This window comes from Protopterus annectens, chromosome 8.part0, assembly GCF_019279795.1.
Source record: "Protopterus annectens isolate FY-2018-M chromosome 8.part0, PAN1.0, whole genome shotgun sequence".
NCBI classification, from domain to species: domain Eukaryota; kingdom Metazoa; phylum Chordata; order Ceratodontiformes; family Protopteridae; genus Protopterus; species Protopterus annectens.
The window spans coordinates 396,686,294-396,758,382 of NC_056741.1; positions in this window are offsets into that span (position 1 = coordinate 396,686,294).

Here is a 72,089-nt window from a genome sequence, read left to right on the forward strand (position 1 = left end):
TACAATGAAATATGGACACAGGGTTTTAAATGTCATTGTTCGAGGGACGGAGGCTCAAAATTCAGCTACGTGCTTTTGTGTTTACTCCTGTGGTTTTATTTTGGTGTTCACGGAACTCTCTTGTATGCTTTGTATACATTTCAGTATCCACGGACACTGACAGGAGTGATCACTATTAGAGGAAGGCTGTACTAGTCAGCATTTTAGGTTGCACGACTGTAGCTGACATGTTCACGCCTCCGTGCAGCACTTAAACATGCCTCCTGCACTCGCGCACATTTCCTGTGCACGTGGATGGTGCGGCAGCGTGCCTTCATTAATATGCATATGGTGCTGCTGCACCATCTCTATGCTGCACGGTCAGTGCAAGGCTAATGCCGTCCTTGCGCCAAGCTTCATGAATCCCAGGGTTTGTGTTCAAAGTAGGCCATTTTTACCCTTATTCTTATGAATCACAGTAATACCTGAACATATAAGACAACTTATCTGCTTAACTATGTCTCTGTTGTGAACTTATCCTAGGGTTCATGTGAAAGCAATGTGGATCGCCACAGAGTCTAAAACAGTCACCAACAGTCCTCAGAATACCAAGAGAATGCAAGGATAACCTTAAATATTTTCTAAGCTGACGATGTGTAAAAAAGAAACAATGGAGCCAAATGCATCTGAGTTTGCACCAACATGAAGCATAATCCCCACCCATATAACATTGTCTGGCACACCTTGTCATATCAAAGCACTCAGCATTTACTAATTTATTTCTGCAACCCTCTCCCTCCAAAAAGCATTACTACTAATGCTATACCACATAAGGATTGTATAAAGAAATGATTCCTTCATGACAGTCAACTATAAAACTTCAAAAATGTAGCTGGTAGCAACAGCAAGGCACAGCAGTAGTAGCAGGTATAAGATAAAAAAGTGAGGATTTCATTAATGACTTTTATCCACCATATACATGAAATGTAAATGTGTTACTTAAAAAAAAAAAAACATGTAGGTGACAAAGCATTTTGGTCAAAACCAAAAATGCCAGTAATAACAGTACCAAGTCTAATGTCCCTGCTGGTTAATTGGGTTTGGTTAGGATACTTTTACCCACTAGAGAGACTGGTTCTCAACCTGTGAACCACAGCCCTGCTGGGTCTATATCAGAAGAGTGAAAGCTTAAAATAGTGAATGCTCTTCTATCAAACTGAAAAACCCTAAACTTCAAAATGTCGAAGACTTGGATCAGCGATTTTTTTCACATGGAAAAAAATCACTGATCCAAAAAAAAAAAAAAAAAAGAATGTACAAACAAAATAAAGTGGGGGGCTTCACCCCCCCCAATGTGGGGGGGCTGTGCCACCCAACCCCCCAGACTTAAATATACCAACTCTGAGATCGCACCACAGTGGAGAAAACAGCAAAGTCCTGAGAACGGCCCAGCAATTTTTTTCCCTGTGAAAACAAATTGCTGTTCTGTGCCTTCGACATTTTGCAGTTTCAGGTTTTCAAGTTCGATAGAAGAGTGTTCACTATTTTAAGCGGTTGCTTTTCTAATAGGAACTGCTGTGTTTATACTTTCTTCATTCTGGTACTAGAGCTTTGAATGATGGCAGCTCCTGTGAAGGAACAAGGCTGGACTGCAAGCTGGCCTTACAAGGAGACCAAAATTATGCTGTACCTTCTGAGTGATTCATACTGGAATAAGATCCATGTATGCTTTAGAGGGTCTTACTGGAAGAAAATTGACATCTGGCAGGAGTTGGGGAGCACCTGTTATCCCTGAAAGGAATCACTCTCTTGGGTCCCAAGCACAAACACAAGTTCATTGACCTATAGAAACACAGGCCTGACCAGGTCATTGTGAGAAGGCCAGAGTACTATAGTAATATATTTTTTTGTTCATATTAAACCTCATAGCAAGAGGTTCTCCTGTTCAATTCATGGCTGGAGTGCCTTCTGTGTGGAATCTGCATGTCCTCCCTGTGGTCGAGTGGCCTCCGAAAGACATGCATGAATGGGCGTGCCTTCGCTGAAGGTTGTACGTCGGGCTGGCAACTTGGCACCATAAAAAATCTACTGCCAGTCATTAGCGGACCGGAGTTCCGCTGTGGCGACCCCTAAATGGGAAAAGCCGAAAAGACAAACAACAACATTAAACATAGGTTTAAAAATAAACTGTAAGAAGATTGCATAACTGAAGGTATTTGCTAGCAGCATGTGTAACTGTAAATATGTATCTATGATGTTATTACAACAATGCAAATTAAATCATAAACATATGTGCTCATAGAATTGCATCTATATGCAAATATGGAATGTTTATGTGATAACATAATTTTATATATACATACAAATGTATACTTGTAAGTAAAGAAATATATCTAAGTATGCACACATATGTAAAATGCAGATGTATTCTGCATAAACACTTCAAATAATTTTTCATGTAGGTAAATGTGTGTACTTATGTATAAATATATATATATATATATATGTGTGTGTGTGTGTGTGTGTGTGTGTGTGTGTGTGTGTGTGTGTGTGTGTGTGTGTATGTGTGTCTGTGAGTGTATTTAGATGTATATATGTGTATATATATATATATATATATATATATATATATATATATATATAAATGTGCGTGTGTGTGTGTGTGTGTGTGTGTGTGTGTAGATATATATATATATATATATATATATATATATATATATATATATATATATACACACACATATACATAAAGTTTATATACCTATATATATATATATATATATATATATATATATATATATATATATATATATATATATATATATATATATATATGTTCATAAGTTCATAGGTGTGTACTAGGCTAATGGCCCTGGAGCCTTTACAAGCCTAGCCCATACAAGTGCCCTGGCATCATGCCGCCCAACGTTAGTTCCCAATGCCTCTATCAAGTAGAGCCACTGGACTGATCCCTGGGATGAACTTTCTGTTACCCATCCACTCATCAAGATTTCTCTTGAAGAGGGAGAGCAAGGTGCTCTGCTTGACATGTATGGGAAGTCTATTCCAGAGCATGGGCAGTCTCTGCATGAGGAACTTGCCCCTCCAGCATGTTCTGTTGGTTGTGGTAATGAGATTGAGGTCTCTAATGCATGTGGTGCACAGGAATTGGGATTTCTTTAGATGTAGCATTTCTAACAGAGCTGGGTCAGACATGGCTTTGTAAGTCAAGCAGAGATCGCCCCTAAGTAGGTGATATGAGACAGTGAATAACTGGAGTCTTGTGAGCCTGTCCATATTGGACATGTTCAATGCTTAGGATCCACTTCATGAGGTACTTCTGTGACCTCTCCAGCTGTTGCAGGTGTCTAGTGAGGTGCATTCCAAATGGGGCATTATACTCGATGATTGGTCCAATGAGAGAAGAGTAGAGAGACACGATGACCTCTTTCATCCCGGATGCAAAACCTTTGGTGATGAGATGTGCCACATAGAAGGACTTTCTGACCACAGTTCATGTGGTGGTTGAAGGAGAGGTTGCTGTCAACTTGCATCCCCAGATCTCTTATAACACCTTCAGTGTTCAGTGGGCTCCCATCGATGTGGTAATTAGTGGGAACTGAGTTTTTTACCAAAGGGGATGACAACACATTTTTTGTCATTAAGCTTAAGGCCATGGTTTTGACACCCATCATTGGTCTCAGTGACTCCTTTCTCTAGGATGTCTGCATCACTTGGGGAGTTAATAATGGCTCTCAGCTTGCAGTCGTCTGTGAACTTGGTCAGCCAGAGTCCCTTTGTGTTGGCCTGGATTTCTGAGAAGTAGATGCTGATCAGGAGAGGACCCAGGACCGATACCTGGGGGAGTCCACTCATGACTGCTCGGCAGTCTGACTTGGAGTTCGTTACTTTCACACTGTGTGTTCTATCTGTGAGCCAGTTTGCAACACACCTAGTGATATAGGGGTTGATGCCTAATTTGGTGACTTTATCAATAATTCCTGAGTGAGGAATGGTATCAAAGGCCTTGGCCAGATCAAGGTAGGCTGTATGCACTGCCTTACCTTCATCCACAGCCCTGGTGACTGACTCAAAGAAGTCAACCAGGTTGAGCAGGCAAGATCTGCCCTTTCACAAAGCCAAGTTGGGTGGGGTCTATCATTTGGAGATTCCCTATACCCTTGTTAATTAGGTAAATGATGATGCACTCCATAGCTTTATATCAGACTCGTCAGGCTAATGGGGAGATAATTCCCAGGGTCTGTAGTCTCTCCCCCTTTATGGAGAGGGATGACTGTAACAGTGTGCCATTCGGTAGGGACAAAGCCAGAGGTAAGGCTGTGACTAAACAGTGCATATAGATGTGGAGCAAGTCCGCGTTGTTGTTCATGTAGAACACAGCCAGGGATATTACCAGGTCTTATGGAAGATGTATTCTTGGCCTTGGATAATGCAGCTTTCACCTGTGCTGCAGTAATGCTGGGTGCCTGGCATTCTTCCAGTATTGTGATTGGTCCTTTATGGGGGGGAGATAGGTAAAGTTGGCACTGAATCTTTTCGGCCAGTATGTTGGCAATATCTCTTGGCTCATTATAGATGGTACCATTGTGCAGTATGTCAGAGCAAATCTAGGTACTGCCGTGGAGGTTCTTGATATAACTATAGAAGGCTTTGTGATTGTTTTTAGTGTCTGTCGCGATTCTGCCCTCATAGCAGGCTTTAGAGGATTTGATGAGGGATCTCAACTTTTTGTTGAGGTTAATAAGGGAGATTTTCCAGTCTTTGGGCTTCACCTTTTTCTGCAACAGTTTTTTTCTTCTGTTGCAGAGTTTATTAATGGCTGGAGACCATCAGATTGACTTCCTTTTTTAGAGGAGAGCATCTTGGTTCTTTTGGTTATGGCTATTTCCATGCATTTATGTACATATTCATACAGTGCATTGGTGTATGATTTGGCAGTCATGCTGCTATTTTCCATTGGCATGGGTGCCTTGAAGTTAGCCCCCCTCTGTTTTTAAAGTCCAAAGTCAGTTTTGGAGAAGTTTGTCAAGGTGGTTACCTATGTGGGGGGTGTGGGTGAGATGTGCATTTCAATGATGATTAGTTTATGGTTGGATCTGACCAGAGAGGGATTGATTATTGGTGTAGAGCAATGGTCACCCATGTTAGTAATAACCATGTCAAGGACATTGCTTCCTCTAGTGGGGGTCAGAATGAGCTGGTCCAGGGCATTAGAATTTCTAAATTCCAGGAAGTGTTGGGCCAGTGTATTCATGCTTGAGTAGTTTTCCCAGTTGATGAAGGGGTAGTTGAATGTGTGTACCCATATATATATATATATATATATATATATATATATATATATATATATATATATATATATATATATCTTCTTTTTTCAGCTGCTCCCATTAGAGTCACCACAGCAGATCACTGGCCCACAGAATGAGTGGCAGCCTTGTTCCCAGCCTTCCTCAGAAGGCAATCAAACACACACACACACACACACACACACACACACACACACACACACACACACACACACACACACACACACACACACACACACTGACACTTAGGGCCAATTTAGAATTTCCAATTCACCTGCACCAGACACTTAGGGCCAATTTAGAATGTCCAATCCACCTGCACCATGTCTTGGGAATGTGGTAGGAAACTGGAGCACCCATAGGAAGTCCACACAAACACAGGGAGGAAATGCAGACTCTACACAGCAATCACCATAGCTAACTTGTAGAACTTGTAGATAGCCTTAGAAAGAACAGTGCTGTGCAATAAGCTGCAGAAAACCTCTAATAGTAAGTTCTTCCCTCCTTGCTCACAACCTATGAAATGTATCCTCCTTATCCATTAATCGTTGTCTCTTCAGCGGTAAAGGAACACATGCCAAAACACAGGACACTGCAGTGGTGCAGTGGTAGTGTTGTTGACTCACAGCAAGAGGTTCTCCAATTCAATTCCCGGCTGGCGTGCCTTCTGTGCGGAGTCTGCATGTCGTCCCTGTATTCGTGTGGGTTTCCTTTGGGTGCTCTGGTTTCCTCCCATGTTACAAAGACATGCGTCTGGAGCATTTCTCCCCAGACCTCCTCTGAAAATTGGATGGTTCCAAGCCAGACTTTCCCAGTTAACAAATGTTAACTAAAATAAATAAATAAAATAAAAGGCCAAAAGTCTACTTGTAATATCCTCAGCCCTGTTCTGCTCCAGTTGTATAGCATGGAGGACATCCAACATATAAAATTGTGGTTTCCCCAGCAGACTCCACAGATGATGATGTTACCCTCCTTTGCATTCTGGCTCCTAGGCTAACCAAGTCTGCAGGTGTCTCATTGGCTTCAGAAAGTAACATCAAACAGTGGGAGGAATCGTTCTGATGTAGTACATTGCATGCCATATCTGCAGGGTTTGCCCAAAACATAATTTGCTCGAAAAAATCTACATAATGGCTTAGCATTATCAGGCATATCAAACTCAATCTTAGTTAATGTATCAGCTACATACTTAGGGCCAATAAACATCAATGCAGCTATTTGTGTACAAAGGAGGGAAAAAGAAATATTACTGCCAAAATCAGACGCCAGATGTAACTTCTGGATTTGTCTCCAGATTGTCCAGCAGAGATGGAACCACATCCTTTTGGTACCCTGGTGGGGAAATGAGCTTGTATAGCATTCACTGCTCCCTTCGCAAAGTCACTTAGCACCATCCTTGGACATCGAACCATATCAAACCGGATGCATAAGGTGAAAAGGCAGTTCCAGAAGGTATTATAACAGTCTTTAGACTTGGATGGTAAAATACTTTATACTAATGGAATAATTTTTATTACACCTGCTTCCTTCAAATTACAGTGTATAGTGTAAATTTGTTTACACTTAGTAGTACTAATTGGGAATGTCTCATCCACTAAGATGTACTCAAGTTACTTTGCGTGGTGATTATAACAGTTACCAGCTGGGCATGCCTCTCCAGTATGTTCAACAATGCACCGGCCATTTTTAATGTGTAGATGGTCAGCAGTCAAGTAACCTATTGCTTGCATGTCAGTAAACATACTCTTTTGCTTATGCTGCCTTACTCTATTCAAGAACTATTTAAGAGCAGATGCATTGGGTAAAGCATTCACAACATCAGTGGGAGTGTCAGATAGTATTTCGGAGACGAATTTACAAAGGTCTTCAATAGACATGTCAGTCCTCCTGTTAATACTATCGGTCACCCTATATAACTCGCTTTTAATGCTATCAAGGGGATGGCAATGTGTTGTACTTTTAGCTAGCCTGTATCTATCCCCTACAAGGTCAGTGACACATATCCCTTTGCACTTATCTTTCAGTTTCCTACAACAGCAGCAATACTTTCTATTATGAACTGTTTTTTTCATGGATATATTGATAGCTGTCCACACACATAGGTTCATAGGTTCATAGATAGGTACTAGACTATTGGCCCTAGGGCCTATATAAGCCTAGCCAAATGGTACCCTGGCTTTTGCCACCCAAAAAAAAAGGTATGAACTCAAAACAGCACTTACGGGTTGTCAACAGCAACCAAGCAGTATTTTGGATGTCTAATTCACATTTTCCTCCACAAACTTCAAAACAATCTGACGTGAATGAGCCTGTCTGTTAAAACATGTTCTGGAAAATACATCTCACTAAACATCCCCAGTAAAACATCAAGTACATTTTCTTCTTCAACAGAAGTTAATAGCCAGCTTCAGGACACCTGTTAACATAACACCCTATTGCTAGAATGATCCTTTTAGCTGTAGTAATTTACGGGCCCAAAAATTCCACAGTACCTATAGCTATGCAATAAAAATGTCGGCCAATGATAGATAAAGTTGCCTGTGACACCCTGGTTTTGTTTCTACCCTTAGTAATTATTTGAAACTGCTCATGATTCTGGAGTATTCACACATTTTTACTACACATCCAGTAAAATACTTCTTACATTAGCCTTTCATTTTGATTATTTTTATCCCACATAATCTGAAATGGTGTATCATGGGCTGTGGATGGAAATGAATTTATTAATTTATACTATGCTGTAGGAACTACCAGGTGCTAAACTGACTTTTTATCAAAGCTACCACTATGGAATCCATATCACTCTCCCAGTAAGTTGGGCATTTCTTACCTTGAGCACTAACAAATCACCACACTCATGTCCGTATGGAGGGTCCTAGAGGATGCTGTGTTTTATGTAAAGCTGCATTTTTTGACATTACTTAACAATTCCTCTGGAAAGAAAAAAACTTTTCTCTATTTGGCATTCTACTTCAGAGCTAGAGTCAATCATTTCCTCCACTGACTCAACTACATCTGCTCCTTCACTGCCCAAATATCTGAGACTGCAACTCCCACCCATCTATCAAACATTGACTTTCATCATAAGAAGAATTTCTCTATTTTTGTAAGCACTGTAGCTAAAGCCATTTATCCACTATTTCCTTTAATAAAGTTGCATTGTTTCCTTTAACCAGGGCATGATAATAGAAATTTATGAGGATCAGACACCTATTTCTAAGTTACCTCGAGCTGGCACCCCTTGAAGACAACTGTTGTACCTCTGTTGTAAGATAACCCTTCTTAGAATATTTGCCCTGCTGCTGCAAAGTGATTAACATCTTCTTTTATAGATGTGATAGCAAGTCCAATCCCAAAATCCACTCTTATGACTGCCAAAGCTGTTTATCAGAAATTATTCCATCCACATATGCAAAGTATAAATTTTTACTTACAAGACAACATACAGTATGTCTCATCCATTTCCTTTTAGACATGTCTAAATTTAGTTTTCAGTCTTCAAGGTTTTTATTAACTTGTTGTTTGGCTAAGCACCCTGTCCATTATTGTCACTTTTTAGGGGGAGCTTGCACACAGCTTGCTTAAATGACTTGCTCAGACTGAGATGAAATATGCAGTTAGTTCATGCATTCTTTGCAGTCTTGATTACTTATTTTACTGAAAGTGTCGAAACCCTTGCCTATCTTTCCAGTAGCCATTCAAAATTGGTCTAGAAGCTAACAAAATCATCAGTTTCAAGTAATGGAAGAACCTGCTCCTAACTCTAGAAATGTAGCCCAAGTGTTTGAGCCCATTTTCATGAGATACAGTTATCCATTCTATAAGGGGGGGGGGTGATTTTATAGGCAAGTACAAAGGTGCCTTTTAGGGCCACTTTAAACCTAGTCAGTAATCTAAGGTCAGAATCAAACCTTGTGCCTTAATCCTATTAAGCATTAAGCCTCTTGAATTCAAGTATGAACAGCCTAGTATTTACACACATAGAGTTGTAGGTCTTTTTGTTTGTTTAAAGGAGGTGTTAAGAAACATTTAAGTTAGAATATTATAATTAGAAATCTAGTACCCAGTTAATATTTGACTTGTACTACATATGAAATGCAAAATACCAGGACTTTTAGATGGCTGTAGAATCCAGTATAAAAATCTTTATTCAACACAAGTGCTTTTGTGGGTAACCTCACTTCTTCAGATATCCAATACATTTCAAAAACAGCTCTCAGTTCAAATATCCTCCTGAGACACTGTGTCTGAAGATAATATTTAAACCAAGAATCGCTTCCAAAATGTACTAGACATCTGAAGAAGTGGGATATCTGTTTTGTGCAGGACAAGTGAGTTCTGAAGCTTTGGTGGCAGTTTTGTGTTTTTGCTCATACTAGATATGGTTTGATCTACTTTAACTATTGATTTAGGACTACACTGTAGGGGCATATTTGAGAAGTAGAAAACCCATTAGAAAGGGCGTATTAGTTATCTATAATTTTAGGGGTTTGCAAGTGATCACTGCAACTTGGGCCCATTTTGGTGTATGGGATTAAATTCATTATGCAGGCTTATAAAATTGCATTCATTTCTGCATATATTGGGAAAGATTGTTTTATCACCTTCAGCATTCACAAGTGCATGGATACATAGATGCATACACACTTACAGTGATAGGGCCTTTAATTAATTCCTTCTTAAATTCTTTAACTCCCCCAAGAGCTATGTGTTTTAACTCTGTATCATATGTATATTGTCAGACAATTAATAAAATGTTATTTTTCTATGACTGGAAGCAACATTGACCTGAAAAACTGCCATCTCTTTGCATCACACAACAAAACCACAGCTGGTTTATCAGAATACAATGCATGAACTGGACCATGGCCAATATGAAGCATTACCGGTCTACAACTTTGGAGTTTAATCTACGATTACCAGATCCTCTCTCTCCTTACAAGTATGTAGGCTAAAACTGGGCAAACATTACTCTCCAAAATTTGATGCTTCACTGATCACTGTAAATAACGGGTTTGCCATTGCACTGGTAGTTATCAATATGTACTATTTTTTGTGACACATTGATTAAATTATTCAGCATTACGTCAATTTTCCCCTCCTGCAGTACTTCTACAAAGAAATAAAATGAATTCAAGTACAGGTTTAAAAAATACACTTTATTTATATAAAAATTAACCCATAGGGTTTTAAAACTTGTAACAGTGCAACCTTAAAGGCATACAAATACAAAAAAATACAAAAATTCAGTACATTTGAGGCATTGTTCAAAAAGGTCACAGATTTGCGAAGTTTGAGACTATCAAAAATATATTAACTGCAACAAATTGCCTTGCTAGGAGTGGAACATCCTACACAAGAATACAAAAAATGAAGATGGTGAATGAAGTGCGAGCCTCTTCTTCCAACTCCACTTTTGTGCGACTATATACACTCAATCCGGCACCTCGATTTGCAAGAGCTTTGGTTATGTAGTGCTTTTTTCCCATCTTTACTGGCACAGGACACACCAGACTGAATGTGCTTCATTGATCAGGTTGCCCATTTCAATGTATTTGTCACAAAATCGCATGTCTGAAGTCTCAAAATTGTCCATTCATTGTTTTTCTTTCGTCTTATAAAGGTTTCATGGAAAACATGTTTAATCAGAATGAACTAATCAACTGCAACACTATGTACATTTAATTTTAAGCATTCAAAATTTAACAAACCAAGCAATCTGATGCACTGACACTGCTTAACATTTATATACTAATGGGTTTTTTTTCAGTTTGCTCAAACCATACATACATTTTCAACAGAATGGAAGACTCAAAGGTAACACAAAGGAAGCACAAGCAGATAGGCAGCAGGGAACAGATTCTCTCCAATTTTCTATTCTTGTACAAGTGCTTCAAAATCTCACAACAAAATCATTAAATAAAATGGCAGTCACAGTTAACAAAAGTGCTATAAAAAAAAATACTGACATTCAAGGAGCATTTTAACACAGCTTAGAAAAATAACACAGGATACCTCAAATGCTTGTTTAATGCTAAATAAAATGTGGAAAAACAAATATGAAAAACTGAATTTCCACTCTTGAGGTCTTTAACCACCTTAACCACCGTATACTGCTATGGCGTGACATATGAAAAAGGGGTCCTCCAAATTATCCCATCTCCCAGGTTAGTGCCATTCTACTTTCGGTCCTCCAAATTATCCCATCTCCCAGGTTAGTGCCATTCTACTTTCGTTACAACGGCTGCCCATATTATAGGACTTCCTCCCGAATAGTTCTGCTCAGCAGAAAAAAATGCCCTTTTCTTGGGTCTATATCAGTCCGTTGAAATGGCTGACGATTGAACACCAGATGTTCAAACTGTGAAGTTCGAACACTGATTACTGCGAAGCAGCGGAGAGAATTTGGTGGGTCGTTTCTGTGGCTTCGCGATAATCAGGACTGTGGTGGGAAGTTACAAGTCAGGTTCAGGTAAGTGTGCGATTGTGTGGACGTTAGGGTTAGGGTGCGAGTTAGGTGAGTTAGGGCACGGATGAGGTGGGTATGCAATAGTGACAGACGTTAGGGTTAGGGCAGGATAGGTGAGTTGGGGTTAGGGTGCAGGTCAGGTGAGTGTGCGATAGTGACAGACCTTAGGGTTAGGGTTTGGGTTAAGATGAGTGGATAGATAGTAGTGTATGTACAGTTTAGTGCAGGGTTAGATGTAGGATTTTAAGTGTTTGTGTGTGGATTGCTGTTTTTTTGGTGTGCTTGTGTTGTGTGTGTGTTTCTTGCAACAGCGATTTTTTTTCCCTGAGGAAAAAAATCTCTGTTCTAAGACTTCGATGTTTTTGTACTTCGTGGTTAGAAGTTCGAACATATGGTGTTCGAACTTATTTCAGTGAACTGATATAGACCCCATTTTCTTCCCCTTCTGACTGAGAACTGTATCATGCACATTGCCGATAACTCCAGGCACAAATCCAGGGTCTTCATTCATAACAATGTTCCTACTGGGATGAAATGTATATTATCCTATTATTATTCACAGTATTAATACTTTGAATACATTAGTTCCCTGCGGTATAAATTACATGCCTTGACATGTTGGCATTTTCAGCAGTTTAAAGAATAAGCCTTATTCATCTTGGTAGTTATATAGTGTGAATAGTACTCATCTAACTACTGCTGACATATTTATTTCAGTCTGATATGTACGTCGTGATGACGTACCCAATGTGACAACATCTGTCAGTACGTTGTGAATCAAATGATCGCGTGCACTCTACCAATCACTTAAACATGGTCAATGTGTTTTGGGTCAATGTTTTCAGTCTTTGAAATGGTGATTTTGACCATACAATGTTTGCATTCATGTAGTTCGGATTAGTCATAGTAAATCTTTTTAAACAATTGCCTTATATGCTTACAGGTATTGAGCAGAAAATTATCAAAACACACATTATTGCCCTGAAGTATATGTACTGGATCTTTCTTAACAGTAAATATGTCTTGCTTAATTAAGGTTGAATTGAAATTGCTACATTTTTGCATGTGTATATGTTTTGTATTTGCCTGAAGAAAATCCACGGAGTGTTACATAAAACTGCAAATTAGTTATGCAAACCATAACAAGTGAAATTAGAACCTAGGCTGAAAGTTTATAATAAGATTCCATATAATGCCCCTTCCCCAAACTGATACACTTTGTACACATATTAGAGTGTATCATTTCAAGTTGCATTAAGGAAATATTGACACATGAGAATTCAGATATGAATAAATGTTTAAAGAAATGCTCAGATATACTAAGCAAGTGCAGTAGTAACAGAAATGCCTTGAAGAGCACTATTAGCAATGTTAAGGAAAAACTATGAGATACAAGTAAACAAAGATTGTCTTATGTCTTATCTGTGCAGCCAAAGATGAGATGATTACTACCAAAACCGAGACTGTAGAAGAATAAATAGATTGGTTGAAGGTGCTAGTTCATAGATTAGTACTAGGCTAACTGCCCTAGTGGGTCATTTTTAAGCCTAGTCAATTACCCCATGTGAGAATCAAATGTTGCATCTTGTGTTTGCAAGGTAAACACCTTAACCATTCTGCCATCCTCCCACCCTAGCAAGTATGACTAAAGAAATAAATGCAATATCCTGTCTTTAACTGACTTCCTTACTATAAATAACTGCAAGAGTATTTATAAAGAAGAGTAATAGAAGGGCAAAAGTGCTTACAACAGAGTATTGCAACCAAATAAAAAATATCTAGTACTAAATGTTGTTTTTGTCTTCAATTGATTTAATGTAAATATCAGTGCAAGAGTAATTACAAAGAATAGTATTGGAAGGTCAAAAGTGTTTTCAGTACATTAATTCAACCAAATCAAAAAGAAATGGCAAGCAATAGATGCTGTTTTCTGTCTTTAACAGATTCCATTTATAGATAACTGCAAGAGTTGTTATAAAGAATGGTAATAGTAGGCCTAAAGTGGTTTCAGTACTGTACTGCAACCAAGTTCATATCAGCCAGAAATATCATCAAATGTATTATCATTCCTTATGTTACTGTCTGTAGATGCAAATACAAACACCACCAAGACTTTATAACAATAGACTCATCGTTCTTATGTATGCATAAACTATTCCCATTCATAATCGTACAACAAAAAATTCTTAAAAGTAAAATTGATTGATAATAATAACTTGAATGATGTGTAACATTATGTATGAATTTGTTATATGCATTTCTTCGTTGTCTCTTCCCCCTTTCTCTTTTTTCTTATTTTAATTATGCATCCATTTGTACTTCTTTATTTTCTTTCATCTCTATTTCTGTTCTTTTTTTTTTACAGATCCAACTTCCTTAAGAATTTGATAATTATCTCATTACACAGCATTTGACCATTGATGGGTAAGCATATATAAGGAGTTGAGTTGCTGGCAGCATTTTTCAGTTCTGATGAAGACTCTTATCAGTTGTATGGGACAAAAGCAATCAGTTTGGTTTAGTTTTTGCATTAAAATACTATAATTTTAGTTTGTCCTAGTAGGCCATATCTGTTTTACATTAAATATATGCAATTTAGTGTTCACTACCATATGAATATGAAGAAATTTGAAGTCTACAGAAGACTGTTACAAGTTAGATAATTCAATGTGCATTATTAACTAGTTTAAAGAAGTTTTACTCAAAAAACATGTCATGAATGTTTCATAACATGCACAATGGTTATCATTTTTGTTTTTGTTAAAATAACTTAGAAAATAAAGGTTTTGTTAGTTATTCATGGGATGGGTTCCTGTCTATGTTGTTGAAATAACTGAATATAAATGGTTTGTGTGGGTATCTGCTGTTAATAATCACTTATAGAAAAGGCTGAATTATTTTTTTGCCCAAAGACTTTCAAGGAAGACTGTGTAGTGAGGATTATGCCAGGTCCAATCAAAAATGTGGAGGTGGGGCGAAGCCTAGATGACAACTGAGAGCAGTGAATTTTGAGTGCTCCATAAACTAATATAATAATATAGGAACATTTTATTTATTTTCAAGTTTAAAATGTCAGAAATCTGTAGATAAACTACTAAACTACATAAATATCAATTTTGGTGGAGATATACAAAAATGTTCCTGTCAAGTAATTTGGAGTTATATTGAGTCACTGAATATGAACAACTCAAGGAATTCTCATCCAGAAGCTGCTTTGAAAAAAGAACTGCAATTGAGGACATCTACCTTACAGGAACTATTTTTGAAGATGGATGGCTTTAAAAATAACTTTGAAAACCTCAAATTAAATTCTCAAAAGCAGACTGATACTCTTAAGGAACTATTACAGAAACACCACACAAAAATAACAAATATAGAGACTTCTCTAAATGACATTGAAGGGAGACTCAAAGAGGAATAATTCCAAAAAGAATTTCTGCTTAAACAGAATACATGGCTGCTTAACAAAATAGATGACTTAGAAAACAGGGAAAGGTGAAACAACATAAGGATCTTTGGTCTGCCTGAAAACACTGAAGGTGAAGACAGTATTTCATTCTTAACTTGGATTCCTGAATTTTTAGACTTGAAAGAGAGACTTTCATTTGGAATTGAAAGGCCGCATAGAGAACTTAGGAAACCTGCATCTAACTCAACAAATACTCCACCAAGATCCATAGTTATAAATTTTCTTTCATTTCTGGACAAGGAATTAATATTAAGATCTGCTTGGAGAAAATCACTCTTAAAATAAAATCAAAGCCTGATAAGGTTTGACAATGATTATTCTTCCAGAATACTAGCACAAAAGAAAAAAGTCTGGCCAATAATAAAACTGTTGAAACAAAACAACAATAAAGCACAGCTGGCCTTTCCAGCCAAGATAAAATACATTTTGCCAATGAGATGAAAACCTTTAATGACTTAGAAGAAGCTACTATAGTCATCAAAAACAGCAACATAGTGTCTATCCCAGAAGAAATGGAATGGATGGCCCCTCCTCTTAAAAGAATAAAAGAAACAAATCCTTGGACTGATGCTAGAAAGGAGAAACAAAAAACTGATTCCAAGATAACTGCCCCAAAAAATAACTTTTACAGCTACATCTTTCAAAGTGTCAACTAACTGATATGGTACATTACTTGTCATCTGTTTTTAGTTTAAATAAAGGAGGGTTTCTTAAACAACTGAGAAACAGTAATGATTTATTCAGAATGTTCAAAGAGTCCAATAATTCTTCCCAAACAAAGGTAGGTCAAATGGGTTGTTATTTACATTATATATAAGCCAAACAAAGCAACATATAATACAAACATAAAAGTTTCTATTCCCCTACTTGAACTCAATGAATACTTATCTTGTTTATTTTTCATTGATTTTGCTTATAATAATTTAAGCAATTAATTAACTAATTCAGCAAGGTACCATTCATCAGAGTTCAGACTCAAATGTAACAAATTAACATCATATATAATACCATTAACAAGAGTGTTTTGAAAAAACAAATGCTGTCATGGAGATTAATGCCTTCTTCAGTTAAAGTATGATTTAGAAATGTCATGTATATCCTGGTTAAATAATTGTAGCAAGCTCTTAGTACAAATGTCAGCATTATTCTGTCTAAATATAAATAATATCAGTTATGGCAGGTATCCCAGCTATGAGTGCTGTTTGATTAAACCTGACATGGTGTGTATAGATGCAGCTGTGTCTGGCAGCTGTCGTATGTTGCTGTTTTTGTCTCTGGGAAGCTGTGGGTTGCGGCTTGTGATTGAGGTTTACTGATGCTTGTGTATTAGGAAGAGAGATTTGGTATTTTAGCCTGGATCCAGGGGAAGGGGGTGGATAAAACTGTGATTAGGGATAGTTTGGAAGAGAATAGTTTGTTTATACATCTGCTGGGTGAGAGGTGGGAAGGCTGGAAGAATGTGTTATCTCTTGTTGTGGCAGTTTGTTGGGAGGTTTTTTTTTTTTTTTTTGATCTGTTTGCTCTCCGTTCTTTTCCTGGCTGCTGCCTCACTGAAAAGGAAGGAATTTAACTTTGAAGTTGCGGTTAAGTGAAGCTTTGCTTCAGGTGCATTGCAAGCCACTATTATTCAGTACACAGACACATTAACAGAAACAGATGCTCCCAGGTTGCTATGGTAATGGAGACAGAGTGACGATAATGCTTAGGAGCCTCCGAGATGATTCTCGGCAATGACGTTTTTGGTTTAAAAAATATATATATATATATAATAAAAGGGCTGTTTTAAACCACATGTACACATATTGATGGTCTCACAACACTTCATTTAGCTCATTAAGTTGATTCTTGATAAAAACATAAATAATAATAAGCGCAATTTTATATTTAAAATGTATTTTGGTCCAAACACATTAAGGACTTACATAAGAGTGGGAGTCTGAGTTATTGTGAAAGACTAAGAACACGTGGTCTTGTGCAGTACCCTTTTCAGTGGTCGGCAAGGTGAGCTTGCTCAGACGTGTTGGGCATATGGGGATAGCTGATTCTATGGGTGTTTGGGGTTGCCGGGAAGTGCTAGAGAGTCATCAGATTTCCTTCATGGAAATATCTGTGGGAATGGAAGGAGTGTTCAGTGGTTCACTGGCAGAGTGGCCACTGCATGGAACAGGCTGGTAAAATGGAACAGGACAAATATTGGTTTGGATATTTTAAGAACAGCCTGGAAACATACTACATGAACTAGTCATCAGATTTCCTTCATGGAAATATCTGTGGGAATGGAAGGAGTGTTCAGTGGTTCACTGGCAGAGTGGCCACTGCATGGAACAGGCTGGTAAAATGGAACAGGACAAATATTGGTTTGGTTATTTTAAGAACAGCCTGGAAACATACTACATGAACTAGCGAATAGTATTCTGGCCAAACTGGATGGGCATTGTTGCCCGTGCTTGAAGTACTGATATATGCAAGAATGGAAATATACTTATAAGAAAAGAGAACCTAGAAGGCTCTCATAATTTAAAGTCTATGGACTATAAACTTGCTTGGAAGGGGCTAATAATAAGAATAAGCATTATAGCTTGTGGTCTCTAAAATAACTAAGCAACAGCCAAAAAAAAAAAAAAAAAAAAAAAAAAAAACACACACACAATAGTCATGTAATGTATGATTTTAGCAAATCTAGACATAAAATATATAATCATCATACAAGATGAAGCAGTCTGCTGAATTTAGATATTAAAGACAGGTTTTAATAACATGGGCTTGCGTATAATAACACTACAGTTTTAACTTATCATAAATGACATACACTACATTGAACATCAAGGGGAAGCATGATGATTTTCTTATATAAGTAAATATGCATAACGAGTCATGTAATTGCTTTAACTTGAATTGTAGTTTTTGTAACCCATCTTGACCATATATAATACTTAAGTGGTTACCAAGGTAACTAATGCTTTATACAGGACATCAAACTGACAAAGTTGTTCAAGAGAAATAAAAGAAGCCTGATCTTGAAATGCCACAGAACGTAACAATCATATTCTGAACAAATAGTATTAAATTGACAATAGACAGTTTAATAACATGGACCTGTGTATAATAACACTACTACTTTAACTTGTCATAAATGACATACACTATATTGAACATCAAGGGGAAGCATGATGATTTTCTCATATAAGCAAATGTGCATTACAAGTTATATAATTGCTTTAATTTGAATTGTGGTTTTGTAACCCAGCTTGGCCATACATAATACTTAAGTTGTTACCAAGGTAACTAATGTTTTCTACATGACATCAAACTGACAAAGTTGTTCAAGGGAAACAATTGAAGCCTGAACTAGGAATGTCACAGAATGTAACAATCACATTCTGAACAAATAGTATTAAATTGACAATAATCACTCAGTTTAACCTTTGCTGATTATACAAAATAGAATGTTGCCATTTAAATCTAAAAACGTTCAGTATATGCCATAAAATGGCAATTTATAAATATGGAAAGGGAATTTGTAAACATTAATCACAATAAGTGAATTTTTTTGTTTTTAACCTATAATTTCACTCATTTTATAATAAGAAATAAAAGATATGAAAATCCTTATGTGTAGGAAATGGGGAGAAAAGGGATGCACTGATAATTAAAATGCACTAACTTTCATCAATGTTCACATAAAACAAAACTGATGCTTTAAGTAAGGTAGCAACAAACAAATTGATTACTTAAATGCTGGCAAACAATGAAATATAACTTCTGATATATCCAGCAAAATACATTGTATTTTAAACATTAAGTATAAATATTATTACCATCTATTTATATTAAGTAATATGTTTTGAAAGACTTCATCAATAAGGGTGAATATGTTAAATAACTGTGTGCTATAATCTTTTACTCAGGTTTTATATATGATACATCCTACTTTACTATGACTGAACAGCGTATCATCTATCTTTCATGTAAATATTAATTGCTTATGCAATAAGTAGACATTTATATTGTATTAGAATTCTGTCTAATCTACAATAGTACTATATCTGTTCAAAATAATATAAATATTGCTTATTCCTATTACAAATATTCTCCATATGATAATTCGATTTATGGAGCTCAAATGTTCTGGATTGTCAAGGTGTGAGTGATAAACTGATTGACTTAGGTTTATTTATCAGATTAGGAATGATTTTCATTCCATGACTCGTGCAAATCTTAGTTTTGTTAACATTTATTAATTTAAATTTATTTCACAAAAACAATTTTAGTATGCCTGACCAAAACATTACTTTATTGGTAAACACTCAAATTATAAAACTGATAATGCTAGACCACCTGTTCCATAATAAGTTGCTACCCATCTGTCAATATAGTTTCAGACATTCCCACATCACTACTACTGCCCTCCTCTCCTTTACAGACCATATCAATAAAAAGCAAAACCAAAATATTCTGTCCTCTGCTTTGTTCATCGATATGTCAAAAGCTTTCGATATGGTAAATCACCAGATACTTTTACACATCCTTACATCCCTGTCACTGGATAAACCTGCTATAAAATGGTTTAAATCCTACTTAGAAAACAGGCAACAGGCTGTTCTTTGGCATAATTCTCTATCTACCCACCTGCTAGTTAACCTTGGTGTCCCTCAGGGGTCCATATTAGGACCCTTACTGTTCACTATATTTATCAATGACCTTCACCTAGGAATTCCTCAAGCAATATGCATCCAATATGCAGACAACTCCACTCTTGTATGCTCATCCTCAACCACATCTGAACTTCACTTCCTTACCCAAACAGTGTTTAACACAGTTGAAAAATGGTTTTCACAATACTGTCTCCTCCTGAACCCCCAAAAAACTAAGCTCCTCCTTTTTACTCCTATGCGTAGGTCTTCTCCATAGATTTCACTGTAACATGCAACAATGGCACTCTCGTATCCCCCGAACCTACAACAAAACTACTAGGCATCACCTTAGATGACAAACTCAACTTTGACATCCATATCAATAATACTCTAAAAACTGTTAACAAAAAACTTGGCTCTTTCTATAGGGTCAAACCCTATAGAGAGAGCCAATATATAGGGTCAAACCCTTCCTTTCTCCTTCAGCTAGAATAACCATAGCTCACACTCATCTAATCTCTACTCTCCTCTATGCCTCACCCATATTTACAAATCTATCCAAAACAACCTCAGTAAAATGGAACATTCCTACAATAACATAGCCAGATTTGCAACCGGAAATCCATTCAGAACCCACCCCTGTTATAATCTAAAGCAGCTTGGTAGGCTTGAACAGCAAAATCAGCTCAATTTCCATCAACTGACCATTGCCCATAAGACCCTTTACAAACCAACAAATACTCCCATACTTTCTACCCTCATCACCCCTATACCAATCTAAAGACCCTACGATCATCACACAAACTGCTTGTAAATATTACAAAATCCAGCAATTGAGCTGGGGACTCTCTCTTCTCTGCTACTGTTGGAAATCCTGGAACCTACTTCCCCATGAACTTACCTCACTGCCCTCTATATCACTTTCCAAAAGTAAACTCAAACTCTTCCTCAAATCACACCGGTTGTGCCCCTGTACAAAGTCTGACTAAGCAATTAGCTCTTCTATCGTGCGTCTGCCTACCCTCTTCTTCTCTCTAATCAAGTCCTACTCTCCTTGAATACAACATTCCCTATTCCTGCTATACACCCTTATTTGCATCTTCTTGAAGCTTAAAGTCATTGAGACTACCTTTTACTATAGTAACTATTGTTTATCATGCCACTTTTCTTGTATTCTGTAACAACCTGTTGTCTATGTTTTAAACTGCAATACTCTCTACTATGAATTGATTGTCTAGCTTATATGATAATCTCTGAATCTATTGCTTTAAAATTCTTTTTACCTGTTAATAGTGTTTATGAATGTTGTGTATATATTAGCTGTTTGTTTGTTTTTGATATCTCTTCTCTTGGAGCTTATCTCCCCTGGCCTCTACTGAAAATGGACATATATCCAGTTAGACTAGCCCGGTCAACAAATGTAAAATAAAATAAAAAAAATAAATTATTTCCTTTAAAAGCTCAAACATATACTTTATAGTTATCAGAAGAAAATGTTTAATAGTCACAATAAAACAAAAAAATACATAGTCTAAATAAACTAAGGTGGATTTAACTTTATTATCTTTAAATACCAATGGCCTAAACAATCCTAGCAAGAGATCAAATCTACTGAAATATTTAAAACTGAACAAAGCACAAATTGTCTTCCTTCAAGAAACTCATTTCAAAACAAATGACAATTGCAAATGGAATCCTAAGGAATATATGATATTGGCACAATCCACTTATAAGACAAAGACAAAAGGGGTAGCAATTCTATGGAAAACAAATGTGATTAACCCACAAATCATTTATAAGTATGAAGATAAAGAAAGCCTTATGGCATTAGTAATAGTTAAATATAATAACATAATATGGACCCTAGCCAATCTATACTGGTTCAAGGCATTGGAACAGGAATTGTTAAAATACACATGGATTTAATTTCCAATAATTGTAAAGGCAACTTAATATTAGGAGGAGATTTTAACTGTATATTTGATATTTCTGAAACTACAAATAAAAGACAGCTGCGTACATCTGCTGGATCAAAAGCTTTAAATAAGTGGGTAGAATCATTTCATCTTGTAGATACATTCAAATTTAAAGAAGATAAATCTTTGTTTTCCCATCAAGATCACAGACTTGGTACCCAAACTAGACTAGATAAAATATTTGCTGCCCATGACTTACACTCTAAAATCATTAATTTCTCAATCACTCCCTGCCCCTTTTCAGACCACAATTTTTTGATACTAAAACTTCAAAATGGGTACAAACTATTAATCTTTAACTCCAGAATTACATTATATATAACTAAAATTAAAGAGTTCAAACCATGGTTATTGTCTGAATTACAGTTCTTCTTAGATAGTATTTACACCACAGAGATAAATACAATAATGATATGGGACTCATTAAAAGCTTACATGTATGGTAAACCCCTAACTTGGTATAAAAATAAAACCAGAGAATGGGATTATGAATTATTAGATCTGCAATCCAAACGTTTGTCAGTAAAAGCTGAAAAAAATCAAAATCATTTGGAGATGAAAAAGAAAGTAGAAACATTAAACAATAAATACAATGAAATTCTAACACATAAAAATAGTTTAGCTTTAGAAAAAACTAAAAATTAATATCTTGGTCACTTCTCCCAAATATCTACAATAATGTATTCACAAGAATCAAAATACAATCAAAAGCTAATGACATTAAAAGTATCTTCCATGAATAGAAAGGGAAAAATGTCTCGGATATAGGTGACATTCTTGATGCCTATAGAAATCACAAAGAAAATATAAATATCGATCAATTAAATCTAGAAGAAAAATGTTCTAATATAAAAAAAAATACCAGAAAAATTAAAACTAGATCTGCAAGCACCGATATCCTACAAAGAAATTATAGATACAATAAAAACAGATAAAAATAATATAGCTCCCGGTATAGATGGCATAATTATGGAAATATATAAACTTTTTCCTTCAAAGATACTATCCCTCTTTGATAAAACTCTATTAGAAATTCAGTCACAAGCTTTAATACCACCCTCTTGGAGATATTCCTTAATCACACCAATTCTAAAGGAAAACAAATCCTCAAACCTCTGCACCTCATATAGACATATATCATTATTAAATAATGACTATAAGATATTTACGATAATATTCACTAACATAATGAAAATACCACTATCCAAAACAAGAAATGATCAAACTGGGTTTAGACACACACATGACAATATTAAAAGGATAATTTCTCTTATAGATTATGTTAATAAAGAAAATAAACACTCATAATTGGCTTAGATTTAGAGAAAGCATTTGAGTCCCTAAATTGGGACTAGTTATTCAAAATCCTAATGCTATTTGAATTTTCTGTATCCTTTGTTCATCTCCTAAAGAATATATATACAAATAATTTAGTGTATGACAATTTAGGTCCTTTTACCTCTGAATCTATACATATAACAAAAGGCACTAAACAAGGATGTCCCTTGTCACTGATTCTATTTGCTCTGGCTATTGAAATATCGGCAGATTCAATTTGTAACAATATAAAGCTCAAAGTCATAGATGTTTATGAATAATGCAAGTCTAAAGTAATGGTATTTGCTGATGACATATTAGTAACATTATCTAATACAAAAGAGACATTAGAAGAATTAGATATATTAATTGACAAATTTCACATGACTTCAGGACTCCACTTCAATAAATCCCAATCAAAATTTTTATTTTTAAATAAAAAAAGAACTGCAGACTAAGGGGGATCACATCATAGGGAAACAAGAATCTACCTTAAAATATCTAATAATTGAGTTATTCAAGGATAATAATGAATTAGTCTCAAAAAACTAAAATAATATCTTCAACACACTGAAAATCTCTGTGAAAATGGAACAAAATAATATTTACATTTGAAGATAGACTACAATTAATAAAAATGGTTTTACTGCCCAAGATCCTATATATAGCCTTGGCAATACATCTGTTTCCAGAAAAGAATATACTTAAATAAATAGATTCATGCCTAATAGAATTTTTATGGTTTCCCAAAAGAAACAGAATAGCTTTAATACATCATATCAGACCATTGAAACAGGGAGAATTACATTTCCTGATATAGAAATATATATAAAAGCATCAATATCTAAAACAATCTCAGATTGGATAAGTCCAAATTACTCTGCAATGTGGAAAGAATTACTAACTGTAATATCAATAAATGAATTTAATTTACAAAAAAAAAAAAAATCAAATAATAGATAAAAACAATTTGCCATGGCACATATTATGTATTAGTATGCAATATAACATAACTAAACCCACTAAAACTCTTATGATTAATGATTACACTGACTCATTTAGGAAAATTATTAATGCAAATATAGATTTAAAAATCTGGTTTGATCTTTTAACACCATTTATAGGCACAAAGAACTTTCCACATAAAATATATAGAGAAATGATTGGGTCTATATTAGAACACCGAACATTTAAAATGTTGAGTATTCTAATATCGACCCATTTTTAGCGAACGCTGAAAATAGCGAAGAAACAGAAAACCAAATTCTTTTCTAGGGAAAGAATTCGGTTGTCTGTTTCTGTTGCTTCGGTATTTTCAGCGCTCCGGTGGAAAGTTACGGGTCGGGTTCAGGTAAGTGTGTGATTGTGTGGACGTGTGAGTTAGGGCGGGTTAGGTGAGTTAGGGTTAAGGCGTGGGTCAGGTAAGTGTGCGATTGTGTGGACGTGATGGTTAGGGTGGGGTAGTTGAGTTAGGGTTAGGGCATGGGTGAGGTGACTGTGCGATAGTGACAGACCTTAGGGTTAGGGTTTGGGTTAAGGTAAGTAGATAAACTATGAAACACTCAAGCAAAAGGATTGGAATAGTCACCAACACTCAAAAAAACAACCAATCCTGGTACAAAACTCAGCGCTCCACAGCAAAAAGTCCATAAATTGTAAAATTTATTCCAAAGTACATAAAAGATCAGCTCGATCACAGTAGTAGAAACACTGTAATTCTAAACAGGAATGAAATCAGTATAGTTCGACCACAATAGTAAAAAAGCAGTAATCCCAACAGTAATGTAAGCACTTTTGTCTGTATTCTTAGACTTTATCAAACTGCTAATCTACTGCAACATGGTTGTTTTATACAATGCTAATTAGTATCCTATTAACATTTAAAAACACAGATCCTAAAAAACAATATAACATCTCGCTACTACTTTTTTACAATATAAATATAATATAAAAAAGCAAATGCTGTATGTGAATATAAACTGAGACTAATAAATACAATAATAAATACAAAAATGCATAAATATCAATGTCTTTATAATTTTCTGGCTCTCTGTTTGAAAACTGGTCAGAGAGACAAATAATCATTTATACCTGGGGCTTCTATTGCATTCAAAGTTAACTGTCAATGCAGATCCCTGGTTTCTATTTCATTCCACCAGTCTCCCCTCTTATATTCCTTTTAATTATTTCTAAAATGCCAAACTTGAAACAAGTAAAATCAGAGCATAGTTGTGAATGTTTAAAAAGGGCATTATTCTTATTCTGCGTATCCATAGCGTATGTGTGTTTGTATATTCTTTGTCTAAGGGGTCTTTCTGTTTTCCCCACATAATAACTATGGCAACTTTGGCATAAAACTATGTATATCACCCCTCTTGTTTGGCAATTGCCCCCAGCCAATTTGATTGTAAGTGTCCGTTCTCTTAATTTATATTCACTATTTTCCAAAATTAATGATTGCATCTACCACATTTAATAGTGGGACTGGCGATTCTCAATTGTGTGGGATGTTCTAATAAATATTTCATGTTGTTGCCCACCCTATTAGTGAAAAGTGGGCTTTTGCCTAACAAGTTGGCAAAAATCTTCATTGCCTTCCAAAATCACTCAGTTCTTTGTTAGAATTTTCTGTACTTGCCATCCAAAGGAACTGAATTCTATCACCATAGAGTGAGTAAACCTATCTATCTGATTACCTTCAGGAATCTTAACCACCAGTTCTTGTCCTAATAGTGGAATAAATCTATTACCCCACCCAGTTATAACTTCTTCTTTGTATTTCAAACATCTGTGTCAACAGTGTCCACTCACTTGTTAACCCTTCCAAAGTTGAACACATTCTAACCCCTCTGATCATCTGGCCATGTACCAGATTTCTTTTAATATATAGTAGGCATTGATTTTCAAATCTCAAAAAACTATTAGAGTACGTAGGTTTCCTATAAACTTTAGATTCAAAACAATTACTTTCTGTATTTCTAGTCAACCTTACTTTAATTTCACATACAGCATTTGCTTTTTTATATTATATTTATATTGTAAAAAAGTAGTAGAGAGATGTTATATTGGTTTTTAGGATCTGTGTTTTTAAATGTTAATAGGAATCTAATTAGCATTCTATAAAACAACCATGTTGCACCAGATCAGCAGTTTGATAAAGCCTGATAAGAATGCAGATGAAAGCGCTTACATTACTGTTGGGATTACTGCTTTTTTACTATTGTGGTCGAGCTATATTGATTTTATTACTGTTTGGAATTACATTGTTTCTACTATTGTGGTTGAGCTGATCTTTTATGTAATTTGGAATAAATTTTACAATTTATGGACTTTTTGCTGTGGAGCGGTGAGTTTTGTACCAGGATTGTTTGTTTTTTTGAGTTTTGGTGACTATTCTAATCCTTTTGCTCGAGTGTTTCATAGTTGGTTTATTTTGCGAGCAAGGTACAAACATTCCACTCCTTGTTCCATTTTGGAATTACAATTTATTGAGTTAACCTTTACAGTTGATTCACTATGGACACTCCGAACTAATCTAATACCGTAAATAATCACCAGGTCACCCCTGTGGTAGCCATGGACTCCAATAAGGATGATAATGTTGGGCAGTTGGTGAAACATATGACTTTACAGTACCAGCAGTTGCAGAGTACTTTGGATAAACTACTGGTTCCATCAACCTTAGAGATGATGCAGGCAACACTGCACATGACAAACACACTTTCCTTAGATCTGAATGGAGAAGGTCATGAAGCAAGTGATGAGTTTACACTATGAACAGTATTCCTTGCGGACAGCCAGTCTGCAACAGTGCTACACATCAAGATGGTAACAGGAGAAATAGATTTAAACGCTGGGTACAGGAGGAACGTTTATTAACCAACCAGGGGTGGCAAGTGAAAACAGTGGATATACAGCAACGTTTTAAGGAATTTGAACAAAAGATGTGCAAGGTACATAATTTTCAGACAGACTATGCGTACCTTGCTGAGTGCATAAAGGTACAACAAATACCGAAAGGTTTAAGAATGGCCAAATTTCCAAACGGACTGTTAGTAGGACAAACAGAATTGGATGAGTTGTTAACAGTGTTTGACAGACATGGTATAGAATTGCTGCATTTTATAATTAAAGTTAATAATAGTAAAATTAACTCCATCTTGGGAGAAGTTAATAAATTAAATTATGTTATTTTAAATGATGAAAATTTTGTGAATATTGAGACCAAGTACGATAATATTTTTAAGAAAATCAAACAACAATTCAAGTATAATTTATTAAGGAAACAACGAAAATTAAAAAGAGCTGAATTAGAGTATAGACAAAAAGAAGCTTATGTACTTCCACAAAGCTACTATGGGGAGAGTTCGGAAACGGATAGAATTGGGAATTATATTAACTACAGTAACAATGTTAATTCAGTTAGTCATGAAATGTGAAATGGGTGGGCAGAACAACAATTACAATCATGATGCTTCAGATGAAGTTTCGATCAAGAATTTCCCCAGCTAAGGAGATGTGAAAGGATTCAGATTAGGGTTCAGAACTTTAAACCAATACTAATTTTTTAGGAGGGCAACATACCCCCAGAGGGAGGCCCCAGAAGGGACAGAGAACATACTCGAACAAAAACAAGAATACCAGATATTAGAAGGAAGTTTAGATAGAAATGTAATTTCAGAAGATGAGTTTGGTATTATAAACACCAGGAAGGGTTTTAGAATTTTCAACTATACTGGCTATCCTGTGACAGAAACACATTTTGTCCTTTTTGAAAAGGGATTCAAATTTGTTCCAGTTAGGAAACCCAGTTTAGCACAAATACTAACAGAACTGAAATTATATATGAGGAGATTAAACCTGCAACTATATTTTAAGCAAACGAGGAAAGAATATAATAGTAAACATAGAAATTTAAGGAAAAAAAGTTTGTTTAACCCCCCACCTGTTAAACCCAGTGGTGGCTCATTTTGAAAACATATGTCAAAGGGAAATTTGTAAAAAATATCAGGACTATAGACAGGATTATTATAACCTCACAAGAGAAGAAAAAATCCTGTTAAACACACTGAGAGAGTCCAATTCAGTGCGAGTCATGAAGCCAGATAAGGGGGGGGGGGGCGGATAGTGTTGGTAGATACAACTGATTATATAAATGAGATTACACATATGTTACAAGATACAGAGAAATACTTTGTAGCTTCTAGGAATGAGGTTAATGTAGCCCATAGGAGATTGCAGATGTACTTAGAATTCTGAGAGTCTTATGCAAGAAGTTATTAATGAGGAAGTGTTTAACTTCTTGCAGAGTCAGTACCCTTTTATTCTGACTGTCTTCGGTACACCTAAGGTACACAAAGACATTATACACCCCCCATATAGGTTGATATTAGCTCAAAGGAGTTCTACGTATCCATTAGGTGTATTTAAAGATAGATTATTAAAAGACGTCTTACAAGAGATGGATTATGTGTTAAAAGATTTGTGGGATTTTTTTAACCCAAAAAAAAACAAGAATTCTGCAAAGAATGTACAGGTTTTTCCACTAAAGATGTGGTCGATCTTTTTGGATCCATCCCCCATGAATTGGGACTCGAGTTATTTCCAGAAGCATTACAAACATATAGTAATTTAAGTAATACTATGATTAATTTTATTGTGCAAACCATGGAATGGGTATTGAAAAACAATGTTTTTGTATTCGAAGAAGATTACAAACAACTAAAAGGGGTAGCGATGGGTTCCAGTTGCACCTCTATCTTTGCTAATTTGGTAATGAGTATGTGGGAAAAGAAGTATATCTTTCAAACAGAATTTCCAAAATATTGGATATTATATGTCCGTTTTTTGGATGATGTGTTTATAATTTGGAGAGAAGATATGAGTAAAGCATTGGAATTTGAGAGATTTATTAATAATATTTGTGATTACTTTAAGTTCACACACACTTACAATGCAATAGTATAGATTATCTAGATGCAAGATTGACTAGGAATACAGAAAATAATTGTTTTGAATCTAAAGTTTATAGGAAACCTACGTACTCTAATAGATTTTTGAGATTTGAAAGTCAACACCCACTATATATTAAAAGAAAATCTAATACGTGGCCAGATTATCAGAGGTGACAGAATGTGTTCAACTTTGGAAGGGTTAACAAGTGAGTGGACACTGTTGACACAGATGTTTGAAAATAGAGGATACCCTAAGGAGTGGATGTTGAAATACAAAGAAGAAGTTATAACTGGGTGGGGTAATAGATTTATTCCACTTTTAGGATGAGAACTGGTGGTTAAGATTCCTGAAGGTAATCAGATAGATAGGTTTACTCACTCTATGGTGATAGAATTCAGTTCCTTTGGACGGCAAGTACAGAAAATTCTAACAAAAAACTGGGTGATTTTGGAAGGCAATGAAGATTAAACCGACTTGTTAGGCAAAAGCCAACTTTTCACTAATAGGGTGGGCAACAACATGAAATATTTATTAGAACTTCCCACACAATTTAGAATAGCCAGACCCACTATTAAATGTGGTAGGTGCAATCAATGTTCATTAATTTTGGAAAATAGTGAATATAAATTAAGAGAACAGACACTTACAATCAAATTGGCTGGGGGCAATTGCCAAACAAGAGGGGTGATATACATAGCTTTATGCCAAAGTTGCCATAGTTATTATGTGGGGAAAACAGAAAGACATATGCCATGGATACGCAGAATAAGAATAATACCCTTTTAAAACATTCACAACTATGCTCTGATTTTACCTGTTTCAAGTTTGGCATTTTAGAAATAATTAAAAGGAATATAAGAGGGGGAGACTGGTGGAATGAAACAGAAACCAGGGAACTGCATTGGCAGTTAACTTTGAATGCAGTAGAAGCCCCAGGTATAAATGATTATTTGTCCTTCCGACCAGTTTTAAAACAGAGCGGCAAAAAATTATAAAGAAATTTATATTTATGCATTTTTGCATTTATTATTGTATTTATTAGTCCCAGTTTATATTCCCATACAGCATTTCCTTTTTTATATTATATTTATATTGTAAAAAAGTAGTAGAGAGATGTTATATTGTATTTTATGATCTGTGTTTTTAAATGTTAATAGGATACTAATTAGCATTGTATAGAACAACCGTGTTGCAGCAGATCAGCAGTTTGATAAAGTCTGATAAGAATACAGATGAAAGCACCTACATTACTGTTGGGATTACTGCTTTTTTACTATTGTGGTCGAGCTATACTGATTTCATCACTGTTTGGAATTACAGCGTTTCTACTATTGTGGTCGAGCTGATCTTTTATGTACTTTGGAATAAATTTTACAATTTATGGACTTTTTGCTGTGGAGCGGTAAGTTTTGTACCAGGATAGGTTGTTTTTTTGAGTTAAGGTAAGTGGATAGTTAGTGGTGCATGTATAGTTTAGTATAGGGTTAGGTGTATGAGTTTAGGTGTATGTGTGTGGATTGCTGTTTGTTTGGTGTGCTTGTGTTGTGTGTATGTGTTTTGGAACAGAAAACATTTGCTGTTCCGAATGTTTAATGTTTTGTATTTTCGATTGCTAGGGTTCGATATTAGAACACTCGACATTTTGAATGTTCAGTGTTGTAATATAGACCCGAAATTATTAATTCCTCAGAACAGAAAGAATTTGTTTGTTGGCTCCAATGTATCAAAGAACTAAAAGTTTTAGTTATGCAAGTAATAAAAAAAAACATTCAAAATTCTACAACAGGACTGGCTAACTTTACAGAGTATTCCATCATATTCACAAGATTTAAGTAGAATAATTAACAATTCTTCATTTAAAGAAATACCTAAATTTACAAAATACATATATGAAATCATATATAACGACTTTGACATGGTTAACAGTATTTCAAAATTTTACAAAATATTGATATACTATAAAACAACACCCAAAACCTCATATTGGTAATATATAAGAAAAGGACACTCAATACAATTAACTGAAGATATTAAAACAAATATCTTATTATCGATAAAATATACATCCTTTACACAATACTGGAAAGTTTTTAATTGGAAATGCTTGCACAGAGCATTTTTAACCCCAGACAGAATCAGTAAAATTAGTTCTTCCACAAAATGAATATGTTGGAGATGTGAGCAACTACACAATGCAGATTTGAACCAGATTTTCTTGATTGTGTTAAAATTAAGAGAATAATGAGCCAGCAACTCTATGCTGTGACAAATATAAAAATATATTTATTATATTACATAAAAAAGAATAAAAAAAAAAGAGACCAGTTTCGGCTAGAATAACTTCGTAGCCTTCATCAGTGTTAAAGACAGATACATTTATTTGTTCCTTTTATACAATAATGTAAATTAATTACATACAGTGATTGGTTACCTCATAAATATTCATTTAATCCAGGTGGAAAAAGTCCACCCAGTTTTATGATCCATTTTTTCTCTTTAATATCCAGGATAGAATGCCATCCCACTTTGTTGGAAAGATTCTATCAATAATCATGAAGTTGAATGAAGCTGTGGGGTGCTTGATGGTATGCTTATATAAATCATTGCTAATTCTCTTTTGTTTAATATCACTTAGATGCTCTGAAATCCATAATCTAAGTGGCCTTGATGTCTGCCCTACATAAAATTCAGAGCAACTACATGAGGCCAAATAAACTAACCAGTCACTGCTACAATTTGCAAAGAAACCAATGTCAAAAACTACACCGCATTTCCTACTCATAAATTGTTTTGACCTGATGACCTTGATGCAGTGACTACAGTGACCACAAGGCATGCATCCACTCACTCTGTCTCCTGTGAGTGTTGTTTGAAAATTTTCTGTAGAGGTGGACCTGCTTGTCCATTTGTAATAGCTCAAATGTGAACCCAGGTTCTTGCCTTTACAAAACATAAAATGACATGTCTCCCCGAGAAATTGTGATAAGGTATTGTCAGCCAATAGTATATTCCAGTGTTTCCGTACACTATCCATCAATGTATTGGTGTTCCTGCCATATGTAGTTGTAAATCGTGTGACAGTACTGGGTCCCTGATGCTTCTCCTTGTATTGAAGTATATCCTCCCTATTAAGGGTGGCAGCATAGTTACTAGCTCCTAAGACATAACCCATCTTATAGCCCTTTTCATGAAACCTGTTGACTAGGTCCTTCCGGAAGGTCTCAAAGGAGGAGTCTTGTGAGCAAATTTGTCTCATCCTGATAAATTGGGATTTGGGAATATTTCTAATAATATAGCGAGGATGAAAGCTGGATGCGTGAAGTAGGGAATTATATTGTGGGTATTTACAGAAAACCTCAGCGCGCACTGTATGATCTTCATTCCTACTAACCAGTACATCCAAGTAAGTGATGTGTTCTGTGTGATAATTAACCGTAAACTGAAGGCCCCATTTGTTGTCGTTCAGGTACCCCACGAATTCCATCAGATAGTCCACATCTGACCTATTCACCATCCAGCAATCATCCAGGTACCACCTCCATATATCCAATTTGTACAAATAGATGTTATGTGTCACATCATAAATGATGTGTTCCTCAACATATGCCATAAACAGGTATGCATAAATAGGTTCATAAGTTCATAGGTAGGTACTAGGCTATCAGCTCAAGGGCCTACGCAAGCCTAGCCAGCAAGGTTCCCTGGCTTACGCCACCCAAGAAAGTTATTTTCCTGTGCCACTGTCGAGCAGAGACACAGAAGTGATCCCCGAGGTGTATTTCCTATTTCCCATCCACTCATCAAGATTTTTCTTGAAGAGTGCTAATGAAGAACTTTGCTTGACATAGATGGGTAGCCTGTTCCAGAGTATGGGAAGTCTCTGGGATATGAATCTATCCCTCCAGCATGTTGGGGGCAAAAAATGCCCCCATAGCTGTTCCCTGCACCTGCCAGTAACATTGACTCTGACATAAAAAAACATTTTTGGTTAGCACATGTTCAGTTAAGCAAATCAGGAGGGTGTTGAAACCAGGTTCGTACAGGTTGGATTTATATAACCAATACTCAATCGCATCAAGGCCTGCCCAATGTGGAATATTTGTGTAAAGTGCACATATATCTAATGTGCAAAGGAGCCAACCCTTCTCAAGTTGCATCCCAGAGACAATGTCCAAAAACTCCATAGTATCCTGTATCCTGGATCTGACCCATTTCAACAAAGGCTGAAGGTATAACGTAAGGAATTGGGATAACGGCTCAGTGAGTGATTATACACTACGCACTGAGGTTTTCCGTAAATACCCACAATATAATTCCCTACTCCATGCATCCAGCTTTCATCAATACATCTGTCTCTCATCACTGTTTGTCTGTTCATATCTATATAAAATTCACAATAAGCTGGTTCGCAGCCTGTTTATATTTATGTACAGTTTTTCTCCCTATTCTTTATAATACATTTTGTGTTTGATAACTGATGCTTTACAACTGTGTTCCCTGAAGCCTTCACAAGACTGCCATGGTCTACACTAGACAATAGTTTGTACCCACAATACATCTTAACAATACATCTTGATTATACTGTCGGTATTTAAAAGTATCTTAACAGCTACATGATGATAAAGTGTTTGGCTAATAGCAGCTGACCAAAATGCACATGAATTTAATGAAACCATTGCTTTCAGTGTTTGCCTCCTCTCTGAAATGATCTTTGAGATTATTATATCAAGTACAATAGTACAAGGAGCAAAGCCCCACACATGGGGTGAGTGGTGTGGTGGAGGAACTTTCCTACTACAGAACAAGGTTGCCTTAAAAAGCAAGCCAATCATTTTGGTTTCATTTTTTCAAATTTTTGAGCAAACAGCTTCAATTGAGTTAGTATAGATCCGTCTTTGTTGAAAGTGTTATGACTCACTAGGCAGTTGGCTTCTTTTTAAGTGAAATCCAAGATGGCATACCTCTCAACTATCTAGATTTTTGCAGAATGTCCAGATTTCTGCCTCATATTTCTGGTCTGTTCCTCATAAAATTTGTGATTTTGTGTCAAATCATTGAGGATTGAAGACATTAAATCATGACAGGCATTTGAGTTTTAGATGTCATAGCCTTCAGAAAATGTATACTAATGCAAAACTTTTTAAGCTTAAAAAAGCAATATTTAAAATCTCTCCATGTTTTTGGGCTATTGCCCCTCCTCCATTATTATTAGCTTTGTCCAGATTTCTTGAACTAAGCGGTTGAGTGAATGCAAGATGGCATTTATTTTAAGGGGAAATTGGCCAGGTGTTTTTATAGTGTATGCAGACACTATATGAATGCAGCCAAAGTGATTTTGCTTACTAGCAGCTATAAATGCAAGTAACACAATCCCCATCTGGCATCACAAACTGATAAGGTGTTTCGAAAGGATCACTGCCGCTGAACAATTAAAATTAATTTTCTTTGCCTACTCCTTATTTACATATCACTGCCTACTTTTTATTACTTCATTACAAAGTTGTTTGACATTATCAAAGGCCAGACCTAGATGGCATTATTTTTGCATGTATTTATTTTATTTTGTAGAGGTTATAGTTAAACATCAATGGCATAAGAAACAATGCTGTAGATTTGGCAAAGACTAGGAATGGTGATATCTAGAATGCCTGGGTAAATAAATTAATTGGAGGAAGTTTATTTAAGTATAAGTTATGTCCTCCTCTTTCACTGAATTACCTACTTCCAGTAACCTGACAGTGATCATTATATGCATGAAGGACAAGACTTTGTTCTGTATGCAGTTAAAATGGGAACAGAACAAGGCAGTACAGTGAGTAAAATCCAGTTATCAAGGAATAGGCCAGGATCTGGTAATCCTCATCACATGATCTTAGGTAAATGGTAGGCAATTAGTTTGCAGACTGTACACATTAACTCTCTCTTACCAGATGCCACCACACATTTCTTGTTTAAAGCATAATGACTCCATGTGACCAGATCTTCCAAAAAGCAGAAAGTTTGGTTGTTGCTGTAAACCCTGAGGTTGTTGCTAGCTGCTAAGGGGCTATACTGGTCTGACAGTTCTGCTCTGTTTCCCCTCTCCCTGTAGTCCAGATTTGAAGCCAGAAGTGAGAGAAGAGATTATGTAAAACTTGACCACTGCCAAGACCAAACACATTCCATCTCTCTGTCTCTCTCTCTCATTTCTGCAAACATTTGCTGTTTCTGCAGACAGAGCTAATTTGCAGAGAGTTAATGTGTACAAATGTCAGATGATTTCTTACTGTTATAGAGCACACATTTACTGCAGTTATGTAAAACACTTATACACTCCTGGCTTCTTGTAACCTAGCCTTCTCCTTTTACCATGAAAAGAACTTGATAGATTGTTGGTGTTATTTCATAATACATTACTTATTCACCCATTGCCTGCCTGATCATTTTTTTTTGCCATCCCTTTTGGCAGACTTTTGAAGGCCAATAAGGGAAACCAAAAGCAGAGACTTAAACTCGTATGTCTCATGGAAGAAGACTGAAAAGATCGCTGTATAAGTTGATTTGTAAAAACCTGACGTACTTCCCGTCTCTGAGAAATGACAAAAAGTTATACGCCACTGACTTTGATGTCATTATATGTAGATATAGTCTCTTTGCAAAAGGCAGGGAAGCAGTTTAGAATATTAATAAACTGCAAAAGGCAAACAATGCTGGCGTCTGTCTCTAATCTGATTGCCAAGCCTTTTAGCTTTGCAATGATAGGGCACTCTTGTCATCAGTCTAAGGTTTTCTGGAAGAAAGCAACTGAAGCTTTGTTGTTGGCACTCTCAACCTTGCTCAGCCTCTCTGCTGCTGGAGCTCATGAAGGAATCACTTTATACAGTTTCTGAAACCATATTCATAGGAGACATTAAAGATGGAGTCAAGACATGAAATGCTAAAACCTTATGGATATTTTTAGGTTGTGTTGCACATGATAAAGCAACTGTGCTTGACTGAGTTTTTATAAAACTCTCTTAGAATGTGGCTGCTTGAATGATGTACAACTCATTTTGTGATCCCTCATCTTGTTTGTAGTTTGTACACTTAGCCGATCCTTCTCTTCTGAAGAAACTATTAAATACAGTGATTTGAGTTGCTTCTTTCTCTCAGAGTTTGGGCTGGATTTGCAATAGGCTAAATGAACTCCTCTGATTCTTGCTCATATCCTAGGTAAAGCTGCTGACTATGTCACATTACTTTGCTTCCCATACTCAGTAATACATCACATATGAGTGAAAAGAGAGTCAAGAATACTTCACTTAACAGGATAAGCAAGGATTTCTGGGAATGTATGGGGGCAAGACCCTGAGAAATGATCTTCATAACCCCTGTTTGGGATATATGCAACATGGTGAAAAAGTATTTCATTAGTATGGCAATATAATAAAGAAAATACCTAATAGGCTTGCAAGACTTTAGAATTAAGGCCTTGGTAGTAGCTAGCATTAGAGCAATAACAGGGTGGCCAGCTGGAAAATTTCATTCACATTTTGCTGGATTTTCTGATAAATATGTTACCTAGGACTTTGGTCAGCAGTTATTTGGACCATTACAGTCAATGTAGAATCAGCCTGCAACAAATGCTCTGTGTGGTCATATGTTTCTTCTTTTCAGTTCCAAACAATAATTAGAAAGTTCTGACCAAAGGCAAGAAGAAAGATTCTCCTAAAAAAATGCTCTTCTAATTAAATTCACAGAGGTAATTTTTTATATCACAAAGTCCATTATCTGGCTAATTTGCCATTGCATTATGGACTGTATTGCTACAGTAAGGAATTTTGCAGTTGTAGTTCCCAAATGCATGCCTGATATTTCTAACCAAGTCAGGTACTATTAACCTACCGTATTTCTCCATAAATAAAACCTAACTAGAGAATAAGGCCTAGCATGGTTTTCCAGGGTGGTCATGATATAAGCCCTACCCCAAAAATAGGCCCCAGTTAAGATCGTCAACAACACATGATGGACATGTTGCATTATAAAATAGTAATATTATTGACACCTGTTGACTGAGGTTATCGTACTCTGCTCACCATTTTTGGACCATTCAGACACCCAACTTCTCTTTGCAGAAAGTCATAAGATTCTTTCCCCGGGAGTCCTCCACGACTCTTACTGTAACCCTAATCCTCACTCACACTTGATGGTTGAGATCCTTAGCCCATAAACCCTGGCAAGTGTACTTTCATTGGTACAGACAAAGCACGTAAAACATGTACACTTGATAATGAATGGGTGTGGTTGTGTCTTTTGAACTGTTGTCATTTTCTGTTGCCATTCCTGTCTCATAAGTCTTCAATTAACCCCCCCAGACAAGATGAGTGCAAAAAGAAAGAGCTATTCCATCGAGTACAAGAAAGGAATTGTAGCGGACTCCTGGGGAAAGAATCTGATGGCTTTCTGCAAAGAGAAGAAGTTGGATCTCCGAATGGTCTGAAAATGGCGAGCAGAGTACCTCATTCAACTGGTGGACGAGCAAAATGATAAGAAATGCAAGTATGGATCAGATCAGCAACCATTATTTCCTGAGCTGGAGGACATCATCTGTGAATGGATTCCTATCAGGAGTGCAAAGGCTTTGGTTGTGCACAGGGCTGATATTCAAGCATTTGCCCTTGCAATGGCACCACAGTTAGAAATATCCCCAGAAGAATTCAAAGCATCACAACATTGGATGGTTGGCTTTCTACAGTGATATGGACTGTCTCTAAGAAGATCAACAGCACTGTTCAAGCTGGAATCTATTCATTAGTAAGGGCAAGAAAGATAAGATGGAACATATTTCAGGCATTTCCATTCTTGAAACCAAAAAAGCCTGGTGCACACAAGCAGTTATAAGGAAGTGGGTCAATGTAATACTGCCACTTGTTTTGCGAGGTGGCAAAAGAGGTCTGCTAGTCTGGGATTCAGCAAGCACTCACCGCGCTAAAGACATGAAGAACTTCCTTACACAGAGAAGAATAGATCAAATAATGATTTCCACAGGAATGACTGCCTCTCTCCAGACTCTTGATATTGCAATAAACAAGCCATTCAAGGACCATTTGTGCATGGAACTCAATGACTACATTGAAAATAGAATGGAGAGAAATCAGCATGGAAAGGTTGTGAAGCCTAGCCTGCAACAGGTCGTGACATGGGTGAAGAATTCATGGGATAAAATCACTGACAGCTGTGTATTTCCAGTGCACTACCAGCAGGCTACATGGACAAGCAGTGCTCATTTAAGGAGAGCTCTATTGCTAGGCATGACAGATTGGGGCCAATAGTTCTACAGGAAATGGAGTTGCAAGAAATTCAGGCTGGAGTTCAGGGGTTGGAGACTTATGACAATGTTCCAGAAGAAGATGACATGACTGTATTTGAATAATTTTTCTGTTATTGGGGTAACAGAATGGATTGCTTCTGCTTTCAGCTGCCAGCAAGCTCTGGTCAGTTTTTTGACTTTATTGAATTATGGTAACATTTCATTATCAGTTATAAAGTAAGGCCACTAGTTCCCAGACTTCATTTTTATGACTTTCCATCATTCTTCTCTTATGGTTTGGGCAAGGAATAAAGAAAGCATCACCACTCAAAAAGTGGTAGTTATTTACCTGTTTTATTCCCCTCCTCTAATACATATGTATTAAGATTTTTCTGCACTTGCTGTTAAGCATGAAATATTGCACTGTGAAAGCCAAGGTGTAAATATTCCGAAGTTGAAATGTTTGTTGCACTGTTTATGTAGAATTCTCACACAACTGTTAGTGCATTACCTAGAACTGTTGCCCAGTAATGGAAAAGTACTAAATAAATGTCAGTTTGTGTACATGAATAAGTGCCGATTTGTGTACATGAATAAATGTTGAATTTTGTACATGGATAAATGTTGATTTGTGTACATGAATAAATGGTGATTTTTTCTACATGAATAAATGTCAATTTTTGTACATGAATAAATGTAGATTGATGTATGGGGGGGGGTTAAATAAGGCATCCCCTGATAATAAGCCCTAATGCATGTTTTGGCAGTGAAAAAAGTATAAGACCCGGTCTTATTTTCGGGGAAATATGGTATTACAGTCTTAATTCTTTAACCAGAAACAGACAAAGTTGCTCTGTTGTAGATCATTTCCCTTCTAGTCATGTATGGCTTCCTTTCAGAAATCAAACATGGATTTTAAACAAATGTTGGTTTATGCACTGCTCCAATTAGAATAATGGCCTCATATTGTAATATCACATGGCAAAAGTCCTCCCCGCTCTTCTTATGGTGCTGTCATCCTTACTAACCTCCAGGCTTCACAAAAGTTAAAATTTGAACAATTCTGTAACAAAGTTGCTAAATTTGCAGCAAATACCTCATTCAGAACCCACCACTGTATAGCAATGAAAAGCCTTAATTGGTTAGAACTGCCACAGCACATGCACAGCTTCTTACCAACTATAAAATTATCCAGCATTCGTCTGTCTAGCCAGCACTAACAAAACATTCTACACAACTATGTTTCCAGTCAGTCATTGCAATCCAGTGACCAAAAACTCCTCTCTGTCTACAAACCTAGCAAATCTGCTGGGCATTGTCTGTACTCATCATACAAGGTTGCTAAGGCCTGGAACCCCTTATTTCTATCCATTAGGTCAATACCTTCCCTCCCATCTTTTAAAACCATTCTGAAAGACTTCCTCGCTAAAATATCTCTCTGTTCTTGCTCAAAACCAGGATAAACTAGATCCCTAAATGTGAGCAAGTACCTTCTCTTGCCATATATGTCCTTACTCTCCCTTCTTCACTTACTTCCTTATTGTTGTCTAATTCTCTTCCCTGACTTTCTCTCTACATATACCATAAGTCTGTTTTTTCCTCACTTCATATTGTAATTCCTCTTTGCATTAGTTAAGTTATATTTAATTTCTCTACAAACTATCTACAATTTCTTTAAATATTAAATGATTGTCATATACCTTGTATTGATTCTTAACCAATATTTTTATATTCTGTGTAATTTATTATAATTATTTAAACTGCAGGTGATTTTGTTTAATTTTTGAAGACTAAAGAATTATTTTTCTTACAATTTTCTGTAATAATTTGGAGCTTTTGTCCATGGGCCTCAACTGAAAATGGGCTTCTACCCAGTCAAACTTTTCTGGTAATCAAAGGTTAATAAATAAAATAAATAAATAAGAAAATAAATAAAGTAACTTTGCTGGAACTGTGTTTCTCAACCTTAAAAAGGCTACAGATGCAACTGAACATTTTCTTCTTTTGGAAATGCTGGAACCTAAAGATGTTGATGGAAGAGGCATGATGCTGCTTCAGACCTGGATTTACAAAGCAACATGGTGAGCTGCTGAACAGACTCTATCTGAATGCCATTCAGTGGAAATATAATAAAAAAAAAAATTACTTTCAGTGATCTTTGAGGTTGCACTTTTCCTCCACTATTGTAAGACCTCTGGGTTGGTGTACATAAGTTAGGGGTCTGGAGTTCCACCCATATGCAGTGCAGGGGGCTTGCACTATGAAAAAACAAAGCTTTGTTTTCTGATTGTTGAAATTGTTTTGGCAAGGAGTTTTCTGCTAAACTACAAACGTGTTTTGTAGATTGATGTGGTTACCTGTACAGTCACACAAAATTTGTTAAGTGAGATTCTGCTACAACGTGTGCCAACCTTTTACACATTTGAGTTCAACAGAAATTATATTTATATTTTTGATATCTGTGAATAAGATATATTTTTTGTGATAAAGCCACATCCTTTCATATATTGATGATTCTGCACTGGCAAGCATTGCCTCTAGGACAGATAAAACTTCACTTGATCTGCAGGAGACTTTACACTTCTTGCAATGTTGGTTGCCTGAAAATTATGTTGTACTGAATCATTGTAAATCCAAAGCCATACAGTTTGGTCCAGTTGACCCCTTTGAAGATAGTCTTATGCTCCTTTCACTCATGTTGAACTGTGGCATGACTCTTCTCGCTATGGTCAGAGTTAAATATCTATGACTTGCTCTTGACAAGGAGCACTCTTACAGTGTTCATTTTATGTATTAGTGTCAAGAAGTTTCTGCATCATTTTGTTGTTCTCTTTAACATCAAACAGCACATTACTATTAGCACTGTACACTGAATGCACCTTCCTCATTAACAGTGTAATCACGAGCAATCTGCAAACACATTTTTTTTTACAGTAACAAAATTCTCCCAGTCTCTCTTTTAATTAAAATTACTTCTGTTCAGAAAATTCCCATCAAAACACTTTTCTGATAGCATCTGACAGACAGGATGGCCAAGTATCAACATGAGTTTAATTTGATGATGCCTAGGATTTTCTAGTGCCATGGGAAAATGCTTTCCATGCTGAAGTTCCTTGAACATAAAAAACTTTTGCTAGTACAGGATTAGACATCGCTCCAATTACAAGCAAGCACTATATATTTTTCAAGTAATTATCAAGCTGTATTCAGTTTGGTATCATGTAGAAAATGTTTTAACTTTATGACTGCTTGAATATTGATTCTTCCCACCCCAGTTTCCCTTCAAGTACTCTCTATGGGAGTATGAATATCAAAACAGATAGTTATGAACATTGTAGGCTTGAGTGCCATGCTGTAAAATTAAGCAGATCATTTATTTGTCATTTAACATCAAGATAACATGCTAATCTATATATTATATCTCTTATATTATTACTGTTGAGTGATGCATAACTTATTGATAGATTCTTTCTTCTCAGGTGTCTGCTGTGCTGGCAATGCTCTTTCAGACTGAGTAATTACTTAGCTGTTCTAATTAAACATGTTTAATATAAGAAGAGTTATCTGATCAGAGCCTGAGAGCTTGAAGAGCTGACGTTTTGGTAAAATACTGGAATGCCAATGGTCACTGTTTGCAATTGCAATGTACAGTTCTAGTTCACAAAACAGCATTCAAAAGTGGATAGAGACACCGGTGCTTTGATGGCATTTCAAAAATAGGTGAACTTTGCACAGAAAACAGCAGCTGAAATATTCTTCTGTTGTTCTGGGATTACAAAAGATAGCAGAGACACTGTAACAAGTGCACGCAGACTTATACAGAGATGATCTTGGTATAATCTAAGATGACTTCCTTCTAATCCACCTTGTCTTTGAACCACCCTCAATATAAACTCCCAAGCAACTTTTAAAAGTTAGTCTCCAACTTATCAAAAACTCTAATTGCCCTATAAAAGCTACACTTCATACATTATTTTTTGCATAGTCTTAAAAGAAAATGTATGTTCTGATACAGCCAAATACAGATGCTTCCATCCCAATATCCCCAATCATCCTCACCCTCACAACTGGTATCACTTTCCACTCTTTATTTCTACATTTGTTTTACTAATAAGATCTGGATAAATTCTCCACTTTCACAATCTGCCATTCCTTCCCCTCCATTTTCAATTACCCCTCTGAATCTTGTTTTCCTCTTTATTAATCTTACACTGTTAGCTTTCAAACTTGCTGGATGTGTCTATTTGTAAAAATGCAAATAGCTGGCACAATTTGTTTTATATTTCACCTTATATTCATACTTACAATGTAGACTCTACTAATTTGTGATATGATGTATAGCAAATTAACTTTGATCTCAGTGTCTCATTTTCCAAACCTCAATTTTGATAGGTCTGGCTTTGAATATGTGAATAGTTGGCATATATTGTTTGCTATTTCACTGCATATAGGTGCATAAGTACAAGGCATGCAGTCCAGGAGACCATTAATGAGTCTCTCCCAAATTCCCATTTGCTACAAAGCACTGTCTGGTTACGTGACTTGCTCAAGGTCACACAGTTTGTAAAGGGAGGTAGGAAGATTCAGACCCTATACCGTTGGCACAGTAAGTATCTCATTAACAAGTGAGAGGATGACACATTAAACGAAGATCCTATCTGCTTCAGTTGGTGGTGACTTAGGTGAATGTAAAAGACCCCATGGCCCCTACAAGAAAAGTAGAGAACATTTCCTGATACTCTGACCAAATTTCACCTATTAGTATAAATGCAATATTGGGTCTCCCCTAAAAACAGCCTACTAGCCTAGTGAGACTCGTCCAGTCAACAAAAGAATAAATAAAAAAGATAAATAAATATTCATATTGTTCAGTAGTCTAGTAGGTATTACAATGGACTATAGATGTGTTTGAGTTTTCAATGTTAAATTTTTGTCTGCTTGTCTGTATTAATTTGTATAACAATGACTACATATTACCCTTATTGTATGTCCAATATTGCATCTTTCTTTTTATTTACTGAGAAAGTCTGACTTGGAACAGAGACAATTTTCAGTGGAGGCCTGGTCTTTGCAACATGGGAGGAAATTGGCACACCCAGAGAAAACCTACATGAACGCAGGGAGGACATGCAGACTCCACACAGAAGGCACTCCAGCTGAGAATCGAATCAGAGAACCTCTTGCTGGGAGGTGACAACACAACCATTGTACCACTGCTCCACTGTTTTGAACCCAGTTTGTCTCGAATATGTACTCCTGGGGAGAACCTGAAAGTTTTTGAATGAATAAATTAAATAAATAAATAATAAAATAAAACAACTAACCAATGAAGCAACAAACTTACTCTCCACTGTGATTTTCACATTAGGATATGTATCCAGTAATAAAAAATAATACCAGGAAATCAGTAAACATGCACTTTAAGCACTGCTTCTGACCTGTTATTAATGTTTTGGTTTTGGATCATGGCTGTGAATGGTTTACAGAACCAGGCCACTTAGTTAACGAGCTACATATTGAAGGACCACTTAAAATAAACATCAGTTATAATACCAGATAATCAATGCTTGTAGAAAAATAAACCAATTTATAAACATACACAATTGATGTTTCAGACCCTTTGGCTATGAAATAGATATTTTATAGTTATATACCTAATTTTGCTTAAGAACAAGTTCTTTTTTAACTAGATAAAGGTGTCTGGTGGGATTTATACTTCCTGATAAGATCTAGAGGTGCAATACGATGTGCTAATAGACCTAGACACAACAGTTGTAAGTACATGTCCTACAGCCTCCATTTGCCTATTGAGTGACACTGAGCTAGTCACTTAATCAGACATTGCTGTTGGATTGCTCCTGAAAATGGACTGTGTGTCCAGTGGACTTACCTGGATGGCACTTTTTAATTGTGCATATCAAAAGCTGGGGAAATGGGAAAAAGATAAATGTTACCTCAGACTGTTTTTACCTATGATTACATGCAGGATCAAAAATGTACTACAGCTGGACATGTCACATGTCTGTGTATTCTCATGTCTATAGCAGGAGATTTCCAGTCTAGCACTGAGGTGAAATGGTAGAGTGAATTTTATGGAAAAACTCGGCTCTGCAGAATGCCTAATGTAACATACGCCAACAAAAAATCCCCATAGAAGTGATAAAACTGGGTGTCAGGAATTTTTACCATAAGCATTTTGTTAAGAGTCTGAGCAGATATTGTTAGTTTTTTCAGCCTTTTCCCTCAGAAGGTATCCTAAATGCCAGTCTGCATGTTATTTCAACTACCACAAGTGGTAGAAAAATATCTAGTCTTCAGCAGCCCTCTTGATAGCACCCATTTAATGTAAGACGCTGGTGAATGGGTGGTTCTGAAATATGAGTACAGTAACTTGGCCCGTAGTATTTAACCAAGTATCTTAAATGAGTATCCTGTTCTAGTTCTTGCCTTTCATTTCTTACAAAAATGAAAGCATTATTTCACTACTCATTCACCCACGTCCCAAACTGGGCATTTGTAGTGGAGAAAGAAAATGTAATAGTGTATATTATATTTGAAAAGACACAATGTAGTAGTCTGTTTAGGGTAGGATATCTTTCCATGTGTTCTTCATGGTGCCTGTGAGTATCATGATAGAAGAGAAAAGGTAGGTTGATTCTAGACTACTCATTAAAGCCAAAATTCAAGTTTCTCACAGTGAGATTTGTAGATCTGTATATAGAGAAACTCAGGACTGTAACTGGGTCAGGCATAAACGGACAACTGCCAAAGGCACAAGGCTGTTAGTCAGCATTATTAGTAGGTGCTGATGGGTTAGAACTGCAGTAACAGTGTTAGGTTATTTACCTCTGAGGATAATGGGGCTTCATACATGAATGGCAATAGTGCATTCACACCTGCAGTGAAGTTCATGTGTGTTAGTAACTGCAGCTGCAGTTGTATATGTATGTGTGTGTGTGTGTGTGTGTGTGTATATATATATATATATATATATATATATATATATATATATATATATATGTATATACATACACATATACATTTATATGTATGTGTGTGTGTGTGTGTGTGTGTGTGTGTGTGTGTGTGTGTGTGTGTATCTATCTATCTATATATATATATATATATATATATATATATATATATATATATATATATAAATATATATATATATATATATATATATATATATATATATATATATATATATATATATGGGTCTAGGACACATGCTCGACTAGCATATGTCCGAATCACAAAACATCGGGCACACATTCATGAAAGCGCTTAACATCGAAAAGTGCTTCCATGTATGTGTAGTTCAAAAAAAAAATCTACATTTCTGCACCTGCCACCCCCCCCCCCACTTTATTATTCTCACTCCAAGATCGCACTACAGTGGGGAAAAGGGAATTTTCCCTTACCTGCACTGTAGTCCGATCTACGAAATAGGCACACATACACAGAACCGCTTTCATGTATGTGTGTTCGATGTTTTGCGATTCGGACATATGCTAGTCAAGCATGTGTCCGGATCCCATATATATATATATATATATATATATATATATGTGTGTGTGTGTGTGTATACACACACACACACACACACACACACACGTGTGTGTGTCTGTGTATACATATATATCTGTCTATTACTCCTCAACTTTTGGAAGACCTTTTTTTGCGGGGGACTCATCTTTGGTTTGTGGGGGCATCAGTCTGAGTGTGTGGAACTGCCAAGGGTGCTAGATGAGTTAGCTATGGTACTGGAAAGAATGGAGGGACAGGTGACTGTGATAACACCTATGCATTTTCCATGTATTCATATCAGAAGAATACAACTGCATAAATGAAATGGTCTGCTGTGCTGCTTGAATATCTAGTGTAATATAATGAATGTTTAATCTACAAGCCTGTCAAGGTATGATGAAGGTTTAATTGACCAGCATCTCAACATCCCTGCATAATGCCAGAATCACCTAATTTAAGATTTAAAGATAATTGAAATTATTTTACACATTTATCTAAGCTTTAATAGAAGGAAGTAATAATTTGGATTTTTGCATGTATCCTAATTTTAATTCATATTTGAGTGTGTTCAAACAGGAAAATAACCAAACACTATTGTCCTGATGGATATGCAATAGTTGTATCATTCACTAAAGTTTTTTGAGGGAAAACCACTTCTGGATAGGGTTCATAGGTTCATGGGTAAGCACTAGGCTAGCCACCCTTTTAGGCCAATTTACTTTTTTACAATGCATTATTATTTGATAATGGAAAGAATAATTGGACATAGTAATTGTTGGCATGGTTGCCAGGTACTATGGGGCCAAAACAAATAAGTGCAAAAAAAAGCATGTTTTCAATGATGAGGGATCAGTATTTTCAGATCGACAACAGTTTTAGTACCTTCTATCTGGCATGTAGTAGTACTGTCACTGGATTAGCTGCACTTTGACATTCAAAACTCATACCATCTCCTGTATCATCATCTGTCACAATTAGATATTTCTAAAGTTTCCATTGATGAATCATTCTTATCTGCCCTATATATTTTGACCAAAAGGATAGCATAAAATATGGTCAAGCCTGAGACTGTAGTTCAGTCTTTTTTATTTTTATTAAAGGGTTGTACTAGTTTGTGGCTTTAATATTTACCATACCTTCCAGCATTACATTTTTTTGATTATTACTTCATTCTGTGGTACACTGATCATCAGAGTCTGCTATATTATCATATTGGGTTTGTTTCAGAATGGTGCACTTGTGTTTCTATATCAGCACTTGAAATAATCATACAGAAAACAGATATATTTCTTTGCTCTGGCTCTGTTATGTAATTCCTGTAATTGGCTACAGTTCCAAATTAATATGTCAAACAGAAGATCAGACTTTATAGAGGACATTTTGGATTCTGAACAATTGAAGTTAATCGCCTCAGTAGCAAAAAATAGCACCTCAGTAAAATAATAGACATTTTGTGATTGCAATTAACACTGTGGCCTTAACTAGTTGTGCAGACTTAATCTGTGCTAATGGTTCAAAAGAATGAACAATAACCCTGATTAAAAGCATTTCTTATGTGAGCTGTTAAATATACTGGGACCTGCATTAACATCAGTAGTAATTGTGTGTAATAAATTAGACAATAAAACTGCTATTACTGTATTAATTAAGCTCCACAAGTCATTCTCTAATTTGAATGTGGGTGTTCTTAACTGGTCTTAATTCTATTGAGAAACAATCTGGCTTCACTGATGGCCGTTAGCACTCATCTGCTAGAATATATCCCTGTTCATTGACATGTGATCTTGTTTCACACAATGAACTAATGTTCCTTTCAAAAGTTACTTTGCTTTGCTAACTAAGACATCACTAATGACCAATTATCTAATGCCTCAGGCAATGTAAGACTATAATCCTTGATTTTGCTAATGTGGCCTTTTACATTATAAAACATTCCTCTCTGACTTAAGAGGATCATCCCTGGTAATCAGCATCAAAAACTACCACCGTCCATCCATTATTCTGAAATGTGTTGAGTGTCTTGAAATTAGTAGCTTCTCTTCTAACATTAAAGTCTAGAATATTTCACTAAATGGCGTACATACATTTTTCATAACATGCAGGTGAATCAAGTGCCGTTATTTCGCATTTAGTTTCTACTTACAAAATCACAGTGAATATGAATATTTTTTGGTCCGGGGCCATCTGGTTATCTAATTTTTCCACATTTTTAATGAGTAAAAAATCTGTCAGCCTCTCTGTCAGAGATTATTTATGTGATTATCAATGGCACTGTTTGTAAAAGTTAACATATTCAAAAATATGTCATTATAATACAATCACTATAATTGTGAAAATGGCTAAAATCACTAGTGCCTCTCCAGTGGCATTGGGAGGTAAAGCTCTGACTATGGTCCTTGATGCACAAATTCAATTACTGGCTTGGGCACTTGAGACAGCAGGTGGGGAAGGATGAGTTGACCCATTCTGTGAGAGAAGGGCCAGTGATTCTGCGCAACCATATTGTAGCTTGATAGGACAATTATGAGTCTTGAGTGTGGTTTCGCTCCTTGGTTGAGGTGTGAGTAGGCCATCCAAACTGGTGATGGTACTCCTTATCTACATGAGTAAAGAGTCATACATGTGTGTGCCATAGTCATCAGTCTGCATGGTCATGTCAAAACTGAGATGAGGGGAGTTTGCACATACATAACATCCTCAGTTGTTGGGATGCTAGCAAGGATGAATATTTCTTGGTGTCTGCCATGACAGCCCCACTGGACATCTACATCTCCAGAGGATCTGATGTAGCACCCACCTTTAAGAATGAGTTTGTGTCCACTAGGAGGTAACTTAATGGCTACTATGGCAGAAGTAGAAGAAGGCTTGAGAAAAAAGATGTCACTTGGTTGTACCTTCTTTTTTGTCACCCTGTTTTTTTGTGGTTGTGATATAGTAAATTTATATTATATCTAAGCAATAAGGTTTGGCATGTGTGTGTGTGTGTGTGTGTGTGTGTGTGTGTGTGTGTGTGTGTGTGTGTGTGTGTGTGTGTGTGTGTGTGTGTGTATAAGTGTGTGTTATGGTATATAAATATCAATCTTTTTTGAGATGAATCATGAGATGAAGCTGATTGGTTCTGCTATTCTAGGAATGGTGCTATAGTGTTCAATATCATTGGGGTCCATTATTGCTATTATACAACAAGCAGTTTTAAACACAATGTTATACATCAATTTCTGATGTTGCATTTATCTATTTGCTTACTTCTTCATCACATAACTGATAGGAAATAGTTTCTTAGAAGTCATAACCAATGTAGTTCTATATCCTTTGCAGGAATTATTATGACTCAAGTCTATAACAATAGTGTTATAATATTATTATTTTAAGGAATACTTGTGTAATGAGAAATGCTGTCATATGAGGAAACATGCAAACTTCTTCTTAATGGTATTCTGAAATATGTACATTTCTGTTCCTTATATTCATCAGGCATCTTGTCTGCAACATTTGCTTACTTCTGACTTTTAATTAATGTCCGGTCATGTAGACTTAATCTTTTCTGTGTTTAGTGTAGGCTTTTTATTTGTTGACTGATTTTCTTTTGAATTGTCAAAATATATTTCTACTCTTGCTATGGAGCTTTTCTGGCTGTGCCTCTGCTGAAAATGGACACTTCAGTTCAAAGACAGACTTTCCTGTTAAACAAAAGCAAATACATAAATAAATAAATGTATTTTGCACTTGTTCGCCTTTCGTTTATTTTAAAAGGGAATGAATTACTATGTTATGGGACTGTTCTTATGCCTCATTGGATATTTAGCTTTAGTGCTATAGTCACAATGCAGTGTAGCATGTCCCTCTATGTTGTTTTTGTTTTTTTGGTAGGATGAAATATTTTTCTGTTGCTGTTTGGTGTTGTTTATTGGGACTTCTTTTGTCTTGGTTTTGATGGCTTGAGGAAAGAAATGGATGTTATCTCATTGGCTGTCAGCTTGTCACTTGCATGTTGTATTCATCAATTTCAAAGAGCAAAACAAGAAGCTCTAATGGAGCTTTTACTTCATTTCATGCTCTGGTGTTTCTTCTTTTGGAAAGCAGGTGCATTTATGTAGCAACATCCATAGCATTCATCTAAAAAAATAAATAAATAAATAAATAAATAAATAAAAACTAAAGTAAATTTAAAATTGTTAAATTTGTAGCAAATATCCATTCGAAATACATAATGGTAAAGTTTTATAAAAAGTTAATTTGTTGTAACTAAACAATCTTTTTTTTTTACTCTTAATCATATAAAGATTACACATAATATATTATGTAAACCACATAGCTGCACATAAATGTCCAGTATTGCAAACAAATGCAAACTAACTTGAAACCTAAGATTACAAACACACACCTCGGGATTCATGAAGCTTGTGCCAGGTACAGGCGTAGCATCGGCAATCTAACACCAAATATGGATGCCGAGCTATTCAGGTACGAGCTGTTTCCACATGCACTACCTGCGTACGCTACGGCCGCACAGCTCCTGGCGCTTGTATGCTAATCACCCCATATGCAGCAGTGTAGCATGTAAATGAAGGTATATAGCGATTCAGGAAGTGGTGCAGGCGTAGTGTAAGCATGCAGAAATGCAAACCGAAAAAAAACGGTTTACATTTTTCAAACATAAAATCAGAGCCATGACAGCCGACCAAATTCATATATTATACTGTTAATATATGCCATTGGCTAAATATATAGCCACTGGCATAAAACAACATGCACAAAATATGAAAAAGAACATTTAATATTATGCCCACACTAACGCAAAATTAAAGTGCAGGGCATCAGTGCGCAAAGGGGATCGCAAGGAATATAAAAAAATATAGAATAAAGCTGCAATGAAACACATATCACAATTTCACCATAATAGTCAATGGCAGGCATGCTACACCATACCCATGGCACAAGGGTTGCTAAGGGGCAGTGACAGTGTTATGTGCAGTAGCTAGGAATTAGTAGGCAATGCCATGCAAATGAGAGGAGTAATAGTGAATCACAGATTTCCCGGTGGTGTAAGGATGCACAAAACAGCATAGCATTATAACACCGAAGTGAGCCCTTGAGATAAAAATGACATCAAGAGAGGGGTGTGTCACCATTGCTGTAAGCACATTGGAGCATTGCTAAACCAGTCTGCCCCAAATAGGCAAAGCTGCAGAATAGGGGTGTGTTGAATTGCCCATAGCTATGCTTAGTGGAGAGTACACAAGGTAACCGAGTATGCATGCGAACAGAGATAAAAATGCGCATAAACCCGGTAAAAGGTTATGCGCATCACGCATTGCAGCTGAAAAAGGAAGGATATAGGAAAGAAATAAAGAAATGCTGCAGCAGTGAAATTGGAGTACAAATGGCTAATTAACACCTAGGAGCCTACAGTGGGCCATTGACAACAGCAAACAAGGCTGCAAGCAGCTACCTGCAGAACAGGGAAGGGAAGGGGCTGTACTGCAAAGAAAACAGCAAAGTGTCAAAGCAGAATAAAGGCGATATGCAGTATATCAGCTACAAGTCACAATTCGCCATGACTGGGTAAGAAATGTACAAAACAAGAAAGATGGCAGGTGTATGCATACCTGATAATGGGAGGGGATTCAGGTCTAAAAGTGATTTAAAGGGCAACAGAGTAATCAAGGCAGGCAAGTAGATCTCCACAGTAAAGGCCACACACTTGCAGTACTCATTGCAAAACCCATAATTAAGACATGCAGCAGCTGGAATAGTTCATACACACTCACATACATCAGCAGCATTCATAGCAAAATACTATAAAGTTTGAAAACACCTCACACACATGTGTGTATTCCCATACACTCTGCACCAGTGGTGTATACAGACAGGGAACTTTTATTATGTACATGTTAGGGGCTGCCATAGCTTTGATCCATCAACATGTGTTGGAGACTGAAGTTGGTGTGGAGGATGATGCACATGACCACCACAGGCACCAGAGGAGGAGGAGAGTGTTCAGACCCAGGCTAACCTACCAGGGGCAACATGATCTGGAAATAGTAGAGCATTACAGGGTGGACAGGGACACCCTACAGCAACTTGTGGAGCTGTGCCGGCCACACCTCACAGCCAGAACAAACAGAGGGGAACCCATCCCAGTGGATACGAAAGTATGCGTAAGCCTGAGAATACTAGCTACAGGTACTTTTCAAAGACCAACTGGGGATATCATGGCGATCTCACAGGCATTAGCATCCAGGGTACTACACCACTTCCTGGATGCCATATTACCACATGCCAATGAGTACATATACTTCCCCTGAATGCAGGAGGAGTTGGCCAGCAACATACATCTCTTCCACCATGTGGCAGAATACCTGGAGGTACTGGGTGCAATAGACTACACGCACATACACATCAAGTCACCACCCAGTGAGTAGGAAAGGCGCTACATAAACCGCAAGGGATACCCCTCCATCAACTGCCAGGTCATGTGCAATGCCCAGGGGATTATCATGGATGTGTTTGCTGGCAGGCCTGGAAGCTATCATGACTCACACATCTGGCATACCTCACAGCTGTACTGGTTAATTGCCAGGGGGGACATCCCAAATGGCCACCTGGTGGGGGATGCTGGCTATGCACTGGAACTGTGGATGATGACTCCCATCAGAAATGCACACACACCCATGCAGGAATGCCATAATGAGGCACATGCACAAGCCAGAATCATCATAGAGTGTATGTTTGGGATGCTGAAATCACGGTTCCATTGCTTGGACATATCTGGTGGAGCCTTGCAGTAGTCTCCAGGCATGTGTGCACACATCTTCATAGTGTGTGTCATGCTACAGAATATGGTCCTACGGAAACAGCTGCAGCAGGGACAGAATGGTCAAGGCCCTCACAGCCCACCACCATTGTCAAGGGCCCCACAGGCACAGAGGTACTCAGACCACGAACACCCTGAGCCAGCCCCAGTAGGCAGATGGAGGCATGCCCAGTATGTCCATGCCTTAGGAAAGAGGGAACGTATAGCACACACACTGACAGTGTAGGCACCTATGGACTGACACCCTTCTTCACCTGCACACACAGTAAAAATGGATGGCACACACACACACAAGACTACCTGTAAATTGTCGTGTATAGGCAGTCTACTGTGTGCATCCAACATAGGCAGCCCTCAACTATTGCACACACAACAGCCAGTGGCACAAGATAAGTCAACACCTGAACAGTAAACTAAGCTATCAGCATATGCAGATACTGTATGTATAGATTCAGAGGTAAGTACTTGGCCAACTGCCGGAGGCCATTCATAAGGCCAGCCAAAATGTGTCACTGTTTGCCACCCCATTGAGGCATTAACCATCCCTCTGTGGAGCAGAGTCAATGGCGGGATCCCTGGGGTGCATCTACCATTCCCCATCCACCCTTCAAGGTTTCTCTTCCAGAGTGTTAGTGAGGGGCTCTGTAAAATGTAGATAGGGATGTTGTTCCAAAGTATGGGGAGTGTCTGTGACAGGAAGATGTCCCTCCAGCATCTTCCGGTTATTGTTCTGGCAGGGTCAGCTTACTACAGTGTGTTGCTCACTGTGACATGGACTCCCATAGGTGGAGCATATACATCAAGCCAGAGTTCGTAATGGCTGTGTTGGTCAGTGGAGATCACCTCTGGGTAAACGAGATGCCACTGAGTAAAGCAGGAGTGTATCCAGTCTGGCTGCGTAGGCCATATGTTGGATGCCAGTATTCCCCTTGGTGAGGTACATTCACGGACCCCCCCCAGCTGTTGGACATGTAGTCTGAGGTACATCCCACATGGATTATTATACCCTATTATGGGACTGATGAGTGTTTAGTAAAGGGGCACTATAACCCCATTATGTCTAGATGGGAATCCTTTAGTAGTCAGATGGTCTATGTAGAAGGATTTCCTAACTACTGTGGAGTTATGATTGTCACAGGGAGAATCACTATCTACCATAGTTCCCAGATACCCCATTACATCATCTGTATTAAAGTGGCCGCCACTCATGTGTTAATATGTGGGTGCCAATTCCACTATGGAATGACCATGCAGTTAGTGGCACTTGGCTGGAGGCTGTGTCAGTGGCACCCTGTGACGTTCTCTGTGAGGCCCCCTGAGGGATGTCCGTGTCAGCTGGACTATCAGTCATGGCTCCCAGTTTGCAGTCATTGCCAAACATGTTATGCCATAGTCCACCTGTGTTTGCTTGTACATCTGAGATGTATATGCCAAACAGTAGGGCTCCCAGGACTGAGTCCTGTGGGACACCAGTCATGACTGTTCAAGAGTTGGACCTGGAGACCACTAGTCGTACCATGTGGGTTGTGTGTGTAAGCCTGTTGCAACCCAACCTGTGATGTATGGGTGAATATACAGGCTGGTGTGTTTATCAATAATACCTGAGTGGGGCATGGTGCCAAAAGCCTTGGTGAGGTCCAGGTAGTATGTGTGAACCACCTCCCCTGTCATCTAACATCTTGGTGACTGTATGTAAGACGTAAAACAGGTTCAGTAGGCATGAACTGCAGTCAACCAAGCTGACTTGGGTTGGGTCACGTGTACGACGGTTACCAATGTCATTGTTAATGAGTTCCATGAGGATACGAACCACACCATTGCAGACCAGGCTAGTCAGGCTTATGGCATGGTAGTTACCATGGTCAGTTGTGATTTCCCCATGATGGAGTGGAATAACCGTTGCCATGTGCCATTGTATGGGCATGTAGCCTGTGGAGAGGCTGAGGTAGAAATGCATAATTAGGTCGAGGGCAGGTTGTCATGTACAGTTGGCAAGATACAGTCTGGGTCAACATCTGCCTCCATTGATGCTGTGTTCTGCTGTTAGAGAGAGCCATTTCCACCTGTGTGTCTCTGATGGTTGGGATACTGTACCTTACGGGTAGTGTTGTGGGCTCTTCAGGTGGTTATGTATGCAATGCATGTATCTGCAAGGATGTTGGTGATATTAATAGTGTCAGCATATTTTGTGCTATATTTCACTGGCACAGTGCAAATCTGTGTGTCATCACGTAGATCATTGACATAGCCAAAGAAGGCTTTTTGGTTATCTTTCAAATCCTTGTGTATTCTCCTGCTGATGTTAGTCTTGGATGATGTTATGAGAGACCTACGTATCATACTAATAGTGGTCACAGATATCAGCCCTTCGTGGCATTTGCTGTGTGTCTGGAACACTGTCCTATATCTGTAGTATAGCCTGTTTATTGCAGAGGTCCACCAGACTGGTGTCCTTGTCTAGGAGGAGTGAGTCTTGGTTTACCAGTGATGGCATGATCCATACATCTGTGTAGGTGCCTATAGACTGCATTTTTAAATCTATCTGTACCTGGAGCAGTGTTTCCCTTTAGTGTGGGGGCTGTGAAACCCCCCACCCCTGTCACTAGTAGTGTAAATGTAGCTGTAGGAAAGGTATACACTGTGGTATCCGTGGGTAGGGGAGATGCTAGGGTGTGGAAACAGTGAATAGTTCATGGTCAGATCTAACCAGTGACCGGTAAACCTTCACTGTGGTGCACCTGTTGCCCATGTTGGTGATGACCACATCTAGTAGCTTCCACCTCATATTAGGGATGTTACCACCTGATACGGAGCATATGAGGTGATACATTTCAGGAAGCGCTGGTCCTGGAAGTGAGTACCAGAGTACGTGTCCAAGTTAATGGTATGGTAGTTGACATTGACCAATGCCAGGGTGTGTGTTAGGACTGTCGTGTTCTCCACTGTCTCCAGGTAGGTGGAGTGGAGGTCCTGGGTCATGAAGGGTGATCTGTAGCAGGCCACATTCAACATTGTTGTTGTGGCTGATGTTAGCTGCACATGGATGATCACAGAGGTATCATGCTGCCCCAGTAACCTGGAGGTGTAGGTATCCCTGATGAATATGGATACAGCCCCTCCGTGTCTGTCAGTCCATGTTCATGGCAGAAATGTGTGGTATGGGTTGTAGTCTGGTACTGCTGGTGTGCTATCAGGAGCCTTAAGACAGATTGCAGTTAAGGCACAGATGTTGATGTTGTCCATCCTGAGGAGTGGCGTGAGTGCATGCATGTTGTGATCACAACCCCTGGTGATGAGTAGCATAAACCACATTGAATCTGCTATTGTGCTGTTTACAGAGCTGTATTCACCTTTAGGACTCTCCTAAATAAGGCATCATGCGGGCACCAATAGCCTTGGCCAGAATTCCAAAGTGTAAGGAAGACACATAGGCCAGTATGGTATCATTGCATGCATGTTCCCCATCTGTGCTTGATTGTCATCTCCCTTGTAGGTAACCTAGTGGTAAGCAATAGAAAGCATTAACCTTATACAAGTCTTCTAGCTTCCAAGATAGGCATTTGGAGTGACTAAGACACAGTGTTCTGTATGTCCGTGCTGTACTCAACAGTTCCCTGACTACATGGTGAGTTCACACTGTATATTGTGATCTGAAGGTCTGTTTATTTGCATATTATGGCTGTGATGGCCTGCACATTAGAGGTGCACAGATAGCTTACTATCTATCTGCCCAAGAGCAATTAGAAGTGTAGCAACAGTGTGTTGGCCTTCCCCGTGCCATTGATGAAGTAACTGAGCCTCTGTTAAGCATAGCCAATGAAGCAATTCCAGGCAGAGTTGCAGGAAGCTGTGGAAGACTGGGGTTATGGAGGGTGATAGGGGCACTTACTGATCTAAAGAGGGCATGTTAATGTGGCAATTCAACACCATTCAATTCCCCCATCAGGTCTTGCAGCTATCAAACTGGACAGGCTCCCCCACCCCCTGGCTGTATGGTTCTGGGACACATGATCCCAGGGGTGTATAGTCTGTTACCCATTCGCACAATAAGGTTTGCCTTAAAGTGTGTCAGAGAGGGGCTATGCCTAATGTAGTTAGGAATGTAATGTATTGTCTCACAGTACATTTGTTATATGTTGTTATGTCATGAGTATGTGAAGATCAGTGAGTTTGGGGGCTCCCGCCCTTTGCTTAGCCTAGCTTACACACAGAAAGCATCTAAATAGGAAATAGGTGGAAGCAACATTAATGTCAACAGTGTAATGGTAACAGCATCTGCACAGTATCTGTGCATTTGAGGTTACGATCCCAATAAAGGCAGGGATGTTTATCATGTGCAAAAGTATACCTTAACCACAGCTTGCAGATATAGGTAGTAATCGTCTGTATAATAAACATTCGAATCACCTATATAAACCCATGTGTGCAGGAGAGTACAGTCAACAGAGAATGTAATGTCATGACAGTACATAGCGAGATGTGATGTCACTGACAGGTATATATCTGGAGTAGTTAGCGGATGTGGCTGTGTTTGTGCACACAGGTTATACATCACAACATTTGTCTAACTGTGTTTAATTGCTGCTATAATGTCACACAAACACTGTTAAACATGCTTACAACTGGGTAAATGAGCCTTAATCTACAGTAAAAACATTCATAAAGCATCACGGGTGTCGAACCCTGGAGCATGCACACTATAGGCATGGGACGTACCACTAAGCCATCCGAGGTGTACACACTTTTCATGGTCCTGAGACTACACCTTACACCATATGCATTTCACTGTAATGATCACAAATGGGACAGTGGCCTTGTGAACATATGTACAGTACATTGTAATGTGCACAACTACCATGAGTCTGGTCTGTATGGCCGTGAACAGTGGTCAGTGTAATTGATGTACTTGGTACAGATGTAGATGACAGTAGGGTTGATTCACACTGCATATCATGACCTTGCCAGGTCGTACGACACCATAACTCATACTGTGTTCCAGCTACACTCAGTAAACTAGGTTCATTGGTTCGTAGGTAGGTACTAGGCTATCGGCCCAAGGGCATACATAAGCCTAGCCAACACGTTTCCCTGGCTTACGCCACCCAAGAAAGTTGATTTCCTGTGACACTGTCGAGCAGAGACACAGAAGTGATCCCCGGGGTGTATTACCTATTTCCCATCCACTCATCAAGATTTTTCTTAAAGAGTGCTAATGAAGAACTTTGCTTGACATAGATGGGTAGCCTGTTCCAGAGTATGGGAAGTCTCTGGGACAAGAATCGATCCCTCCAGCATGTCCTGTTTATTGTGGTGACAAGGTTTAGGTCCCTAGAGCATGTAGTTCAGAGGGATTGGGATTTCTTTAGGTGTAGCATGTTCAACAGCTCATGGTTTGACATAGCTTTATATGCTAAGCCGAGATCCCCTCGGAGTAGGTGATATGCTACGGAGTAAAGCTGGAGTTTTTTGAGGCAGTCAGTGTAAGGCATTTATTTGAGGCCAGTAATCCTCTTTGTGATGTACTTCTGTGGCCTTTCCAGTTGCTGCAGATGTCTTGTGAGGTACATTCCAAAATGGGAGTTGTACTTTATAATGGGTCTAATGAGTGTTGTGTAGAGGGGAACAATGACCTCTTATTTCCAGAATGAGAACCCTTTTATGATGAGGTGTGCCACATAGTAGGACTTCCTGACTGCCCAAGGACAATTAGAAGCATAGCAACAGTGTGTTGGCCTTCCCTGCACCATTGATGAAGTAACTGAGCCTCTGTTAAGCATAGCCAATGAAGCAATTCCAGGCAGAGTTGCAGGAAGCTGTGGAAGACTGGGATTGTGGAGGGTGATAGGGGCACTTACTGATCTAAAGAGGGCATGTTAATGTGGCAATTCAACACCATTCAATTCCCCCATCAGGTCTTGCAGCTATTCAACTGGACAGGCTCACCTACCCCCTGGCTGTATGGTTCTGGGAAATATGATCCCAGGGGTGTATAGGCTGTTACCCATTCACACAATAAGGTTTGCCTTAGAGTATGTCAGAGAGGGGCTGTGCCTAATGTAGTTAGGAATGTAATGTATTGTCTCACAGTACATTTGTTATATGTTGTTATGTCATGAGTATGCGAAGCTCAGTGAGTTAGGGGGCTACCGCCCTTTGCTTAGCCTAGCTTACACACAGAAAGCATCTAAATAGAAAATAGGTGGAAGCAACGTTAATGTCAACAGTGTAATGGTTACAGCATCCACATAGTATCTGTGCATTCAAGGTTACAATCCCAATAAAGGCAGGGATGTTTATCATGTGCAAAAGTATACCTTAACCACAGCTTGCAGATATAGGTAGTAATCGTCTGTATAATAAACATTCAAATCACCCATATAAACCCATGTGTGCAGGAGAGTACAGTCAACAGAGAATGTAATGTCATGAAAGCACATAGTGAGATGTGATGTCACTGACAGGTATATATCTGGAGTAGTTAGCGGATGTGGCTGTGTTTGTGCACACAGGTTATACGTCACAACATTTGTTTAACTGTGTTTAATTGCTGCTATAATGTCACACAAACACTGTTAAACCTGCTTACAACTGGGTAAATGAGCATTAATCTGCAGTAAAAACATCCGTACAGCATCACGGGTGATGAACCCTGGACCATGCACACTATAGGCATGGGACATACCACTAACCATCCGAGGTGTACACACTTTTCATGGTCCTGAGACTACACCTTACACCATATGCATTTCACTGTAATGATCACAAATGGGACAGTGGCCTTGTGAACATATGCACAGTGCATTGTAATGTGCACAACTACCATGAGTCTGGTCTGTACGGCCATGAACAGTTGTCAGTGTAATTGATGTACTTGGTACAGATGTATTTGACAGTAGGGTTGATTCACACTGCATATCATGACCTTGCCAGGTCGTACAACACCATCACTCATACTGTGTTCCAGCTACACTCAGTAAACTAGGTTCATAGGTTCGTAGGTAGGTACTAGGCTATCGGCCCAAGGGCATACATAAGCCTAGCCAACAAGATTCCCTGGCTTACACCACCCAAGAAAGTTGATTTCCTGTGCCACTGTCGAGCAGAGACACAGAGGTGTATTACCTATTTCCCATCCACTCATCAAGATTTTTCTTAAAGAGTGCTAATGAAGAATTTTGCTTGACATAGATGGGTAGCCTGTTTCAGAGTATGGGAAGTCTCTGGGACAGGAATCGATCCCTCCAGCATGTCCTGTTTATTGTGGTGACAAGGTTTAGGTCTCTAGAGAGTGTAGTTCAGAGGGATTGGGATTTCTTTAGGTGTAGCATGTTCAACAGCTCATGGTTTGACATAGCTTTATATGTTAAGCCGAGATCACCTCGGAGTAGGCGATATGCTACGGAGAAAAGCTGGAGTTTTTTGAGGCAGTCAGTGTAAGGCATTTGTTTGAGGCCAGTAATCCTCTTTGTGAGGTACTTCTGTGGCCTTTCCAGCTGCTGCAGATGTCTTGTGAAGTACATTCCAAAAGGCGCGTTGTACTCTATAAGGGGTCTAATGAGTGTTGAGTACAGGGGAACAATGACCTATTATTTCCAGAATGAGAACCCTTTTATGATGAGGTGTGCCACATAGTAGGACTTCCTGACTACTGTGGCAATGTGACTATCAAAGGAGAGACTATTGTCCACCTGGGTCCCAAGGTCTCTTATCACACATTCGGTGTTAAGTAGATTGCTGCCTATGTGGTAGTTCATGAATACATAGTTTTTGCCAAAGGGGATGCCACTGCACTTTTTGGCATTGAACTTGAGGCCATGGCTCTGACAACAGGCATCTGTCTCAGCAAGGCCCTTCTGTAGGATGTCCACATCAGTTGGGGACTTGACTATGGCTCCTAGTTTGCAGTCATCTGCAAACTTCATTAGCCAGAGGCCTTCTGTGTTAGCCTGTACTTCAGAGAAATAGATAGCAAACAGGAGAGGTCCCAGGATGGAACCCTGTGGTACTCCACTTGTCACTGCTTTGAGGTCAGATATGGAGTCTGCAACTTTTACAGTGTGGGTTCTGTCAGTGAGCCAGTTGGCAGCCCATCTTGTGACATAGGGATTTATACCTAGTTTAGTGAGTTTAGCTATAATTCCAGAATGGGGGATGGTGTTAAAAGCCCTGACGAGGTCAAGATAGGCTGTGTGAACTACGGCTTTGGTGACTGCCTCAAAGAAGTCAATCAGGTTCAGGAGGCATAATCTGCCTTTCACAAACCCGAACTGGGTGGGATCCAGAGTTTGGAGTTTACCAATGTCCTTGTTTATGAGTTCCATGATGATACATTCCATGGCCTTGCAGACCAAGCTCATCAGGCTAATAGATCAATAGTTGCCGGGATCAGTGGTGGCTCCCCCTTTGTGGAGTGGGATAACTGTTGCTGTGCGCCATTCAGTGGGCACAAAGCCTGATGTGAGGCTATTATTGAACATGGTGCTTAAGTGGGAGCCAGATCATTCTGAAGTTCATGTAAAACGCAGCCTGTGATTTTGTCTGGTCCCATGGATGCTGTGTTTTTGGCTTTAGAGAGTGCAGCTTTTACCTGCGTTGTTGTGATTACAGGGACTCTGAATTCTTCCTGTATAGATATGGGCCCTTTAGGGGGTGGGGGGGTAAAGTTAGCACTGAACTTATCTGCCAGAATGTTAGCAATATCAGTTGGTTCTGTAATTTCCGTGCCTTTGTGCTGTACCTCAGAGCAGATCTGGCTGTTGCCATTGAGATTCTTGACATAGCTATAGAATGCTTTGTGGTTGCCCTTAGAATTAGTGGCAATTTTGGTTTCGTAGCTAACTTTGGAGGATCTTATAAGGGATCTCAGCTTCTTACTGAGGCTGACCAGGGAGCTCCTCCACTCATGGGATTTTACTCTTTTTTGCAACAGTTTCTTCCTTCTGTTGTACAGTTTGTTTATGGCGGGAGACCACCTGATTGGCTTCCTTTTTTTGGAGGATAGCATCTTGGTTCTGTTTGGGATAGCACGATCCATGCACTCGTGTAAGTGCTTATAGAGTGCATTTGTGTAGGATTCAGCAGTTGCAACTGTATTGTCCATCTGCATGGGTGTCATGAAGTTCACCACTTCTGTCTTAAGAAGCATGAAGTTGGCTTTGGAGAAATATTTTACCATGGTTTCCTTAATGGGGGGTGGGGGCGGGGGGGTGGATATCAAGGATGATTAGCTTATGGTCGGATCGGACCAACGAGGAGTTGACTTCAGGTGTGGTATACCGGTCACTCATGTTGGTAATGAATAGGTCTAGAATATTGTTACCCCTGGTGTCTGTGGATAAGATGATCCAGGGCATTGGAATTTATGAATCCCAGAAAGCGTTCAGCTAAGGAGTTTGTACATGAGTAGTTTTCCCAGTTAATGGTGGGGTAGTTAAAGTCGGACATTATTAGGGTGTTTGGTTAAACCCTAATATTTTCCAGTAAATCAAGAACAGAGGAGTGGGAATCCTGGGGCATGGCGGGGGATCTGTAGAAAGCTACAATTTGGAATGCAGTTTTGCCCAGAGTTAGTTGCACTTGGATAACCTCGGATGCATTATGCTGAGCAACTAGCCTGGAGGTGTGGATATCCTAAATGAATATGGACACACCTCCGCCTTTAGTGTTTCAGTCCAGGTTACTTGGCCGATAAGTGTGGTATGAGTTATAGCCTGGTAGTGCAGGGGTGCTCTCTGGAGCCTTGAACCAGGTCTCAGTCACTGCACAGATATCGATGTTCTCCATTTTAAGGAGTCCTTTGAGTGAGTGCATTTTGAGATTTAGACTTCTAGCATTGGGTAGCATTACCCTCAGTTTTTGCTTGCCTGTTCCTATTATGGTGGTGAATTTGTTATTTGAACCTTGCCTAAAGAAGGCACTATAGGGGCAGCAAGAACCTTAGCCAGTATCCAGAATCCCAGGGATGACAGGTGCAGGCCATCTGTGGCAAATCATCGTGGTCTGTCGACCATGTCATCCCAAACAGACAGATACTGGATCCCCTTAGAATGACACCAGAAGCTTAGCCAATTGTTGAAGTCAATCATTTTGTCCTTGTACTGCAGTATCATTCAGGGCGATGGCAGTATGCTACTCAGGGCTAGGGCCATACCTGTCTGGGCTACAAGATTGGAGAGCTCTTCCATGTCTCTTTTCATGTAGTCCAGGGAGGCACGTCTCAGGTCATTCACACCAACATGGACAATGTCAGAGTCATATTTGTACTTGTTGCGCAGTGACCTGAGTGCATGGGTTATGTGGCAGATCCTGGCACCCGATAGGCAGCTGACAGTAACCTTCTCCTTGTTTAGCCTGGTGACTGGGACATCAATGTGCCTGACTATAGAGTCACCTATGACTAGTGTGTTGGGTACATTGTTTTGCCTTATTGGCTGTGGTTGAGTGGCACACTGAATCTGTGGGCTATGTGTCATCTGGGTTGTGTTGTGGGATGGAGGTTGCTTGCGTTTCTGCTTTGGAGGTCTCTGTTGCTTAGACAGATTATTACTGAGAGCCTCCGTTAATGTTTTTGTGTTACTATGTGTGGATTTTGGTGGTGTAGATTTAGTGAGACTGTATGATGAGTGTGGTGTGGTGTAAATGTTTACCTTCTCCTCATGACTGTCAAGTTCAGTCTTGGTTGGAGAGAGCTTTACCTACAGTCTGGCTAGATAAGTGCATCTCTCACAGATTGTAGTGTTGGGTGGTAGGAGGAGAGGGTTGTCTGTGTACATGAGGCATTTTCTACATTGCCTCAAGATGCCCAGATTCATAAGATAGACAGGAGAGAACACTGAGAGCTGACCCTTGGACATGCCTGAATAAAAAAGTATTTTCCTCTAGATAAGTGATGAAAGTGAGTACAAGAGCTGTTTTTCTCTAAGCAAGTGAGAAAAGTAAGTACAAAAACGGTTTTCCTCTAGGTAATGAGGAAGATTGAGTGCTATAGTAATTAGTAGTCTATTTAGTGCTTACAAGTTCTGAATAAGTGCTGAGCATGAATAAGCAAATTTAAGTGTTAAAACTAAGAATCTGTATCTGCACTAGTTGAGTTACAGGACAGAAACAAGTGCAAATGCAGGCTCTCAAATCAGAAAGTTGACAGAGATGTTAGAGATTACCCAAATGGCCAATAACTACAATTTTTGGGCCAGAAACTCTCCTTATGTGGTAGACAGGTTACCTAGTGCTTACCACTCCCACTGATAAGCTAGAAGGCTTCCCTCCAACACAGAAAGGCTTGGGCGGCTCAGGAGCTTACATACAGTCCTGGATACAGCAAATCTGTATTTGGAACACTAGTTACAGGAAAGGTAGGAAGCAGGCTTACATATTTTTTTTCCAGAAAAGTAGCAAAAACAGTAGTAAAAACAATTCACATGTAGTGCAAGCTAGCACACTTGAGTATGTAGCAATATTAGACCAAACACACTTTAAAAAAATGCAATTAAATTAAAAAGGACTAAAAGCAAGTGCAGAAAGAGTTTATTAGGTAGAATTTGGTAAAGAGATGGGATTCGGGGAGTGGCCCGGGCAACTGCAAAAGCCACCAAATTTAAACAACAAACCAAAAATAGGGAGGGTGGGTGGGACAAAACAGTTTCAAGAGAGATCTAAGTACAAACTCTAAAATCAAAAAAAAAATACTCAGCTCTGTATATTTGCACATCAGTCTGTCAGAACAGGGAAACAACAGTTTCCACAGAGATCTAAGCAACAATTAACAAACTCTATATCCTAAATAAATATACTCAGCTCTGTATATTTGCAGATAGTCTGGAAGACAGTCTCTCAGAACACAGGTTCCAGCAATTAATATACTTATGTCACAGGAGTGTTTGGCAACCGGACTGCTGGCAGAACCCACACTACAGAGGGTTCCGATGAATACATGCACATCAAACCAGTGCCAGCTACAGTAATACAGGGGTAATTCCTGGTATACTCTTTGGTATCTATACCACATAGACTATCACAGAAGGCATCAGCCTATTGATGTCTGCAAATGACTATGAACTAGGAGCAATAGACTACTCATTGTGTGCTGCGTTCAACATACAGAAGGGCCTTAGTGTGTCAGATGTGTGGTGTGTGATGTATGGCCGCATTCTGACAGCTAAGTATTGCATTGTTATCCCCTATGTTACAAACCCTGTACCCATTAACTACCACCTAGGCATCAGTCAACATAATGGCAACTGTGTGTATCAGATGCAGATGGACAGTACTTCCCTTTGATAGTTACGTCATCACAAAAGACAGGTAGCTGTATGTGGCACCCCTAATCATGACAGGGTGCCATGCAGGAATATAGAGATAACTGCTCAGCCATACTCAACTCCCATGTGGCCCATAATAGATCACATATATCCTTTAAGGGTTATTGCCCATGTTTACATGGTCTACACTGGCTTTCACAATCCCTAGCTGCACTATGTAGCATGCAGCCTACCCTGAATAAAGCCATGTCCAACCCACAGGTGTTGGACATGCTACACTTAACACATCCTGATCCCAAATAAACACATACGTCATGGGCACCCACCTGTCTAGTACAAGGATCACAACATGCCTGACAGATCCCTGTCCCATACACTTAACATAGTCTTGCCATACTATGCATCCCTGTCCAGCGGAGCTGCACATCGCCCCTCTCTGTGACATGGTGTGATGACCTCATGCCAAACATACCAGTAACCATGTGTATCAGTTCTGTGGCACTGCTTGAACTTGCCACTGAATATTACCTGTCTTTTGCCTACAGCTAGGTAACCTGTCTGCCTAGGCTCATAAATGGCTCAGGGCATATAGCCTACCACATCACTATGACCACACATGCCATAGTTGATACCCAACCCTGCACATACCATCAGGCTAGCTATTGTCCCATGTGTTACACATGCGCAATGCAGGCAATACATGGCAGGATGCTACACAGCTGTACAGTGCCATGTAGATTTATATGGCAAAACACATACATCCTTGCAAGTCTGCAGGGTCACAGGTCATGTCTCTAATGGCTATGTATGACTATATATGTGGCATATACACAGCATTAAGGTCGATTGCATTAATCTGAACACATCCAGGCATGTGCTGCCCACATCAAGACAACATCCACATGGTGTATGAGCAATGTCATCACATGACACACACATATATGGCGATAACATCACATCACCAGTAGGTGTCAAATGTGTGTGACTTATACATGTCAGTGGTGTTAGTCTCATGTAGATCTACAAAGACGTATTTGTAAACTTAATAAATGTGATACACATGTATGTTCAGCTGTACTTCTCTGTGAGTTACTGTGACCTGTCAACATTGTTATGTCTTCTAGGTATGCCCTGTACCCGCCTGCCGCCATACAGCCGCTTGGAGGATGAGGTCCTCATCCCATACCTCCTCGACAACTACACGGCGCTCTACAGCCATGTACCACAGGAAGCACAGCAGCAGGATGCCCTGTGGGAGGAACTCTGCAGGAGGGTAAATGACGTTGGTGGTCACAATCGCACCTATCAGCAGGTGCGCCGACACTGCACCAACCAGATAAGATGGGTGAAACAGTGTGCCAATGCAATCGCCAGGGAACAAGGTGCAACAGGTGGGGGGGGCACTCACCCAGCCCCCACTCACACGTACCGAGAAGCAACTGGCCAACCTGGGGACACCTGCAGGCCTCCATCCACAAGCGTTAGCTGGTATTGTGGAGGTGGGTGTCTCTCAACCACCGAGCTTGGAGTTGCCTGGTAAGTCACCACTGCACATAAAACACAACCATATATCACATAGTTACATGTGTTACTGTACAATATGTAATGTAACATCATATGCAAGGCATGTATGCACACATGCCACATACTATAGTCTGCTACTCTATGTATGCACAGATGTTCATACTCCATAGGATAGTGAATTGTACTGGGTTATGTGCTAACATAGACATTGTACCCTGTAACTACCACACAGGGGGTGGATAATCTTACTGCTGTGACACCCCTGTTTAGGTACCTCTGGCATTTTACAGTGACAGCGGCCTGTGTCAGGTGAGATTGTTATTATTTACCAGGCTTGATACTGCACGGAACATATTAATTGCATGTTATCTGCCATAACACACGTACACATGTATGGTGGTCCTGGTAATGGACACTGGTCAGACCTGCAATGCATCACATTCTTTACCTATGTGAAACAATTGTAGACTATTTGAAACACCTACACTAAATCTTCCAAACTGTCATTGCCAGATGTGTGGACAACAGTGAATACAATGGTGGAGGTGTGTTCCACTGTAGGGACAGGTACTACATATCAGCATTACACATGTTGGGAGCATGAACAGTACTGTACAGAGAGCATATGTGTTTGCACACACTTAATATGTTGGAGCTGAAGTATGGCCGGCCCACAGGATACACCCATGTGGAGTATACCCTTGCTATGAATGTCACACACTGTCATGTGCTATCAGACATGTCCATGACATGTAGTGGGCTGACTGCAACACTGGTCAACTATCCTGTGAAACAAGTCTCACATCCCATACATACCACCCTTTGTCTGCATAACCCTGTTCTCAGTGGAGCATATGGCATCTATGGGTGTATGTCATATGGGATAACACTGACATGTGAAAGACGATGGCCATCACAACCATTGTACTGCACATGTGTACACATGGCCATGCAGGATGGCCAGAGACATGAAGCAAAGCACACAGTAGAAGTGATGTTCATGTGTCTACACCCTGTTGTACATTGGCTCGACACAATACAACTATGACCTTTGTGTAATGGTGCTATTGCAGATATGAAACACTAAACATCAGACAGGCCTGTGCACAGCTTGTGTAGGCATAACATGAAACTACAAAAAAGAAAACCATCAACCACAAAGTTAGCGAATTCTAACAATGAGGCACGACCAGGAGTAGAATCGATTACAGTTTAATCCAAAGTACATATAAACATAGACTGAAACTACCACATAACATGTCCTGAACATCTGGAGATTGTCACAACATGGAAGCATACACCTATACTGTATCCAAATACATACATGTGTTGCACAACATACACATATATCCACATCCTGCCACAGATACAGTAAATTCACCTTGATGGTGTCAGACATCCTTGTCATGCCTGCTCCTCCTGTGTGTGAGGTACACAGATCGTATGTGGGACATAGAGAACTTGTACATTAGTCATGTGTGGGCATAGTTGGCAGGTATCAGTAATTTGGTTGCAGATGTGCAGGGGTGTCATCCTTATACCTTACTGTGACCTGTGTCACACATTCGACATTAGGGTTTATTGTGTATACACCTTGGTGATGCGGGTCACATTCCACATTAGATATGTAATGTATGTAAACATAGTCATGGCTATGAACCGTGCCAGTAGCTCACACTGTATAGCAATTGTGAAGCCACATGATGCCCTGCAATGGCTATGCACATCAGCTCAATGTGCAGTATGTCCTTGCATATATGTAGGGTGGACAGACAACATTGCATCAGCTGAAGGCCTATGTTAGTATAACACGTACCTGCATTGGGACACCATTACTGTACAGTAGATTGGAAAGGACACCATTGTGTTACACATGTATGCATGTCATTCAACACATCAGCAGAAGACATGTCATACTACATGTGACTGGCAAGGTCATATGCCACACAGCAGGCTGGTGTACTTTACACCTGTGCTGGTCTGTGGCACCATTGCAAAGTAGGGACAGCCATGTCAAACATGCGTGTACAGCCACATGCACAATGTCTACACTCAGCTCAGGGGTAGGCAGAATAATGTTGAACAGACATGCACTGCTTTGGGGGAGATATGCAAGCTAGGGCTCAGGCAATCGTAGTATGCAGTTGACATACCCTACTGCTCATGTCCTCACACATAGTGGCAATGGCCAACACAAAGCATCAGTGGCAGATGTACAAAGGTCAGTGATGGTCTGTTAACATGTGGTGCATGTTGCACACACCATGGCAGTGCAGTGCAATGGTGCAAAGTGTATGCATTGTGTTGCAGGTATGGGGCATAGGCTACTAACACAAAGGGTGCAATACAGGTATGTATACTAACCACCACTATAATTATGTAAGGTGCATGCCGTCTGCTATACCACATGCATGCTGTTGTGTGCAACTCAGGGATGTATGATTACCACTATAATTGCCTAAGCTGAAACTATAATTGTCTATACTAAATGCCATCCGCCATATCACATGCATGTAGGGTGTGTCTGTGTGTGCCTGTGTGTGTCTGTGTGTGTCTGTGTGTGTGTCTGTATCTGTCTGTGTCTGTCTCTGTCTGTCTGTCTGTGTCTGTCTGCATCTCTCTGTGTGTATCTGTGTCTGTGTGTGTGTGTCTCTATGTGTCTCTGTGTGTCTCTGTGTGTGTCTGTGTGTGTCTCTGTGTGTCTGTGTGTGTGTATGTGTGTGTCTGTGTGTGTCTGTGTGTCTGTGTGTGTGAATGTGTGTCTCTGTGTGGTTTACTCTGTGTGTCTCTGTGTGTCTCTCTCTGTGTGTGTGTGTGTGTGTGTGTGTGTGTGTGTGTGTGTGTGTGTGTGTGTGTGTGTGTGTGTGTATCTGTGTGTGTGTGTGTCTGGTATAACTTGTAATGTACAGTTCTTGTCTTCCCCTCACAGGTGTTGATGTAGGTGCATTGCCCTCCTGCGGTCCACCTGATGTTAGTGTCACCACAAACTCTAGCAGTGATGATGATAGCATGATTGAGGCACAGGCAGGGTTGTCAGGGGCTGAATCTGTGCCATTGGTTGCCATTCCACCAGTCTCCCCCTCATCCTCGCACACAGTTCTCCTGCCTGCACATACCCCATCACCACCGGCCATAGAGAAAGGACAGTTGGCAGGTTTTAGCATGGAACAGGGAAGTGTGGTGACTATGGAAGGTGTGCCTGCACATCATGCTCCCAGCCAACGGACAGGTGATGTCCCACACAGGCATGTGCCCAGTGCTGCTCGTAGGAGGACCACTGGCCAACATGCTCCTGCAGGACCAAGCACATCAGCTGGTCTCACCAGACGCATGTTTTGGGCTGTAATGGAGGCACATGCATGTGCTGAATGGCACAACAGAAATGGTCTGATGCTTCAGAGGGCTGCTGTCCATTCATTAAGCAACAACATCCAGGCACTTCCAAATGCTCATTATCATCTTGCAGATGTTATGGATAGACCATTGGGTGATATGTTGGGAGTCCTTGACCGTGGCATGTCAATCCTCGAGCGTGGAATGTCTGTGCTGAAAAATCTGGTGGGAGCGAGATGTTGAGCATGTGGACGTAGGCCAGCTACATCACCTGTTGAAGGTCTACATGAACATGCTACTGCATATGCCCCCTCCCATAGTGGCGGTAACAGCAGCAGTGCTGCTGGTGCTGTGCAGTCCACACCAGGACCCAGCACACCACGTGAACCGTGGTCAGTGTAATTGATGTACTCGGTACAGATGTAGATGACAGTAGGGTTGATTCACACTGCATATCATGACCTTGCCAGGTTGTACAACACCATAACTCATACTGTGTTCCAGCTACACTCAGTAAACTAGGTTCATTGGTTCGTAGGTAGGTACTAGGCTATCGGCCCAAGGGCCTACATAAGCCTACCCAACACATTTCCCTGGCTTACACCACCCAAGAAAGTTGATTTCCTGTGACACTGTCGAGCAGAGACACAGAAGTGATCCCCGGGGTGTATTACCTATTTCCCATCCACTCATCAAGATTTTTCTTAAAGAGTGCTAATGAAGAACTTTGCTTGACATAGATGGGTAGCCTGTTCCAGAGTATGGGAAGTCTCTGGGACAAGAATTGATCCCTCCAGCATGTCCTGTTTATTGTGGTGACAAGGTTTAGGTCCCTAGAGCATGTAGTTCAGAGGGATTGGGATTTCTTTAGGTGTAGCATGTTCAACAGCTCATGGTTTGACATAGCTTTATATGCTAAGCCAAGGGACACGATTCCAGTGGACACGTGTCATCAGACGGTACTCAATCTGGACCTCTGCCTGGTAGTGCCCGTGCAACCTCTGGCAGGCGCAGGTCACGTGGCCATGGCCGGACACTGTGAACTGTGAAACCTGCCTTGTACAGTCTGCAGCTGTCAATATTACCCCTGTGTAGGCCAGCCTGATGCCAGACCTGTGTGCATGCATACACACACACACTGGAAACAAATGTAGGGTACCTCAACACACACACCCATAAGATCTACAAATGCCCAATGATATCACAGGCCCTAACACACACGCATGATGTCATCCAATGGCACAGCCTAGGCCTCTGGCAAACATTATCACCCTGTGCATATGATGATGCCTGTGCTGCATCCCTGTCATTCACACCATCAGTGCAGGGACATGTTCATATGGTCTGATGCACAGGGTGAACATACAAGGTAGATAATTGTAGGATAATATTGTTGAGTAGAGTTGGCAGGCAGCAGACATAACATGTATTGCAGTTTTGGAATGCAATTTGTACATTTGACAGCATGTACCATGTATAACAACGCTAACAGCATGTTGATCCTGATGTTCTGCCTTCCTCTTTCAGGTGTACTTGCATGTGCCGTGGGATATTGGTGCATGCAGGAGTCCCATATGTACATGTTGACTACCCACAGGTCAGTATGACAATACCTGCATGCACTTTTTAGCTTCCACATCACAGTTATATTCTCCCATGTTTTAATTATGTTTACTGTTCTAATGATCCAAGTGCATGAGAGCTGTGTAGTAAGCTACTGTGTTCAGAGCCATCGCATCCATAGTGGGTGACATCACAGGTATAGTTACCTGGAGTGTGGAATGGGTAAAAGTGTGGTATGCTGGATTACAATGGTAAAGGCCAGTGGAAATAGCGGCATCGCATTGGGAAGCAATAATACCCACTGCCATGACAGCATACAAGCACGGACACACCCACGCACTCAGGGATTCCAGACACAGTAACACACACTCTGACACACACACACAGTAGCCAGTGTTCGGATGTCAACCCCTGCCTATGTGCATATCATCATTATAGTACTACACAATTACAAGACGTGCCACAGAGATTACACATGTACAGGTAGTAGGAATGTCCTAAGATTGAGGACATCAACAGGGATACTAAAGTGCAGTGAGTGTATGTGGGGAGGGGGTCCATCAGTAGGCTATGTAACATTAGGTCACACCCCAGGGTGTACATGTTAACAAGCGGTCTGTACGCCCATCTACGATTGATGTTATCAACAGGCATGCTACACTGCT